This window comes from Eulemur rufifrons, chromosome 17 (genome assembly GCF_041146395.1).
Source record: "Eulemur rufifrons isolate Redbay chromosome 17, OSU_ERuf_1, whole genome shotgun sequence".
Taxonomy (NCBI): domain Eukaryota; kingdom Metazoa; phylum Chordata; class Mammalia; order Primates; family Lemuridae; genus Eulemur; species Eulemur rufifrons.
Window position 1 is genome coordinate 27,381,859 of NC_090999.1, and position 57,185 is coordinate 27,439,043.

The 57,185-nt window shown below is 37.9% G+C and overlaps 1 protein-coding gene across 1 annotated transcript; it reads left to right on the forward strand.

Annotated features, from left to right (window-relative positions):
* Nucleotides 1-33,161: 33,161 nt before the first annotated feature.
* On the forward strand, nucleotides 33,162-46,516 carry PTGER4 (prostaglandin E receptor 4). Its single transcript, XM_069492418.1, has 3 exons — nucleotides 33,162-33,718; nucleotides 34,168-35,083; nucleotides 44,580-46,516. The coding sequence occupies exons 2-3, from the start codon at nucleotides 34,211-34,213 to the stop codon at nucleotides 45,177-45,179; spliced, it is 1,473 nt and encodes a 490-aa protein (XP_069348519.1). The 5' UTR covers nucleotides 33,162-33,718; nucleotides 34,168-34,210; the 3' UTR covers nucleotides 45,180-46,516.
* The last annotated feature ends 10,669 nt before the right edge of the window (nucleotides 46,517-57,185 follow it).

A 57,185-nucleotide genomic window follows, 5' to 3' on the forward strand; every position in this document is an offset into this window, starting at 1 on the left:
CCAAAACAAACTGTCTGCCCCATTGTGTCCCACAAAACCTCTGCTCACTCCCATTTCTGTAACGGTGTGGCTTGACTCGCTCAGAAGTGTGTGCATGTTGGAAAAAAGCCTAGACTGGGAGATGGAAGTCTGGATTTTATTCCTTTCTTGCTAATGAACTGGCTGAACTTTGTATGTCACTTAGCCTCCCTGAGCCTCAGTTTCCTCATTTACAACATGAGAGGGTTAGCTTGATACTGTCTGATTATAGACTTCTTGGAGTATTCTCTATGGCTACATTACTAACCAAAATAGTCTTTTAATTACATAGCAGTTATCATCATTTAATGTAACATTTATTTTATTTATCTACTCTTTCTTACCTCCCTCTATTAGAATACAATCTGTGTGGGAAAAGATTTCTTCCCATTTCATTCACTGCTGTATTCTCAGAATTTTAAAAAATTCATTGCCTCATAGTCACTAAATTAATATTTTTTGGCCACCCATGGTAGCTCACACCTATAATCAAACACTTTGAGAGGCCAAGGTGGGAGGATCACTTGAGTCAAGGAGTTCAAGATCAGCCTGGGTAACATAGTGAGATCCTGTCTCTACAAAACAAACAAACAAACAAACAAACAAACAATTAGCCAGGGGTGGTGGCATGTACCTGTAGTCCCAGCTACTCAGGAGGCTGAGGCAGGAGGGTCACTTGAGCCCAGGAGTTTGAAGCTGCAGTGAGCTATGATCATGCTGCTGTATTCCAGCCTAGGCAACAGAGCAAGACCCTGATTCAAAAATAAATAAATATTTGTTGAAGTAATTAGTGCATTAAAGAATCATACATAACATTCTTTCTTAACGATGCTCTGCCGGTCAAAATTTTTGCCATTAAACTCTGCTATTTCAAACCCACATCTCTCCCTTCCATGCATTTCTAACACAATTACAGTTAGCACCATACAGTTTGGCATTTAAGAATTCTCTGAATATTTTAGATATATCAGCACTAACCTCCTTTGTTAAGAGTATTCATTGCTTAGGACCAAGGGATATGTCTTACCTCTAGCCTGTCACATATTTGCTAAGTATTTGATCAATTAAAGTTACGGAAAATTTCAGCCATGTGTTAGGCAACTAACTCAGGTTCAGTCATCTGCATGTCATACCCGCTAATCTCTGTGTCTGTTCTCTGGTCAGGGCTTATGGGGGCGATGAATAGGTCTCTGCAAGCAGCATAGGAGAAGAGCAGTCAACAATTCTTTGCCAGTCACTGTGAATGAAAGCATATAATAGTATCCGTGTGTAATACAGAGACTGTCATCGGACTGAGGGAGTTTTTTGGAGAGACACAGAATAAAAATAACTGGAAGGATCTTTTAAATAGGAGAAAAAGGAAGTGAAGGACTTGACTTAGAGATAAAAAAGCATCTTAGACATTGAGTCTTTTCTTACCCTGTGTTTATAGGAGGAAATTACTGATTAGAGAAGTGAAATAACTTGCCTAAATGCACACAGATTATTAGTGAAAGTACAATGAAATACTGCTCATCAAACTCTGGTCTGGTAAATTGAATTTTCTCATTAAAATTTTACAAGAAACCCATTTGATTTTTAGCCCAGATCAAAAAGCTTTCTAAAATATATCAGCAAGATATATAATATATTGAGACATTTTACTTCTAAGTCTAGCCTAGTTAAAGTAATTCAATCTGTCTTTGATATTTAAGGACATATTACTGAGCATCAGTTAAAACCATAGCATATATATTTTTCAATTTCAAAGTATTATAGGGGCACAAATATTTTTGGTTACATGGATCATTTTTATAATGCTCGAGTCATGGCTACAAATGTGCCCATCACCCAGATAGTGTTCATTGTACCTGTTAAGTAGGCTTTCACCCATCCCCTCCCCCTGCCGCTTGATTTCCGTTAAGTCTTACTTCTCTCTATGCACATGTGTGCCTATCGGTTAGTTCCAATTTAATAGCAAGTATATGTAGTATTTGGTTTTCCGTTCTTTAGATACTTCACTTACAATAATGGTCTCCAGTTCCATCCAAATTGTTGCAAAAGGCATTACGTCATCCTTCTTCGTGGCTGAGTGGTATTCCATGGTGTACATATACCACATTTTGTTATAACCGTAGCATATTAAAGATGTGAAAATTATGGGAACTAGAATGGAATTAGGTAGGCCCTGACAATGAATTTGGGGCTATTTCATTTTTATAATGTATTTCTTGGAATTTGCTTCTTTCTCCTAAAAGTCAAATGTTTTAAAAGAAATTAAATTACAAATCCAAATTAGCTGATTTCCAGTTCTCATTTTATAATCACAGAATAGGATTTTTTAAAATATCTGAATTAACTATATCATTGCATGTCAGGCACAGTGGCTCACGCCTATAAGCCTAGCGCTCTGGGAGGCCAAGGTGGGAGGATCGCTGGAGCTCAGGAGTTCGAGACCAGCCTGAGCCTGTCTCTACTAAAAATAGAAAAAAATTAGCCGGGTGTCATGGCGTGCCTGTAGTCCCAGCTACTCAGGAGGCTGAGGCAAGAGGATGGCTTGAGCCCAGGAGTTTGAGGTTGCAATGAGCTACAGTGACGCCACTTGAATTCTACCCAGGGTGGCAGAGTAAGACTCTGTCTCAAATATATATATATCATTGCAGAAACTCTGATTTTGCTTTGATGAAAAGGTATTAGTGAGTTACTCAAATATATCTTTATTGACTGTGCTTCCATTTCCGTTGCAGAGTTATAGAATATTGGATTTGAAAGAGAACTTAAAAGAACTCCTTACCCTATCCCTTTACTTACCAGTGAGAGAACTGAAGTCCAAAAAAATTACATGGTAAGCCTGAAGCCGCGCAGCTAGTTAATGTTAGGACCTCTAATAAAATCCCTATAGTTCACTTCAGAACTATGACCAAAGGTACCCTAGTTGCCAGAGGGGGCCACCTCCCCCAGGATACAGTTGCTGTCAATCAAGACCCACGTGCACAGCTTCCTTGTGATTCCATGCACCTGTTTGTAAGAATGTACTCTTTTTTTTCCCATGTAAAAATATTTTAATGACATATTCTTATTATTTAAGAAGAAAAGTCAAAGAATCAGAAAAGTACAAAGAAGAAACTAAACATCCGTTGAAGTCACATCATAGTTAAGGATTTGAACATTTGAACATCCTTCCAAATTGCTCGCTCTCAATTTCCCCTTCACTTTTTTTCTCATGATCTGCACACACACACACACACACACACACACACCCCTTAGAAATTACACCCTTCTATGGAACTATTGGCATCATGTGCCTATATATCTTTATTGCCAAGTGTCCTCCACTGGCCACGTCAGAGACTCCAGGGTCCACCTCACACGTACTGGGAAATGCTATCCCACTATCCTGCTGCCACCACTGCTAAGGAGCATTGTGAACTGGATCCCAGCTCTATGGGATATACCCTCCTCGATATCTCATGTCAGCATATCACAAACCAGGCTGTGCCTTTTCACAAGACTTTTCTATAAAGCTACAGTAATAGAAAAAAAATAGTAAAAACAAAATAGTTTGATAGCAGTGCCCAAATAAATACCCATCTTTAGGGTCCTTTAGGAGGTGGGTTCTCAGCTTTGCTCCCAGCCAGCAACCACAGGGCAGCTCATCTCTTGCTACTAGAAGCTCATGTGGCTTCTTCATGTATCACCCTGATCCTAGGTTCCAGAAAGACTAAGGTTCCCTACCCCACTATAATGGCCACCTGACCAGTCCTCATATCATATGTCAAATTAATGTCTTTGCAGGATGATCAAGAGGGTGAATGACATGCTTTCTAAGTGCAAACACGTATTCAATACAAAGATATGGTCCAATCTTATGACCTCAACATAGGTAATATGATATCTATTAATGGAAAATGTTATTAGATATGGAGCATGAGAGTATGAGTGCACATACTGATTGGCCCTGGAGCCCACTAGAATCCTAAGTAACCCATCCCAAACTTGTTTGAAAGCAGCTTCTAGGCATCAGTGCCAACCAGAGCACTGTGCTCGTAACTTGCTTTATTTGGTGTACCTTTTCCTTTTTGCCCTGTACCTCACCTTTTATTTATTTATTTTTATTTCAGCATATTATGGGGGTACAAAAGTTTAGCTGATGTATATTGCCCTTGCCCCTTCCCCCGAATCAGAGCTTCAAGTATGTCCAACCCCTAGACGGTGCACATTGCACTCATTATACGTATGTACACACCCATCCCCTCCCCCCAACATCTGCCCGACACCCGATTAATGTTATTCCTAAATGTGCTCTTAGGTGATGATCAGTGAAACCAGTTTGATGGTGAGTATATGTGGTGCTTATTTTTCCATTCTTGGGATACTTCACTTAGTAGAATGGGTTCCAGCTCTATCCAGGAAAGTACAAGAGGTGCTATATCACCATTGTTTCTCATAGCTGAGTAGTACTCCATGGTATACATATACCACATTTTATTAATCCACTCATGTATTGATGGGCACTTGGGTTGTTTCCACATCTTTGCAATTGTGAATTGTGCTGCTATAAACATTCAAGTGCAGATGTCTTTTTTATAGAATGTCTTTTGTTCTTTTGGGTAGATGCCCAATAATGGGATTGCTGTATCAAATGGTAAATCTGCTTGTATCTGTTTAAGGTATCTCCATATTGCTTTCCACAAAGGTTGTACTAGTTTGCAGTCCCACCAGCAGTATATGGGTGTTCCTGTCTCTCCACATGTCTCTCCAAGGAATGTGCTCTTAATTGCTGAAGTTGCCCTGGTGACTCTAGAAAGGCTGCCTACTGAGTCCAAGTTCAATCCTTTCTGTTAAGAAACTCACAGACTTGAGGCCACACCTGGGGAATTCTCAGAAAAGTTCATTCTGTACTAATTGAATGTCTGAAGTGATTCATTTCTAGAGAACTACAATCATTCCTGTTTCACTTTAAACAGCTTATTTGTTGAGCATTCATCACACAAAGCACTCACCGTAAAAGATCGAAGGGAACACTGGGTGGGTTCTGAAGGATGCCGTCATCACTCAGCTGCTAAATGCAAATTTGGCTTAAAGAGCATAAGCCTTAATTTCCCTGGTTAAAACTTATTTTGCTTTTGGAATTCCATTTAACAATGAAATAGTTTTGTTTTGCTTGTTTATTTACTTAAGTAACAGCACAAGTGCAGAAGCTGGGTTGGGGATGGGAGAGTGTCAACGCCTAATTCAGCAAACCCATAAAGGATATCGCAAAAAGAAAACACAGCATTTATGATGTGCCAGGCACTCTTCTAAAAGCTTTAACTGAGTAACTCACTTAATCTTGAGAAAACCCCTAAAAGGTAGGTATTAATATAATTCCATTTTATAAACAAGGAACCGAGGCACAAGACACATTAGGTAACTTGCCTAAAGTCATTGTAGCTAATAAGTGATAAGGCTGAGAATATGAACCCAGGAGATCATGTTTTTACCACTATGCTATAACTAACGCAAGTAATTTGAGAAAAGAAATTAAAACAACCTTGTAGCCTCCATTTTCTAAATGTTTCAGGTTAAAGTACTTTAAGGTCTGAGAAAATTATTTGTACAACTGACCCAATAGCTAAAGATTCAGCTACACAATCATCTGACGATTTTTATAATTCAGTTCACAGCTTCACAGTTTTACAAAATAGAGGCAAATATATGAGAAAATTTCTACACTATTTAACCTTGATAAAATAATTCACTAGCTACCTACTATGAGCCAGACTCTGGAACGATACCATGAGTTAGATATAGCCCTTCTCAAGATGCTCCATTTTGTTGGTAGAGACAAGATTTGGACACAGGAAAAAATAGTAGCAACATGTAAAATGTAGCAAACCATAAAAATGCATGGTTTGTGTCAAATTGGAAGGCTTACAGTACAGATAAAAAATAAAATTCTTCTAGAAATAATTTGAACATTCAGCATGCCAAATACTAAAAAATATAACAATCTCTTAGAATAACTAAAAGTTAGAAAATTGTGAAGATTTTTATATTTTCTGTTATAGTTGTGACAAAATTACTTTCCAAATCTTGATATAATCAAACATTTTACCAGATATCTCCTCTGATTAAACACTTTAATTATGCTTTTAAAAAGATTGTTAATTGGATAGCAGATGAATGTTTCCTTTGTTACTGAATAACAACTTCTATTAAAGTTTAGTTTAATATTTATGCTCATTTTCCATGTTAATTTTTTCTAAAAAATTATAATGAAGTAGCGTAAGTCTCCTTGGCTATAATTGTAGAAAGATTTCAAAACAAACCACATACAAACATCAGAAATGCAAGCATTCTTATGTTAATATCTATAACCATAAATGTATAATTTTTAAATTATTCTCATGCATTAAATATGTAGCATAAATCTGCTTACCTCTCAAGTTGATCTTCCATTTTGATTTTCTTTATTCTGTATAATGTATTAGTAATTATCTGTTTTTCATAAATAAACTATCATCAGTTATTTTTAGTCTAAATGTTTATCGTCATTTCCATTCCCAATTCATTCTCACTGAAATCTCTAAGAATAATACAAAGCTCTCTGTAAGAATTTACCCATTGTTACGGACTGATTTGTGTCCACCTACCCTCAAATTCATCTTTCACAACCCTAACCTCAGAGTGTGTCTGCATTTAGAGAGAAAGAGATAAAGGTATTAAGTTAACGCGTAGGCACTACGCTGTTGACTAACCCAATCTGACTGGTATCCTGATGAGATAAAGAAATTTGGATGCACAGAGGAAAGACTGTGAGGACACAGCAAGAAGGCGGCAAGCCAAGGAGAAAGGCATCAGGAGAAACCAACCCTGCTCGCACCTTGACCTTGGATTTCCAGCCTCTAGAACTATGAGAAAATAAATTTTGGTTGTTTAAGACACCCACTCTGTGGTATTTTATTATGGCAGCCCAAGTACAGTTGACTCTTGAACAACATGGGTTTGAACTGTGTGGGTCCACTTATATGGAGATTTTTTTTCAATAAATATGTTGGAAAATATTTTGAAGATTTTAACAATTTGAAAAAACAGGCAAGCTACATAGCTTAAAAATATTTTTAAAAATTAAGAAAAAGGTATGTCATAAATGCATAAAATATATGTAGATACTAGTCTATTTTATCATTTACTACTGTAAAATATATACAAATCTATTATTAAAAAGTTAAAATTTATCAAAACTTACACATACATACACAGACAGTACATAGCACCATTTGCAGTCAAGAGAAATGTAAACAAACATAAAAATGCAGTATTAAATCATAACTGCATAAAATTAACTGTCACACCTATTGTATTACTGTAATAATTTCATGCCACCTCCTGTTGCTGTTGCAGTAAGCTCAAATGTTGCTGATATCCACTTAAAATGCTGTGATGCTAATCATCTCCACCTGAGTAGTTCATCCCTCCAGTAAATTGCATATTGCTGTGAAGAGTGATCTCTTGCAGATCTCATGTATTTTTTTAGTGCAATATTGCAAACCTTGAATAACATCATGGGAGCCATATGAAGTGCCACTAGTGATGCTGAAAATGCTCCCATGAAGCAAAGTCATGATGTTACAAGAACAAGTTGAACCGCTTGATATGTATCGTATATTGAGATCTGCAGCTGTGGTTGCCCACCATTTAACGGAAGATGTAAACTTACAGTATCGATAGATATAGTGCAGTACTGTAAATGTATGTCTCTTCCTTAATAACATTTTCTTTTCTTCAACTTACTTTATTGTAAGAATATAGTGTATAATACACATAACCTACAAAATATGTGTTCATTGATTGCATTATCGGTAAGCCTCCTAGTCAACAGTAGGCTATCAGTAGTTAAGTTTTGGGGGAGTCATTATATTCAGATTTTTGACTGTGCAGACTTGGCACCCCTAAACCCCACATTGCTCAAGGGTCAACCATAGACTAATATACTCATGGAGAGATTTCCTTTCCTCTTTTACAAAGCCAAGTCCTTAGAGGCACAGCTTCAAGAATTCAATGGCTTATCTATGTTATCTCATTGTCTGACTTCTCCGTGTCATATTTCTTCTCTTCTCTACTCAAACATGCCAAATTCAGAAATACAAGCTATAGCTCTAGCAAGAAAATGACTTCTAAAACAGAGAAATGCTGACCTTTTTTATTTTTAGTGAGGATACTATCTCAGGATTAGATCTTTCCAAAATTAAAAACATCCAAAAACCACTACCTTTGTCTTGATCATTTTTATTACAAATGTAGTTTACACTAATTATGTTTTTAAATCAAACAATACAGGTATATACAAAGTTAAAAATGAAAGATACATCTACTCACAGACCACTCACCAAATCCTCCCCAAGAAATATTCACTGTTGACTATTTGGTGTGTAAAACCTCTGTTTTAAATAGAGGAATCTTGGGGGGAGAAGGAAACAGGGAGTTATTACTAAAAAGATGCAAATTTTCAACTATGCAAGATGAATAAATCCTACAGATCTATTGTACAACATAATGCCCATAGTTATCAATACTATATTGTAGGGAGCCCAAGATGGGCAGATCATTTGAGCTCAGGAGTTCAAGACCAGCCTGAGTAAGAGCGAGACCCTATCTCTACTAAAAAAATAGAAAGAAATTAGCTGGACAACTAAAAATATATATAGAAAAAATTAGCTGGGCATGGTGGTGCATGCCTATAGTCCCAACTACTCAGGAGGCTGAGGCAGTAGGATTGCTTGAGCCCAGGAGTTTGAGGTTTCTGTGAGCTTGGCTAATGCCATGGCACTCTAGCCTGGGCAACAGAGTGAGACTCTGTCTCAAAAAGTAAAAATAAAAAAAATAATAGTATATTGTATACTTTAAAAATTTGGTAAGGGAGTAGATTTTATATTAAGTGTTCATATCACAAATAATAATAATGATAATAAATAAAGAAGTTGAGAGGAAACTTTTGCAGATGATGGATATATTTATGGCATAGATTGTGGTGGTAGTTGCACGGTGTATACTTATCTCCAAATCCACCAAGTTTCATACCTTAAATATGTACAGCTTTTTGTATGTCAATCCTATCCCAATAAAATAGTTTTAAAAATAAATAAAGGTATCTCTTGTAAAACACATTTGCAATACTCTAGAGGCTACCTCTTTACTTCATGAACACTGCTCCAGTAAATGTCTCACACCTGGGAAAAAAGATGCCTCCTTCACTTCTGGAGCTGGACACCCAGTCATGGCTTCGTAACCTTGGTATCTGCCAGCCAAAGCAGAATTTCAGCCTTTGCAGATAGTCTTTCATAAAGTCCTAATAAAAGAAGCCCAGAATTGCTTAAACAGATGAGTAACTGTTCAGATTTATTTGTTCATGACGCAGTATGCAACCCTTGTAGTTGAAAATTAAATGATAATATACTTCCCTTTCTGCTCCACAAAGCAATAGCTGTTTCCCCAGTGGATAATCAGAGGCCAAAGGGTGGTAATTTATTACAAAAGAGAAATGGGAGTATTGCCAAGAGTAACAAAGGAGCAGTAATATCCCCAGTCCTGCTACATGGCACTGGTTTAATTAAGGTAAGGCTAATAAACTTTACCTTGACTCCCAACAGCGCAGGTCAAGTTTAGTCTTCGTTAAGCCAAGGTGGCCAACCAGATCACAGAAAATAGGTAGGAAGTAATAGATACCATGTTAATCACCTTTTTTATGGCCAAGAGTTATATTCCTAGGAATCAAAAGACTACTGTGCTATAATCTATTTGGTTTCTTTAAGGATCTGTGATATTTTATACAGTCAAGCTAATTGATAATTGATAGGCTGTACTAACAGGAACTAAAAGAAATCAAGACAGGCCTCAGGAAAAAGAAGCAAAAAGCATTAAAGAAATTAAGTTCTGTCTCTTTCTAAAAAGAAATAATAATTTATGGGTTATAATTTCATGACAATGGCAGGTGCCTGTGTGTGCACGTAAGTGTGTGTGGGGGGGGGGTGGAGAGAGAGAGAGAGAGAAATCTCTGTTCTCATTCTCATAATTATGTGATATCTGAGCCTATTTAATGACTTGCTGGAAATGGTACTGAATTAAAGGTATTTTATGTCAGTCCTCCACCATTTGAACAGGAAGTCCTCCAGCCTCCCTCTGGATATCTCTTCGGGGAGAAAAAGCTCACAGAAGAAATTTCTATTTGAACAGCTCTATTAGAAACTTCTTTCTTCTAAATTGAGCTGAATTCATTTCACCTACAATTTCACTTATGCATACAGTGTTTGGTCTGCACCCTTGCCCTAACAGAGCTAATCTGCCCATTCACAAGACAGCTTCGGAATGTTTGTGAAAGACTTTCACATTATCACTGAGACTTCTCTTTACTATATACTGAAAGAGACTTCCCCCTAAAAACAAACCAGATCACATCACTCATTATCTGAAACCTCTGTTGATTTCTCTTTGCCTATAAGATAACGTCTAAATTCCTTTGGATGGCATGTGTATGCCATGGCTCAAATACAAGAGAAGTATATTTCACACTTATGTTAAATCCACATTGGGTGGGCCTCATCAACAGGCTCCTATCAATCACCTGTGTTCCAATAGGTGACTCAGGAACCCAGGCTCTATCCATCATGTGGCTTTGCCATCTTCAACAATTGGTTTCTAAAGTTGCCGTACATATTTACGGTGAGATGGAGATTAGTATACAGGAAATTTTTATGGGCCAGATCTAGAATGGTGTAGATCACATCCATGCACGTTGCAATTGTGAGAACTCAATCACATGGCCTCACTAACTGCAAGGGAGGCTGGGAAATGTGTACGCTGAAGAAGAAGAGGAAACAGCTTGATAAGCAGCTAACCACTTTCTAGTGAGGCCTTAACATGTCTTTTCTGCTTTGGATTTCATCACTTTCCCTTAAGCAACTATATTCAAGTACAACCCAACTTCCTATTATTCCAAAGCATATCAGATCTTCACTTTGCCTTGAGCATACTGTTTGCTACATGTAAGGTCCCTGCTTTTTTTGTGAAATACTATTCATCCTTCAAGTCCCAGTTCTAATATCACTCCCACTCTTTCCCACCTCTCATTTACCTGACTACTGGTGTTATTTTCTGCCATTGTTGTGTTCCCACAAAACTTCACACATTTATGCCTTTTGAATTTTATATATCTATATGATATACATAAAACCTCATTGTATTATGCTCTTTTGTTTACATTAGCTTCTCATTATTTTTAAAACAAATTTTTTTATCTCCATAGGCCTTTAATATCTCCTACCTGAATTATTGCAAAGCCTGCATACTGATCATTCTTTTCTGACCATCTTGGCATCCTCCACATAGATTAACTTATTCAAAATGTAAATCTTGCTGTGGTACGCACCTCCCACTATAGAGCTTCTAACATGCGTGGTTTAGGGCAGCTAATCTCAAAACTCAGGGACCTGTGAGTTCCTCCTCCGGAGAGTTTAAGTAAGTCTAGAGTAGGGTCCATGAAACTGCGGTTTTAACAAGTCTCCAAACGGTTTGCATGTACAAGGTGGGTAGACCACATTTTGAGAAATGCTAAGTTACAGGATAAAATCCAAACATCTTGGTATGCCATCAGTTCTGTCAATACCAGACTATTGTGTTATTCTGTATATATGCTACAGTTTAAGCCTGTTTTATTCTGTATGTGCTCTTCTCTGTATCCAGATTGTTCTTCTCTGCATAGTCGACCTGATAGATTTCTATTCATTCTCGAAAATGCTGCTTAGGCATTATCTATCTTGGAAAATTCCCAGTCCTTCCTTGCCCATAACAAAATTAATCACTTCCTCCACATTATTTCTGTTTCTTGTGAATACTTATATTTTTACCTATATCACATTGGCAGAGACACCACCAGCTTGAACTGGAAGAGAGAGTACAAAATGAAGAGAGGCCTTTAGACTCTAAAACTTCTATAAGCAGAAAGTAAACTGTGACAAACTACCCAGCTTCAAACGGATGTCACCTGTCATGAAAAAGCAGGAACGGCTCAGAGGCTGAAAACAAGAGCAGAGGGTGGATCCATGAGCCATGAAGAGTTATTCCTAGGCGCTGATTCCTAATAAAGAACTGCCAATCTGTGCCCAGTTTGATTTCAGAATTGCTATGAACCAATGAGTCCTCTGTATTTTCCATTTTCCCCCTTTCTAAATAGGATTGTCTATTGTGGTTATGCTAGGCCCATCCCACCATTATAGGCTGCCTTTGAGGGGAGTAGCTAGCTTCTCTCTTCACTTCCTAGGTCTTCAGATTCAGAGGAATGGTGCTGGGAAGATACTTAAGGCACTACACCCAAACAGCCTCATCCACACTTGGACTTGATTTCAAAGCTAACATCCTGGATTTTGAGCTGATAATGTAAATGGATGACAGTGTGTGAGGTAGTGGGAAAAGTTCAGTATATTTTTCATGTGGAGGCAATATATATGATTTGTGGCCAGAGGAAGAATTATGGTGATTTTTTTCTACAGGCTTTTATCATAATTTTTACTCTATATCTTCCCCAAGATTAGAGCTTGTTACCCCAGTTTTCAATCCAAATGTACAAAATTGTGAATGTGCATAAATGCATTTTTCTGGAGAATAGTCCAAGACCAAGAATCACTGACTAAACCAAACTTACCTACTTCTACCATTTCAGCTGCCATCTATATGAAGATGGTTCCTACACCTACGTCCGGTCAACCTATGTAGCCCACCTTACCTCCTTAACCTGCCTATGATTTCTTCAAACCCTCTTCCATCTCTTCTCAGTAGCTGACTCACTGATCTAATTCCAATCTTGCCCTTCCTTATTCCATTTAGTACAACTCAAACCCCCTAAATCCCAAATAATTTATCTAGCCAAAAGTCTTCAGAGTCTGCTTATAAACTCAAAAGAAATCCAACCTCCTTATCCTAACACAGAAACTCCTCACCACCTGGCCAGGCCGACCTTTCCCTCTCTCACTATTTATTCCCCAGGTCCCCCAATGTCAGGGCCACACAGAACCACAATTTGCAACACTGTGATTTTCAAATATGTCCACAAGTTCTTTGATACTCCTCCTTTCAAAAGAGGGAGCCAATTTCCTCTCCCTTTAAGTGCAATGTGTACTTAGTGACTTGCTTTTAACAAATAAAATGTAGTTAAAGTGACAAAATGTGATATTTGAAGTTAGTACACTAACATTGGTATTGTGGCCTCCTCCTTAGTGTCTCTCTTCTTTGGTCATGTGCTTTGGGGGATGCCAGCTGCCATGACGTGAGAACACTCAAGCAGCCCTATGGAGGGGCCATGTGGCATGGAACTGAGGATTCAAATAGGCTTGTGAGTGAGCCCTCTTGGAAATAGATCTTCCAGCCCCACTCAAGCCCTCAGATTATGACAGCTCTGGCTGACATCTTGACTGCAACCTAGTAAGAGACCCAGAATCAGAACCACCCGGATAAGCCACTTCGAATTCTTGGCTTGCTGAAACTACAAGATAAAAACTGTTGTTTTAAGCAAATGTTTTAAGTAGATGTCTAAGTTTTGTACAGTTAAGTTGTTACACAGCAAAAGATAACAATTATATATAATACGCTTGGTAATTACAAATCTTTAGTTTTATTCAGTCAGTACCAGGTGCTATGCTAGGCACTAGGGATCAAGTGATAAACCACAAAGCCATAATCTCTTCTCTCAGGTAGACTAGTGGGAAAGGCAGATATTAAACCAATAAGCACATGAACCCATATTTACAGGTTGAGATAAGTGCTGAGAGAAAAGCATTTGCCATGGGAAGAAAAACAGAAGAGACATAATTTAGATTTGGAGGATCTTTCTAAGGATGTCACATTTAAGCATGGATCTAAAAGAGAGACAGAATTTAGCCAGTGAAAATTATAGGAAGAGACTTTCAGGAAGAAGGAACAGCCTGCACAAAGTCTGTGAGTTAGGGAAGAGCTTGAACAGGCCACCAAACAAAAGGGGAGAATGGTGGGTGGGGAGGCAATGCTATTAATACTTGAATGTAATGAACAGGAGGGGGATAGGATAGAGTCAAGGTTGGAAAGAGAGGCCAGAAGCAGGTCATGCGGGAACTTGTGGGCCCTGATGAAGATTTTCTAGCTGAGGGAAGCCTCTGAAGATTTTAAGCAGAAGAATAATGAGAATCAATTTATTTTTTTAAAAAGATACTCTGAAAGTCACCTGGAGAACTGATTAGAGGATAGCAAGAGTAGCAAAGGGAAACCAGTTACGAGCTTCTGGCTGTAGACAAGGAGCTAAAATAAAGCAAAATGACTGCAGGTGATGGCAGAGATGGAGAGAAGTGGATGGATTCAAGAAATATTGGGGGGACATAGTCAACCACATTTCAATCTGTCAAGCCTAGCAGAATAAACAAAACCTCTAATTAAGATCACTCAAAGCAAAAGCCATGCCCCATAAGAATTTTTCTGTGGGTTATTACCTAATATTTGACTGTTTAATAATCCTTCTACTATTTCTAAAATAACTCTGCAAAAACATATGAACTATAGTGTTACTCAATGTATAGAGAAAGGAAACAGAGAACCATTCTTCTGACAAAAATTTGAATTACAATCCTTGCATAAAGCGATCCAGTTCCATAGCTGTAGCACCAAATTGGTGAACTTAGGTTAAAGAGAATGCTATTTTGGAGGGAGTCAGTTGTTTGTTCGTTGCCATTTTATTGCTACTTGTACAGCCAGGTAAACTCTTAAATTATACGTTTTACCTAGCTACCGCAATAATACAGGTGACAGATCTGTAAGATTGCTTAGATAAATAAGGTAAGGGTGATTCTTTGAAAAGCTAGACTCATTATACCAGGTCAGTTTCAAAGATGTCGAAATCAAGGGGTGTGTTTTGAGCTAGACATTTCCTGTTCTGGTTACACAAACTATACCACGTGTCTAGGTTTACAGTAGGAAAGCCTAGAAAGGAATAAAGGACCAAACATATACTTCTTTGATTACATTATATTTAAAATTGAAGTCAGGCAATGTAGAAGGATTATCTTAGATAACTGTTTCAATTACCAACATTCATATTTTTAGTATACATATACATATATACACATATTTTTACATTTTTTCCAAGAAAAAACATTTATCCTCTAGAGCAACATTCCTCAAAGTGTATGCATCACTTGAGATGCTTATGAAAATGCAAATATTGATTTAGTGCGTCTTAGCTAGGACCCTTGGATCTGTGTTTTAAATAAGCATTGAGGCAATCCCATTTATATTCACTAGCGTTTAGGTACCTGCACTAGAGAGATGTACTATTATGACTTGTATAAGAACTCTGAGTATATGCAAAGTTGTCTGGTTTGATAGGACACATGACATCAAACTATTTTAAAAGAAAGGGAGATTTTTGGCCAGAATTATAAATTCACTATTATATTTAGTGAGGAGAGTAATAATCTTAAACATATATAAAACTCTCCAAATCTTCCAGCCTTCATAATCAGAAAACTTGCTGCTGGCTGTTAAAACTAAATTGATCAAAGCAAATTCAATTTTCTTTCTTCAGAGGTTTTAGCATGAAATAAAAAAAAGATCTTTAAATGGAAAGGGAGCACATGGACAGCTTCTGGGGTACAGATAATGTTTCTTGATCTAGGTGTTAGTTATGAAGCTGAGTTCTATTTATGAAAACTCCTCCAACTAAACAATTGTGATAGGAGAACACTTTCGCATGCAGATTATCCTTCGAAAATATAATTGGTCTTTTAAAAAATCCAACCCATGTAAAAAAAACAAAACAAAACAAAACAAAAATCCAACCTCATTAGCAGTTATGCTAAAATATTTTAACGTGGTATTTCTTGACTTTCAAGTTAACTCTCAGTGTTGAGGACTTCTGAACTGAAATGGGCATTCTCATATGCATTGCTTTTTGCAAATATAAATTGATGTAAGCCTTTTAGAAAGCAATTTGACAATCAAGACTTGTCCAAAGCTCTTAAAACAGTCATACCTACTCACAAAAATTAATTCATGATGGATAACATATTTAAACCTAAGGCATGAAACTATAAGAATTCTAGAAGAAGAGGTTGGAAAAACTCTTCTAGATATTGGCCTAGGCAAAGAATTTATTAAGAAGATTCCCAAGGCAATCACAGCAACAACAAAAATAAATAAACGGGACTTGATTAAATTTAAAAGCTTCTGCACAGCCCAGGAAACAATCAATAGAGCAAACAGACAACCTACAGAATGGGAGAAAATATTTGCATGCTATACATCTGATAAATAACCAGCTAATAACCAGTATCTACAAATAACTCAAGTAAATCAGGAAGAAAACTTCAAACAACCCCATTAAAAAGTGAGCAAAAGACATGAACAGAAGCTTTTCAAAAGAAGATAGACTAATGGCCAACAAACATGAAAAAATGCTTAACGTCTCTAATCACCAGAAAAATGCAAATCAAAACCACAATGAGGTATCACCTAACTCCAATGAGAATAGTTTTTATCAAAAAGTCCCAAAACAACAGATGCTGGTGTGGATGCAGAGAGAAAGGAACATTTATACACTGTTGGTGGGACAGCAAACTAGTTCAACCACTATGGAAAGTAGTATGGAGATACCTCAAAGAGCTAAAAGTAGAACAACCATTTCATCCAGCAATCCCACTACTGGGTATTTACCCAAGGAAAAAAAGACATTTTATTAAAAAGACACTTGTTGTCAATCATTGAAAGGGTGGGGGGAAAAAAAGAATAAAAAGGACACTTGCACTGGAATGTTCATAGCAGCACAATTCATAATCACAAACATGTGGAAACAACCCAAGTGCTCATCAATACATGAGTGGATTAATAAAATGTGGTGTATGTATACCATGGAGTATAACTCAGCCATAAAAAATTAACTAATACCTTTTGTAACAACCTGGATGGAACTGGAGTCCATCCTCCTAAGTGAAGTATTGCAAGAATGGAAAAAAACAAACACCACATGTACTCACTATTAAACTGGAACTAAATGATCAACACTCATGTGTACATATAGTAGTAAAATTCAACGGAAATCAAGCAGGTGGGAGGTGGGAGAGGGGATGAGTAAATTCACACCTAACGGGTACAGTGCACACTATCTGGGTGATGGAAAAACTTATGACTTTGACTCAAACTGTATAAAAGTAATTCATATAACCAACGTGTTTTTATCCCCATAAAATTTTAAAAAATTAAAATTAAAAAAAACAGTCATATCTGTTGACCTAGTAATTCTATTTCTCAGAATCTATCCCAAGGAAACAATCTTCAGTATGAGAAAGCTCTATTACTAATATCAAAAAATATAAACCCATCTAAATAATCACAATAAAGAAATTATCAAGAATAATTTCAGTATATCCATATGGTAATTTGTATACATTGGTGGTAAAACTAAAAACAAAATCAAGGAAATGATTGATACAAAATCTTCAATTTATCTAAGGAAGGGCATGAGGGACTCTTGAGTATCCAGTAATATTCTATTATTATGCTATTAATAGTTATGCTGAATTTTAAAAAATAGGGCACTAAATAGGTTATAAATTATGGCATATAGATCACGTAAAGGAGATTGAAATAGTCAGTACAAAGACACAGACATTCATCTCAACTACTACTTGACATTGTGCTGAGGATCTCAGTCAAAAATTCCTCTAAAAAAACAAAAGAATGAAAGAACACACCTAATTTATATTCTTTTTTATATAACTGTGCACCTAGAACATTCAAGACAATCAACTGACAATGTACTAACACTAAAAAGAGTCTAGTAATCTGGCAAAGAATTGTCCCAGATACCAGGGGAAATAACAGCTAACCATTTTTGAGGGCTATATACCAAGCACTGAATAAGTACTTTTTATGCATTAACTCATTTAATCCTAAAGTACGTTATTATTATTATTATTTTGAGACAAGATCTTGCTCTGCCACCCAGGCTGGATTGCAGCGCCATCATCATACCTCACTGCAACCTCAAGGCTCAAGTGATCCTCCTGCTTCAGACTCCTGAGTAGCTAGTCTTGCTATGTTGCCCAGGCTGTTTCAAACTCCTGGCCTCAAGCAATCCTCCCACTTCAGCCTCCCAAAGTGGCGGGATTACAGGCATGAGCCACCACACCCAGACAGGAAGTTAGTATAATATTATCCTGATTTTTAAAATTTAAAAAATCCTAAGAAACAGAGAGTTTAAATAACTTGTGTAAGGTCACACAGCTAGTAAGTGACAGAGCCTGGCAGAGTTTGTGCACATAATCATCACATTATATTGTCCCAACAATAAGCAGTCAGAAAATCTAATAGGTCACAGGATCCCATTTATAATACCGTGAAATATCATTAAAACAAACAAACAAAAACCAAACCAAAACAAAAAATACTAGGAATAATCTAACAAAAAAGAGTAATAATTTTTAAAAACTTAAAACAAGACCAAATTAGAAGGCTCAAAACTATATTATATGAATGTGAATTCTCAAAAACAAAAACAAAAAAACTTGAGGGTGGGTGGGTGAAAAGTAAGCCTTGCTCTCCAGATAGTCTGGTCTTTTGGCCACTCAGCACTTAGGGAATTCTCTGGAACTGCCCATGGTACTCCAGTTATACAAATGTAGCTCAAATTCAGGAATCTGGTTTAGCTACTTCCAGAAAAGAGCTTAAAGAAGAGAGGGGGTTAACCAGGAACTCCCAACAATGAATGGTACACCAGGGAATGAAGGGTTCTGCATCAGCTGCCACCCAGGAATCAAAGCATCCATGTGACAGCCTGATCACCCTAAGGTGCGGTCAATGCAACCTTTGGCTACTGTTTTCCTGGTAAATACAGAGATGCAGGTCACGGTTCTCCAGCTATGCAGAAATAAAACAGCATTCCCTGAGTCCTAGAGTGCCTGAGGAAGGTAGCCAGGTCAGACCACTGCTGTAACCTTCCATTCACATCAAAGTTGTTAAGCTGAAGTCGACTATAGATACGCTCCAACCCAACTCTCCCTATTTACAGATAAGGAAACTGAGGTCTAGAACAGGCTTCTCCTCCCATCTCACAAAATTACTTTAAGGCAGAACCAGAGAGCTGACTAATCACCCCACCTTCCCCATGTTTCATGACAACCAAATTACCGTACCTATATAAGCACATGGGATTGCATTTCTATCTATAGACTAAACCAGAATTTCTCAACCATCAGACATTCACTTAACACCTTTATGATTTTGTCATATTTATATATTATCTCTACCATTATTCACATTATGTATTTTTTAAATCTACACACTTTTTTATATAAATTAACTTCACTTCATCTTAAGCAACAATGTCCGTAAAATCATGAATGAGATGTGTATTTTTCCTAACAAATTAAGACAAATATGTATCTACTAAAGTTACAATGTTTGCCTCTGAACCACTCTTCAGAAAAATAAACCGTCCTTTGCCATATTTGGAAAGATTCTCTATATGTGTTCCAAGGAATTCTAATCTGTTTCATGTTAGCAGTTGTTATTGATGAGGGAGTGCTTGATTGAATAAAACACTGTTGATTTTTTATAATTATTTCGTTCTTAGATATCAGAAAAGCCAAGGGAAAAAATTTTAAAAATAAAAATTATTATTAAACATCTCAGGACATTTCATAACATTTTGCAATGAGATTTTTCTAACAAGTACAGCACTTGCAAAATTTATTTGACTATGAAATCCTTTTTTTAGGCAATATCAGTATTGATAACATGTTCTAAGCCGTATTAATTTTCAAAAGGTTATACTTTTTCTTCCTGAGCCCATAAATGATAAAAATAGATACTGTGTATAATAACCTACACTACATCCCTACTGGCATATTCAGAATATTGTTGTGGTGGGAAAAAAGGAAGGGGTAGGAAAGCATAATGTTCCCTTTTGTTATTTGCAAAAGGTGAGTCTCTTGGAGAAAGATGATGCACCTTGTTCCAAATGAAATATCAGCAGTAAACTTGGGCATTCTAAAAGAATATTCTAATAAGGTATTTTTTTAACACTAAAAAAAAACTTGACTTCTATTTTTTGAAGCATTTCTGAGGAAAACACAACACTCAGAGGGTATCCCCTACATTATTAAGGCTTTCCATTTGTGTTTGTTTTTGTTGCCTTGGAGACTTCTAAAGTGTAGGTGGAATTTCAAGAGTGGCATGCCCATACCATCACATTTGGTCTGTGGGTGTGACAGTGAGAAAATGTGTCATTGATTTACCACCCATACAGTTTCCTCTTTCTTTCTCTTTTCCTGTCTCTCCTTCCTTTTTTTCTCCCTTCCCTTCCTCCCTCCCTCCTTTTCTCTCACCCTCTCTCTCCTTTTCTGTTTCTTCAAGTGCTTTGGTATAAAAAACTGAGAGGGATATTTATTGCATTTTTATCTTTAAGTATTTGTGTTATCATAGGAAAAACATCCCATAGTTACTAAACTAATGCTTTAAAGCCAAAATACATGAATATTTCTTTCTTCTGCATTTTCAATTAAAATTAAGAACTAAGATTCAAGGCAAAGAGAATGCTGTACTACTCTTCATTCAGTATTCATGTTAATGAAATTAACTACAGTATTATACTAATAAGGAAGGAAGAATGGTGATGTGTTGAGGACAAAGTGTTTCATCATCCGGCCACGCACCAATTCACAGGCCATCTTAGTATGTTACTCCTAAATACTTGTTTTTTTTCCAGCAACCAAAGTTTCAATACATTCTTCCTCCAAGCCTTACAGAGGTTATCAAATTATAGAGTGGATTTTTATTCTAAAGAATGCTTTTTATTCTTTTTTTTTTTTGCATTATACATGTTTTATGCAAGCAACCCATTCTGAACAGTAGAATTAAAGACAGACAAAATGCTTTTACAAGTTTGTGTGCCTAGACAGCAATTACAACCTCCACATACCAGAAAAAAAAAAGAGAGAGAGAGAAAAAGAAAAAGAATGCAGAACACAATATTTATACCAATTATAGTACATTTAACACCTTCAGCCATCCGCTGGGTTCTCTCATGTTATGTTCTGTTTTCTGCTCATTATTTTACTTCCCCCAGTCTCTCTTCTCTCATTTCTACTTTGCCTGGTAGGTGGCTAGGCAAAGGAAGGATTTACTACGGCAAGGATAAAAATTTATTTCATTGGTTTGTGTTGTTGTGGTTTAGGTACTCTGTATCAGTAATAATTTTTATTTACGTAAAAGAATGTTTTAGAAACCCATAGTGGAGTAGAGAATCAGAATTTTAACAAAGGGAGGGAGGAGTCATCAAAAGGTGAAAAATAACCCTGCAATACAGAGTTTTGAGGTTTAGAAAGTGATGGTAACCAGGTGATTCCTTGTGAGGAATTACCCGTGAATTTTGAGGTCTTCCATTGAACTGGATTTTTCCTTTTCTGAACTTCATTTGAGTCATTATTCTCGAATCTCAATAGCACTCTTCTTATGCAAAAGTATTGTGTTAATAATATAGAAGAATGCCTTTTATTCTCCACTTCACAAATATTTATTAATTAGAAAGTTGTGTTTTTCTGAGGTGCCCCACCAATCCTCAGAAGTCAACTAGACATTTGGGGAAATGGTTCAGCTCTTACAAGTGTAGTGAAACAGAGCAGCAGAGTAAGCTTGATTTTCTGAAATAGTCAAGGCAAGTACAAACTGAGACTAAAAATTGAGCTTTCTCTTCTCTCTGGTTCTAGAGTCAATTGTGCACTGCACTGAATTTATAATAAGGAAATAAATAGCATTTTGCCCTTTTAGTATGGAAGGTGAACAAGAGTTCAACTGGTATAAATATAATCTAAAATATGTATTCTACTTTAAAAAAATAAGAATTATTAAAATATGCATGCATCAAAACCAAAAGATAAAGTAAATATCATTAATAAATGTTCAATCTTTCAGGAAAATATGCCTCAAAGGGTTCAATTATGTAGGAAACATCTAAGCCATAGGTTTTAAATGATTCAATTTTCCAAATATTCATTTTTGTGTATGTTTAAATATCATATGTCCTGAATAAAGTAAAATTAGGTTTTAATTATTGAAATTCACCTTTTTTTCCAATCATTTACTTCCTACCCAGCTCCCTAAATTCTATTTTAGGTATTAGATGGTTTAGCTAGTTCATAACAGCTGAAAACCTTCAGTCTTAAATGTCACAGTTTGACCCAAATATGATTGGTTCCTGGCCTCTTCGGTTTGTGTTCTGCTGCTTCCCAAATGGCAAACGTGGGCACTTTGCATAAAAAGCATTGATTAGGATACATTCTGGACACTCATAAAAAAGTATCATTTTTATAGATGAATATGCTTTGCAGGACCCTCTACGATAGGTGAGATTATTTTTATAGTTACATATTTAATGATCACAATCACTCTCCTCTGTGCCCCTTTCATATTCTCTTGGCACAAGGTTTGCCTTCCAAAGCAAAAAAATTCTGATTAAAGATCTTCATAGCCCTTCCATAATCACACAGACAAAGAGAACCTCATACATTCACAGGTTTGCAAAACCACAGTCTATTAGGGTCTCTTAGAATCTATTCTATACACATCTATATGAGTTAAATATGGCAAATAAGTTTCATTTTCTGTGCCTTCATTAGTAGGTCAATGGTGGGCCCTTGAAGAAAGTAGTGAGGTTGTTGATTAGCAATGTCTGTAATGTGTATAGGAAGCAGAAGAGGGATAGATGATGTATCTCTCCCGCCCTCCATTTTTCATCCGAGTTAGTGCTAATCCTTCTCTCCTGTACCTATTCCCACAAATCTCCCAGAAAAGAGATACACCAAACTGAATGCAGATTTTCTTCCTGATGTTACATCCTTATAGACCTAAAGGTTAATAAAGCCTATATTCCTATAGAGCCTAAAGAAGACTCATGATGTCAGTACTATTACCTGTCCATTTGAAGCCATGAATAAGCATGTGCGAGTTGTTTAGTGACGAAAGAGAGCAGAGATTTGCACTATTAGGGATGATCCTGGTAGTGACATCTGTTGACAGAGCTGGGAAACCAGATAGTCCCAGTAAGTTGTAACAGTACAAGCAAAGGAGACTTTCGGGAAGTTAATTTACCCAAAATCACACAGCTAAAGATGGCTAAAGCCTGATCTCCTACTCATCATGCTAGACCATCCCCCAGTAACCTAGTAATTAGGCAATCACTCTCTTGCCCTTCTCCTTCCACTGACATACTGAAGGGCTCAGTTCACTCCTCTGTAAAATGGGGCAATAATGCTACTCCTGTCCCCATAGGTTTACCATAGGCTTAACTAAGCAAATATTAAAGATTATTACACTCCCTGGCACGTAGCTTGCACTTGTTCTGTGTTTTTTCATGTTATTGACACAAGTCTCCACTTAATCACTATGCACAGACTCAACCTAAGCAGGAAAGTTCATTTCTGCAATGTTTGTGAACAGAATACTTCACAAGGAAATATTCAATCATTTAAACATCATAGAAATCATCATCAATTTCCTTGGCAGTTGTAGAAGTGATAAATTAGCCCCACATAAAACAAAAGATTAAAATAAGTGGCTATAACATCAAATCAGAAACATTGTGAAGAATTTTCTGCTTCTGGAAACTGCTTCCTGGGGGCACAAAGATGGGCACTCAGTGGCTAGACTGAATATACCATTATCATTCAGAGGAGTTTGACTTTTATTACTTTGTTGAAATATGGCTGTTTTTGCCCCTTGGTTTTTTAAGGATGGGGTGAGGTGTTTGGGAGTGACACAGTCTAATTCAGTAGTCAGTGACACACTCTCTGCCATTACTTAACTTTTCTCTGTCTCAGTATCCTCATTCGTAAACAGGGAAAATAATTCACTAAAAGCACTTTGCACATTGCCTAGAACATAACAAGTGCTTAATAAATGTTAGTTATTGAGGTTGTTGATAAAGAGTGAGAAATGAAGGAAACAATGGAAAGAGACAGGGAGAGAGAAGTATAAGAAGAAAAGGAGTGAAGTTCTGCTTGGCATAGTGCTGCAAATCATTTTGGACAGGTGTCTAGAATGTTGGTTGTCTAGATTTCTAGATTTGCTGATTCAGGGCTCAATACCTGACTGCTGTTCCAAGGAAGAGTGGTGGGATCACCATGGTTGCAGAGCAGTTTTTAAGGAAGAGGTTGCATAACAGGGGAACTCCCAATATTGACCCTTAATATGAATTCTAGGAAATCTTTTATCATTATTATGGACGGAAGGGAAAATGAGATGCCAGTATCTGCCTCAAGCTTAAAATGTCACTACAGTTAACACAGTAGCTCAAGTATAAAAGAGTTGATACAAGAGGGACATGCTTGTAGCCTTGGCTTAGGCGGGGCAAACGCATTGCATGCGACCAAAATGTTTGAACCCCCAGAATATCCTAAATTAAAAAAAAGCCACACAGTCAAATGAAAAAAAAAAAAAAGGGTTGATACTAGCTCTGTAAAGGAAATGATTCCCCCAATCCTCTAAAAACAAAGAACAACCATCAACCCCCAACCTTCACACAGCAATGTAGGGGTTATCTGGATAGAACTGAATGCTTTGTGATAAATATAGCTTTCATGCAGCTACAGAAATCTCAGATGTCCTTCCCTAAAAGTGAATATATTTGTGCAAATCTGTAAACAGCAGACCTGATCCTCTAACCCTCTTGTACAAATCTCATCTCAGAAAAACAGGAAAGAAGTCAAATGCAAAAACACATTTTGCCCAATTCCTAAGAGAGTAACCTAACCCTTATAAAATGTCAAGGGAAAATCTTTAAAATATAGAAATTACTAAATTTTTAAAAGATGGATTGTTAAATCTTTCCTCCCTTAGGACCTAGCCTTTGGCAAGGATGAAAAGATTTGTTTGGAATTAAAAGCTGAATGGTCTGTCACCCTTGGACATACTTTGACAATCCAGGGCACTTCATGAAATGGGCGTTTCTAGGGCCACACCTTGAAGTTCAAGCGACTATGCAGCAGGTTAGAACCTAAAGGAGTCTATAAAACAGGATCTCTAAAATTATGTGAGCCTAGGTAAAACCTCACCTAGCATACAGCCTCCTCAAGAGGAAAATATATTTTATTTCAATTCTCTTGGAAGTATTTTTTTAAATATTCAGTTTGGGAAACAATTAAAAATGACATACAAGCCAGGAAAAGAAAAATAAAACTAAATAATATTTTTTCTTTATATAGTTTGTTTGGTTATTGTAAAAAGTTCTTTGATCCATAGGTAAAATACTTACGTAAGAACTGACTGCTATCAAAGTTTAAGTTGAACAGAGTTCAATTAGTTTCAGAGTGAATCACATTTTAGACAATGTATTACCAGCACGTCTTTCCAAATCTCTGCAGCAGTGGTGAGATAGATCAGAAATGAAGACATCATTAAGACAGCATTATAACACTGAGTGCATGCTGTTCTTTTTGCTACTAAAATTTCACAAATTTTTTGGTTCTTACCAATTGACACTTTTACACTAATTCAGGACTAAGAGAAAAAAATTCATCTTTGATTTCTCAGCCCTCAAACTAGATATCTTCAAAAGGCCCTTGCTTTTCTTCTGTTAAACAAAAGAATCTTTCTGCAGACCTGCTTTATGACTCTTTTAATACATAATCAATAATTTTATAGGACAACATATGTTCAAAATAGTTTGGCATAAGAAAGTATAAAATTAACAAAATTGCTGTTTATGTGAAGAATCAAATCTCATTTCTTGTTATTAATAGATCAAGCACTATAGCTATTTCTTTTTAAAAAAAAAGAGTAAGTTTTCCTATAAAACAAACAGCACATCTAATTCATTTATTTTAAAGGGGCTGACCTTCCTTAGATTTTCATACCTTCAAATCTTCTTAAACTACAGCAGAGTTTTAACTCATACCTTACATTTCCTTTGTGATCTATATCCATTAACCAGAAAGGCAAGGAGTAGACCAGGCCTAAAACTAATTCTTGGCTTGAATTTCAACAGACGTTGAAGTTGGTATTATTATCAGAAAACAATTCTACTTCATCCTCCCCACAATTAAACTTCTGTTGCAGGGGTTTGCTAAGCATCATAGTTAAATGACAGATTCTCTCAAGTCATGGGTTCCTTTTTTCAAACTTTGATGTTTTTCCATATTTCAATACTCCTCAGATTTATTCAGTTACTAGTTTCCTCAAGATCCATTTTCTAAATTTCCAGAAAACTTCTGTGCCCTAGTTCTTGGCCTGTAGGATCTCAGCCTGTCTTCTTTGAAGCATTGGACAGATTAAATATGAAGCTCTGAGCCAGAATGTGCTTAAGGCTTCCTGTACTTCGGGTAGAAGATAACCTGTTCTTATTAACTAGAGAGGAATTTTGAAGAGGAACAAACAATAGCCTCATTAGAATGTACCACTTCTTCAGAGTGGCCATGTCTGATCTCAAATCTGAAGGAAGTTTGTCATGTTTTTTTCTTTCATAGCATTGATCACAGTGTGTAAATGTATATTTGTGTGTGCTTGTCTATACATTTAATGTGTGTTTCCCTTTCTGGACAGTTAACTTTCCCCTGTTACACAGTAAGCAGCGTGAGGTCAGGAACTGTTTATTTTGTTCAAAGAGTGGACTCAGAGGCTAGCACAGAGTTGGACATAGTCGATTCTCCATAAGCACCTGTTGAATGGATGAATGAACAGAGGATGAAAAAAGTCATGTCTGTGGTGAGCCAGTTAAAGCACAATGAGTACATCAGGCAAATGCCCCCCGCTCGCTGGAGAATGAACACATCATGTCCCTGTGTTCCGGGTCAGCTGGAGAGAGCTATGTCTGAGAATGCACGAGGGAAGTGTTTATTGGTGGGATGGGAGCGGTGACTTTGTGTCCATGCCTGTTTAGGTTGAATGTGTATCTACATGTATGCAGGTATTGGAAGCAGAGATTTCTGTGAGACCAGATGCAAAATGGAACATATATGGATCACGAAGATCAAGGAGTTAATACCTTGAACACTCGTGCTACCCTGGCTGTGACAAGCATTGTGCTAGAGCACTAGATGTTTTTGCAGGACAAGGTCCCAGCTGTGCCCAGAATGAAGTGATGCCAGGACAATAACCTTCCTAGCTATAGCATCTGTTAGGACAAGCTGAGTCCTTGTGGCTGTCAGAGAACAGCTTCTTTCCTTGACACATCTTTGCTACAAAGACACTTGTTCTTTTCCTTTCCACTTTTGACTGGAAAAGTCTTCCTTTCAATTTCTACTCCCAACACACCCCAGCGTCATCACATTCACTCCTTGCTTCCAGGCAGATTTGTGTTCATCTCTCTCAAATAAATTTTCCTCAGTTTTTCTTAGAGATATCTCAAAATCAAAAACTTATTCTGGAAGAAAACCAGGTGAATTCTATGTCTGGGGCAAAATTCACTAATTTTCCTCTGTAATAGCTATACTTTAATTACATATTCAATGCTAAATGTACCCCTGAGCAATTGCCTTAGTGAATTTAAGCAGTAATAAGTAGGCAATAGAAATCATCTCATTGAAAGTAATTCTTCCCTCTGATTAAAAGGAAAGGAAGGGATTGTCTAAATTATCTGAATAATTACCTTAATTCTTTGTGATTATGTATACAACCAGTTTTTTTTATTATTATTTCAGCTTATTACGTGGGTACAAAAGTTTAGGTTATGTATATTGCCCATGTCCCCCCACCCCCTCATCCCCCCCGCCCCCCGAGTCAGAGCTTCAAGCGTGTCCATTCCCCAGACACTGTGCATCGCACTCATTATGTAGGTATACACCCATCCCCTCCCCCCGCCCCCACATCTGCCCGACACCCAACTGGTGTTATTCTCAAATGTGCACTTAGGTGATGATCAGGGAAACCAATTTGCTGGTGAGTACATGTGGTGCTTATTTTTCCATTCTTGGGATACTTCACTTAGTAGAATGGCACAACCAGTTTTTGGATATTTGGGCTTAGGCCCAGACAAAAATAAGTTCTATCAAAGTCAACTTATTACAACATTCCTCTAAACCCAACAGCTAATCATATAATCATTAGAAGTGAGTTTTAGGAACATAACTGTATGTAATCATAACTATAATAATAATAGGCTAATATTTATTACATTTTTAATATATACCAGACATCTTATTTGTATTATTATATTATTTATCCTTTAAAAGAATCTACTTAGTTAAAACTTCTTTTTACCAGGCCTTAGGCAACTTACCGACTATCGCCTTGAATCCAAATTGTCTTTATCCCAAAGTCAATAATGTTGAGGAGAAAAAAAAAAGAGGACTAAGAGTTATGTGGTTGAAGGTCCAGTTGAAGCTAAGAAATATAGAGGTTACGGGTACAGGTTTGGGGGTCAGAGAGACCTAGATTAAAATCCTTGCTCTGCCATTTATCAGCACTGTCATCTTAGATAATTTACTCGACCTCTATACTAGGTAGGGTTATTAGTTGAAAGCAACCGAAACTGAGTATGGTCACTTCAAGTAGGAAAGAAATTTATTGGAAAGACAGCCAGTCAAGCAAAGAGAACACAGGAAAGCTGACAGCAGGATATTCAACCAAGGTCACACCATCCTAACTGAGTAGTTGGGAGGCCTCGACCAATAGCCGTGCCACTGCGGAACCCTCGGCACAACCAGCCCCAGACTCAGTGCCATCGTGAACGACTCCTGAAATTGTTCTTGTGTCTTTGTGCCATTCCCTCAAAATGAGATTTCTGGAGGATGGTATCTGTTTGGCCAAACAAAGGTTACATGCTCAAACTCTGGCAGGGGATGGAAAAAGAGAGAATCCAACCCATTTAGCTTCTGTCGTGGCAGGCTGGGTCTTGCCTCCAAACAATATTACACAGTGGAGAATTCCCACAAATAGGAAACGGGTTCAGATGCTGGGCAGCCTTTTAAAAATGACAATGTGCCCCACATTTCTTAATCAAACTTTGGTTTGCTCATCTGTAAAATGGGCATCTGACTGCCTAGTACCTTCCTTATAAGTTTGTTTTGAAAATTAGACAGTTGATGCATTATAGCATTTAGCTCAATGCCTCACACAGACTAAACAATGGATATATTTAAGCTATTCTTACTAATTCTTGTCACTCTAAGCATGTCACATAGTGTCTCTGTGCTCACATTCTCAATCACTGAAGAGAGATGATGCCAACCATACTATATCAGCCAGCAGATACTAACTGCTGAAACAAGAAGCCCCTCACATCTCAGTGGGTTATTTCTCGTTCACTTCATTGTCCAACAAGGCATGTTGAGATTGCAATGAGGTCCCCATTCCATGCAGGTATTCAGGGACTCAGTCACCTTCTATGTACTGACTCTGCTATACACCAGGGCAGAACAGGAAAGATAGAGAACACTGAGGATCAGGGTCTTATTGGGACCAGGCCTGTAAGTGGCATATATCTATTCCATCTCTACTCCAGTGGCCACAAGTCACTCACATGGGCTGCACCTAACCACAGAAGTCAGTCTGGGAAATACCATCCAGCTGTGCATCCCAAAGCAAATAGAAACAGGATTTAGTGGAACACGGCAGTGTCTTTAACACCCACCTGATTTCCTCAGGGGGCTGCTAATAAGATCACATGTGAAAGTGCTAGAGAAAGTGATAAACTAAAGAAAGCTACACATGATGCTGGTGTTGATGATTAAACCAGGTAGTGTTTCAGCACTCCTCTGGAGTGCTAAAACATACAGCAATTCTAGCATGAGAAGAAACTGAAATATAATCAGAAGATCCTCTGTCCTGTAGAATAGACTCCTAAACTAGTAAGGCTTTATCTCTCCACTTGTTTCTTCAAAAATGGGCCACGTCGGTAAATAATTTCCTCTTTTCACCCATTGGTCCAATTCACAATGTCAGGGGGAGGCGGTATGGCAGAACTATTTGGGGTAAAAAGAGGGGAAAAGTAAAAGAGCAGAAAGCCATTGCTTTCAGGAGTGTAATTGTTGGAGCAGGAGGCAGTCTGAAGTCATCACTTGGCGGTGACCAGCATTCACAGAAGTAATCTGTCACCACATGAAGATGTTAGGGAGTTAATCACAGCACTGACATGTGTAACAACTCCAGGCACTAGACTCAGCAAGAAATTCATGCTTAGAAAATGAAAATAATTAGGAGACCACACATTTGAAATGTACCACTAAAAAGGGAAGCTGTCATTGGGCCACAACCACAATCGTGGGCCTCTTTGCATGCTCAGGGCCGAGTTAATGCCATGTTTGTAATCCACTGAACCAACTGGACAGAGTGTGTAGAAGGCAAATGTGTCCAAGGGCACTGTGTTATTTGTACCAGATAGATGCCTTTTACACTGTTTTGAGTCTCTGCATGGCCTGCCATGAAAGACAAAAGCAAACACAATTTGCACAGGCTTTGTTACATGAATGTTAGTGCTTCAGGAATGCTCTAAGATCCTGCCAGCTGTAGCACAGCAAGGGGTAGGCCAGATCTGATTCACTCTGCTGCCCTCCTCCCAGGAATCATCCCCTTTATTCCTCCCCATTCCTGATAGTTGATCCCAGGTTCTATCTGTCCCATATTTCCTTTGATCCAAGGAAAATTCAACCTAGTCAAAGTGAATGTGGTTAGTAGCCCTCAAGCAGCTTTTGCTTTTAAATGGGTTCCCATCTTAAAGTGTTTACTCAAAAGAGTAGTCAAATAATTAGCTAGAACAGAAAAATCAAATTGATCAGTCAGGCAGTTCTTAGACTAGTTCAAACCTTCAGAAATGATTTATGACAGTTTTAAAGAACTAAACCCAGGTCCTCCAGTGCAGAGAAGTAGGGATTGTGGCAGAAACTGCAAAGGAGAATAGAAAACAATGTTTAGAATAAAAATCTCTTCATTGAAACATATAAATAATGGCAAGAATTGCCCATATAATTATGGCAATTCTTCCTTTGCTTTTGCAATGCAGATTCCTGGCAGATTGTGAGGGAAATTAAACTCCACTGTCCCAGTTTTTCAAACTAAGGAAATAAAATAATTATGTTTCTTAAACTTTCAACTTCTACTTCTGAAGGCTAAATTTAGGTTTTAACAATCATGCAACAAAAGAGTACAGATAAACCTCATTATATTTTTTTAGTCTTGAATATTGGATTCTTATTTTCCATCTTCCTAAAGCTACTGTGGAAGAAAATTTAAAGAACTAGTAAGAAAAACAGCTCAATTGACACCCATGTTTCAATGACATGTTAACACCTGTAATAGCTACTAATTACGTTAGCAGTGTGCCTCAGTTTTCATATTTAACATACTCTTCATTGTGTTAAATTAACAAGTACCAATATAATTGTTTTCCATTCTGTAGCTTCAAAAACAAAGAAAAGGGAAAAAATATTTTTGTTAGCAGAAAGTGAGTATGAGGAACTTCCCACTTCCCCTTCATGTATTTACTGACCAACTGACAAGAGTGATAGTAAATCAATGTGTTTAGTGAGGAGTGGGGCAAAGCGTGTAGTGTTGATTTGTTTTCTATGCTGACATAATCCTGGAAGTTACTGCTCAAAGGAAGCAGAGACAACAGAAGTGGTTAGAGTGGTGACTAAGAAAAGACTGTGAGAAAAAGACCAATCACCATCAATTCTTTTTATACTGGCTAACAAGTATGTTTTTTTTTCCCTTTGATATTTATGAGTAAACAGTATAGATAACAGAATGATGCTATATTAATATATCCATATGGTGCCTTATGCAAGTAAATGTGATTCTAGATATTTTATGACCTGTAATTAGTTGAAATCTGCAATGCCCTCTTTTGTTTCTCTTATTACTCCTTTGTTACTGAGACTAACTAAAGAACCAGTTAGGAGGTTTGTTCATTCACGAAATAACATTTAAAAAATGAGTACTTCATTGTCATATAAATGAATCGAGTCATTTACTTACTGTGAGGAGAAGTAATATGTTAAAATGAATGTGTACTGCAGATGTAGTTTGTCCAGGAATTTACATTGGGCAAAGGCCCACACAATTACTTTTAAAAAAAAAAAAAAATGAAGCGATTTTAATGACACCATAAAGTCTTACAACTTTTTTTTTTTTTTTTTTTTTTTTTAGTTTTTAGTTCCGATTTTAGGAAATGGAGTAGAAAGAAGTGAATAATGAATACACAGAAAAACTGTTACCCACCAGACAAGAAGCCAAACAAACGGTTAAGTCAAAGCAAAGGGAAGAGCAAACAGGCTTTCCCAAGAATTAACTGTGAGGTGCTGCCTAGGGAATCCCTTTACTCTCTTCTCACCCTCCATTAACCTTTCAGAGGATTCGTGGTGAAGGTGTCTAACACGAATAAAACAGGGCCCAAGGCACGAAGTCCAGTCTGCCCTTTCTTTCCCCGCGGAGAAGTTCCCGGGAGGGACAGCAAGGTCTCAGCATTTAGACGGAGAGACCTCCCATCCTCACCAACTCTCCCTTGTACAGACGGGCGAGCTCTCTCCAAAGCCGCAAGGCTCTGCCACCTGCGCGGAGAGAGGCTGCAGTCTCCTCTCTCTCTCTCTCTCTCTGTCTCTCTCTCTCGCCTGTCTGGAGTGCCCCACCAAGCACAGCTCGCAGCCCCGGCACTGCCAACCAACTCCTTTTATGGTGAGAGGATGGATTCTTCGTTGCTTCCCCGCCCACGCCTGGTACCCACCCACCATGTCCGCTGCGCGCCTGCAGGTCTGCCCCAGGGGCAAACGCGCTCGCGCACAGGCCCACCCTCCCGCACGGAGGGAGAGTCTAAAGCAGTTGCCCTCCTTCCCCGGGACCCTGATACTGAGGCCCGCGGGCAGGAGGTGCGGGAAACAGCTCACGCAGGTTGGCAGGCAGTGAGGGAAAAAAGTCGCTCGTTTCAGTGTTGGCCCCACTGGAGCGGCTAACATGGTGCCCAGGAAAGCACCCAGGGTCTCCGCTAGCGGCTCTTCCCCCGCACCTCGGAGGGCGGGAAAGCCAGGGGAGCCGCCCCCCGCAGCGCGAGTCCCACCCCCACGGCGGTTCTTGGGCGCGGAGGGAGGACACGCTCCGCCCCCCCCCAGCCCGGCCAATGGGCGTCCGGGCCGCGAGCTGACGACTCCGCCTCCTCCAGGGAAACTTGACGGAGGAGAAAAGTTTGTACAGAGGGTGGAAGGGCGGGAGGGAAGCTCGAAACCCGGCAGCCGGAGAAGAAGATGAACAACCTCAAGTCAAAACCCCAGGCCGAGTGGACCCCGAATCGCCCCCAGGGCGCCAGGAGCGGCCTCCGCGGCAGCCACCAACTCCGATAGCCGCCTGCGCTGCCCGCGGCTGGGGAGCAGGGCGGCGCGAGTCGGGGACCCAGGATTCGTACCACCTGCGCGCGCGGCCGCACACCTGGACGCTGTCCTCCCGCGGACGAGACTTGCGGGCTCGTTAAAGCTGGGACTCGCCTTTGAAGGAAGGAAAGAAAATCAAACAAGGAAATCTAAGACCGGTCTTCACGGACCGATCCCGCAGCCTCTCTTTTCCAAGATTTTGAAAGCTGGCCACTCGGACCTCAGCTCTGAAAGATTGGCATTCTCTGAGACCTGACTCGGAGAAGCCGCAAGTTTCAGACTGAGCGGAACAAGGGCGAAGGCAAGTTAGTGGCGGGTCCAGGACATCTGGGGCCTGACCCTGGGGGCTCACGGAGCTGCCACCGCTGTGGCCGCTACAGGTAAGATGGGGTTGGGGTCATCCCGTGGAGAGCGCGGAGGTCGGGCGCTCCTCTAGAGGAGCCAAGGAAGGGAGAGTGCACTTTCCAAATTGTCTTCCATAACTTGTTTTCAGTGAGAATTTTATTGACTCAGAATCTGTCGGGAATAACACTTTTGAGCTACTTCTCCCTTGAGATGGGTCTTGTTCATCTTGGCAGTGGAGTGAGTTGAGTGGGGCGGGGTAGGGAACGGCAGTATCAGCTTTTAAATATTAATGTCCGCAGAGTGGTGCTGCTGGCAAGACGTGTCAGGAACCTAGAAATTGCAGTAGCTGGGGCTACGGTCCAGAAAGTAGAGTCAAGTTGCTCCCCTTGTCTCATCAGCATATCGTTTCTTGGGTGTGGGACTAACACCTCTCAAGTGGTAATTTCCGCTCACGGCGCCTTTTTCTCTCTTCTGCCACCCCCAGACCCAGCCTCCGACACCAAGGCTGCGCACCGCCTGCCACTATCATGTCCACTCCCGAGGTCAATGCGTCCGCCTCCTTAATCCCCAACCGGCTGAACAGCCCAGTGACCATCCCGGCAGTGATGTTCATCTTCGGGGTGGTGGGCAACCTGGTGGCCATCGTGGTACTGTGCAAGTCGCGCAAGGAGCAGAAGGAGACAACCTTCTACACACTGGTATGCGGGCTGGCTGTCACCGACCTGTTGGGCACGTTGCTGGTGAGCCCGGTGACCATCGCTACGTACATGAAGGGCCAGTGGCCCGGGGGCCAGGCGCTGTGCGAGTACAGCACCTTCATCCTGCTCTTCTTCGGCCTGTCCGGCCTCAGCATCATCTGTGCGATGAGTATCGAGCGCTACCTGGCCATCAACCACGCCTACTTCTACAGCCACTACGTGGACAAGCGGTTGGCCGGCCTCACGCTCTTTGCGGTCTATGCGTCCAATGTGCTCTTCTGTGCGCTGCCTAACATGGGCCTCGGTAGCTCCCGGCTGCAGTACCCGGACACCTGGTGCTTCATCGACTGGACCACCAACGTGACGGCGCATGCCGCCTTCTCCTACATGTATGCAGGCTTCAGCTCCTTCCTCATTCTCGCCACCGTGCTCTGCAACGTGCTCGTGTGCGGCGCGCTGCTCCGCATGCACCGACAGTTCATGCGCCGCACCTCGCTGGGCACCGAGCAGCACCACTCGGCCGCCGCCGCGGTGGCCTCGGTCGCCTGCCGGGGCAACCCCGCCGCCTCCCCTGTCCTGCCGCGCCTCAGCGACTTTCGCCGCCGCAGGAGCTTCCGCCGCATAGCGGGCGCCGAGATCCAGATGGTCATCTTACTCATCGCCACTTCCCTGGTGGTGCTCATCTGCTCCATCCCGCTCGTGGTGAGTGACCCGGGCTGGGGCCCCAGTCGGCGCTTCTCCCGCATCCACCTTTCCCCCTCGACCTCCCGCTTCCCGCTTTCCCTCTGATTCTTTGGCAGTGAATGTGTGTTCTCCAGGTCGGGGCTGGGATTCCCACACGTGGCTTCTCAGAGCAGACCCGACCCTAACGAGATTTAGCAGGTGCTTTCCCCCGTTTCCCCAAGTTTCTTTCCCCGAAAGCCTGGCTTCCTTTCTCTCGCGGGACAGCCCTTACCTCTTGCTGCCTGACACTGGCCTTGAGCCTTCCAGGAACACCCCGCCCCTCTCTCTGTTAGATGTGGAGGGAACCCGCAGTAGGGTGACTTAGCCCCGTCCTCCATACTGTGAACTGTGAACTGCAGAGCCTGAAACGTCGGGGATGGTGATCTTTGTGTTGTAAACCATTCTTTAGGGGAGTGGGAGTTTTGGTGTTTTGATTTATGCAGGGTTTTGCCCCCCCCCTCCCCCGCATAGATTACGTAGAATTTTAGAACTAGAAGAAATATCAGGTGCTTTTTAATCTAGTCTAACTCCTTCACTACACGGAGGGAGTGAATGGCTTGCTTAAAATAATCCAGCAGAAACGACTCTGTCAGGCTAGGTTTCCTGCTCTTTACCACTGCGTGCCCTGGGAGAACGTCTTAATGCACGCGACTTACAATTCCTGCACAGGGCATGGGCCAGACTCAGGTTCCTTCATTCTGTCTAGAGGCCAGAAAAGCAAGATTTTTGGGGTGTGGTGGGGGGGGGGGGTGGCTAATTATGGACTGATGTACATGGGATATTGAATTTGAATTCTCAGCAACCATAAGAGGTACAGTGCCATGATAGAGAAACCGAAGTTTAGAGATAGTTGTCTGGTTAATGTCCGGCCAAAACCCTACAGCTTGTGATGGACCTTTGGCCATCTGACACCAAACCTTACTCATAAAACATTACATCATGTCTTCCTCCTAGAACGCTTTTATTCTGGCCTTTGTACAATGTGGGTTTGAGTTTTGGTACACTTCATTTTAAAGATAGCATCTTTAAAATTGCCTTTGGATTAACTTTTAAAATACTATTAACAGAAGGGCTCAAACTACCTAGTTCTCTATTTTGCCTGTGGTTAACATGGAATGTACCAGAAACAGATAGGCAAAAGAACATATACTTTATCTAGAGTTTCTCTTGAAAGCAACTAGTTCTGAAGTCTTTCATCTCTCAAAACACTGCTTTCCTGTAAATTCCAAACTACCAACTAGAAAAGAGATGACTCCTTTTTTGTATGCTTATTGGGAGCAAGAGAAAATAATATAATGGGCTACTATTCCTTCCTTTCCCTTATTAATACTGTCCAGGGATAGCTGATGCAAAAATATTATATCTCTGATAAAAGTGACTGTAAATGGAAGGAACTCGGTAGTGGCTGAGAGCCATCATACAGTAGCTTCTTGCCAATCTTTATAAACATAAGTAAATATAATTGGCTAGAACAACCTTTAAGCCATTCAGGACCCAATATAATTTACAGGGTTAAGTCACACTTGAGCCACATAAATATATTTTACTGTCTGTAATGGCAACTCGGAATAAAGTGAGATTTTGGAAGAAACAACGCTGCTTCTGCTGGGGCCCTAGTTCCCTGGTCTCTGCCTTATGTTCTACAGAACAGTAAATGACAAAGTGAATGGCTATTATTTACAGAACATCCACTTTAAGGAACAGAGGAATTAGAGCTAGAAGGCTAGCAACATGCATATTCTTTATAAACATGTTTTGGTTGGAGGTGAGATGTGAAGCTATGGATTCCTGCACTGCCGCAGATGAAGTGTTTTCCTCCAGCATCTAGACAGGGATACAAGGCTTAATTCATCTTGTGAGCTAAAGGGGTAGACCTGGCCCTAGGGTGCAGGGCCATTTATCACAAAGCCTTTGAAATTATTCAAGGACCCAGAGGCAAGGAATTATAGGAACAATATTTATGGTTTGCAAATTAACCACATTTTAACTAACAAGATATACTTTCCACTCTGTATAAAGTCAGTAATGTGTAGTAGATATTAAGTAATCTCAGCCTGAAAATTGGAAATAGCTCAGTTAAGCAGTAATCACATTAATCAAACACTTACATACCTTTGTGAGAAATAAGGAATCATACAGGTAGCAGTGGCTTCAGTTTTTAACCTTTAGTTCTGGCTATTGAAGTCTAATTTCAGAATCAGTTTAATTGTAAATTAGTGATAAGTAACTGGGTCATGATATTACCCACCGTCCCACAATTCAGCAATTACTGAAAGAATCAAAAGGGAAACTTACTCACAGTGTAGTCTTTCTTGGCTTACTTTTACCACTTTCTTTATTCATGTTTCTCATATTGATATTGTAATTTAAGATTAAAGCTTCTGAGCTCTCTGACATTTAAAGCAGTTGGGCCTATCTTCAGATCCAAAGAAACTAATGAAGCATCTAATTTTAACTTTATCAAATCAAGTTGGTTCGTAATCCCATTTGAGGAAAATCAAACCCTTGGAATCATTTAAAATGCTTTGGAAAGGCTCATAGAGCCAATATAGTTTGCTTGGAATTTCTGAAAGCTCGACACAATATATAAGGAAAACAAGCGGCCAGTGAAAAGCAGCCAAGTTTTTGTCTTTTGGACACCAGGGAAGAAAAAGCTATAGTGGCTCTTAGAGAGTGGTTGATACTGAGTTTGGTATAAAAGGTAAATTTTAACTTGTTATCCAAAATGTATATGTCTCAGAAATATACTAAGCTTGGAATAGAGATTGGACAAAGCTTGGGAAATTAGTTGTGTATAGGAGGAACTGTGCTTAACTTGCAAAATTTTTTGAAGTTGATCATAGTCAATGAACAGAGAAGGTTTGAGTACAATCTACAAGGAACATCACATGGCAAGATTTAGTGGGTAGGTGATTGTTTTCGTTTTGTCCATTCTTCTATTTATAACGAGTCTCAGATTTTTTTTAAACATAGGAGAAGCTGAAGAAATGAAAGAGTCTATATTTAAGATAAATAAAAGGCATTGCATTCTTTAGAAATATTCAAGCAAGACAGCCTCCTAAGGTCCTGGTGTTAAATGCTGCAGCTAGATCAATTTCTGGTGCCTAATTTTGCTGTTACTAATAGATGTTAAGATAATGATTACAAACAAATATTTTGTCTCAGGCCTAAATAATTACACTATAGGATTTAGAAAGGCATTTTCCCCCATGCATAGGCAAGCCGAGGCTGTATTTATGCTTGGTTTTTTTTTTTAATTTTCTTTCTTTCTTCTTACTCTGAAGTAAGTATTCATCTTTGTTAGGGGTAGAATGGCCAATTTGATTACTATTCTGCCTTGGTTGGGTAAAACTTAGGTCCTTAGGAAAATAGCTTCCTGTGAGTGTTTATTTGGTTGCTTACTATAAACTAGTTGTCTCTCTAAATCCTTCACCAGCATTTGATGAGCAGAAGTTTATAAGGACAGATGAAAACTGTATAAATGGATGTACTTTTGTTGATTGTGGGCAAACTGGAAGTGGAGTCATAAAACAACTGATGGGTTGTCGGATGAGTAAAAATCACATCTATAGGTACAAGAGTAATGCCATAAATTTGGGTATGATTACAGCACAATTTAAAGGATTTGACTATTTTTTTCAAATAAATTTGGCTAAGTTAGAAAAAGTGGCAATTCCTAGAAACAATTTTTTAGTCATAACATGAAATTGTAGACCCAGTAATAGTACCTTGAAGACTGTTGAGTAACACATAAAAGTAAGGTATTTCCACATCCGGCATCTTAATTGAATCTTGAAAAAACTCTAGGAAGACAGTAGGGCAGACCATTATTTTTGCCGTGTCTACATCTCGGTTTCTCCAGCTGCAGATAAAGAATAGAGATCATTCTGCAACTTCTTGGGCAGCTATAGGTGAGTCCTAGCCTAATGCTCCTTTCTCCATGCTTTGTTGACCTGTCAAGCTTTGATTTTATTGAATATCTATGAACAAGATTTTTTTCCTCAGAGCTAAAGTGATTCTTTAGTCTCCTATTAGAATATTCAAAATGAGGGTTTAAAAAAAAAAAAAACCCAAAACTTCAGAAATAAATTTTCACTGTAGAGATTGGCCTATAGAGATTAAGTAACTTGCCTACAGTAAACAGTTAGTGACCCAGAAGGAATGAGAAGCAAACTCTCTTACACCACCACACAATCAAGAACTCTTTCCACTTTCCTTTACTTAAAAAAACAACAACAAAAAAAAAACAGTGTTAAGAACTTCTAGTAACAGCTGTGTCAATTTTGGACTCTTCACAAGGCAATGAGATAACCAAGCACACACAGATAATTCCTTTTATGTGCTTGGAACAGAACAAGTAGCACGCACACACTAATCCAATTACAGATTGTGGCATTTATTGGAAAGCATCACTATTTTTACAGTCGTGGCTAAACTTATCTAATCAACATTTCAACATTCTTTCTTCAATTCAACATTCCCTGCAAACAGGTTATTCTTAAGTGAGAAGTACATGTTTTTGATACCATATCATTAACCATATCCCAAAGCTACCTTTAAGCTAAAGTTTTCAAATTATTGATATATTCTACAGTGGCCAAGTTTCCACATATGGGTTACAAAAAGTAATGAGAACCAACATTTATATGTTATATACTAGACACTGTACTAAGCACTTTAATAATTTGTACATAAATTATAAGGAGCAGAGCAGGAATTTGAACAGAGGTTTGTTTGATTCCCAAGCTTGGGTATTTACCTCTACAACATATAGCCTCCTTATAGTTTTCTTGTCACCATACCTTTTTTTGAAGTTATTACATTCTCTCCAAGTTATGTTCCAGTGTTCCTGAACCCTAATCTCTAATCATCCTCAAAAAGTTTAGAATACTGTAACATATGCCAATATTAACAATAAGCCACTTGCACAAATCAGCAGCTACTAAGAGAAAGACTAACTTTTAAAATTGGAAGAAAGAAGATATATTGTTTATATTCAGTGACGTTCTGAAGATTTTTTTTCCTCCTGACTCAGAGGTTCTGTTTTTATCAGCAGTACACTCTTCCGACACTGAAAACTGCCTGAACTTGTTCATTTGTGTAACATATAGGGCCTGTTAGACAAGAATTCCAGAAAAGTGCTTTCACCTCCCAACAGGACTTTGAAGTACTGCTCTGGATATTCCACCTTAATTTGGGTTTTCCCCCTTTGGAGAGAGCAAATCAAGCAGCCTTTAAAGTGAAACAGACATTGCTATATGTCTTCAAACGTTACAAAATGAGAGTCTGGGCGTGGTGGCTCATGTCTATAATCCTACCACTTGGGGAGAATCGCTTGAGTCCCGGAGTTTGAGACCAGGCTGAGCAACATAGTAAGACCCCCATCTCTACAGAAAGTGGGAAAAAATTAGCTGGGCGTGGTGTTGCACACCTGTAGTCCCAGCTACCCAGGAGGCTGAGGCAGGAGGATCACTTGAGCCCAGGAGTTTGAGGTTGAAGTAAGCTATGACAATGCCACTGCACTCTAGCCTGGGTGACAGAGTGAGGCCTTTCTCAAAAACAACAACAAGAACAAAAGTTATGAAGTGAATGTAGTTTTTGTTTTTTTGTTTTTCTTTCTCTACTTGAAGTAAATCTCCATTGGGAATATGATGCAAAGTAAAACTAGTACTGATTCTTTTCAAATAATTTGGCCAACTTTTAAGAATGTATTAGAATTTGGAATCTTGCTTTTTATAATTTTGCTAACCTGTGAACTCCCTTTTATTGAAAAGACATTGAATGACCAGGTTCAGTAGCTTATAGTAATTGTAAGCTTTTCCTAGGTGGGATTCTAAAATAGAGCGTACTTGTAATACAGCTTCCTTTCATTCCTTTCTGTAGTAGTCAAAATTAATTGCTGCTGTGGATGAAGTGAGGTACAGAGACGATTCTTTCCCTGCTTCTCATCACCTTTGGTTATGAAACCCCATTATTATTTTTTTTACAACACTCTGACTTTTCAAAAAGGCTACAGAAATTTCAAAATAAAATGCTAACCCCCAATATGTTCCTTTAAATAGCTACAAATTTTATTCCATTTTAACTGTTCAAAAATTTTCTTCCTTTCAATAGTAACCATGTTTCTTTTGAGGTAGTGGTGTGAGAAGCAACCAGTAACAAAATATTTCCATGTTAAAAATCTCAGAAATCCAAAGTTAAGACTTAACCAAGATTCTGTTCTGAGAATCTTGGAAGATGGCTGTTCAAAATGCTTCTTAAGTCCCACATGTGAGTGAGAACCTGCGAGATTTGTGGGAGCCAAATATTAAAAACAATTGAAACAATTGATCTCACAGAGACAGAGAGTAGAATGATGGTTACCAGAGTCTGGGTAGGGCCGCAGGGAGGGGGGCAATAAAGTGGAGATGGTTAATGGATGCAAAACTATAGATAGTTAGAGAGAATGAATGATATTTGATAGCACATCAAAGTGACTATAATCAACAATAAATTAGGGTATACTTTAAAATAACTGAAAGAGTGGAATTGGAATATTCTTAACACAAATGTTAAATGCCTGAGGTGATGGATAGATGCCCCAATCACCCTGATTTGATTAATTTACATTGCATGCCTATATCAAAATATCACATGTAACCTCTAAAGATATACAACTCTTATGTACACATAAAAATTTTTAAAATAAAAAAAATAAAAAAATAGGTTAGGCCAAAAAAAAATGCTGCTTAGGGAGATAATTTAGTATGAAAACTCCCAAGTGGAGCAACACTGCCACCTAGAGGCTTGAAGTCTCAAGTTCACACTGCCATAGGTCATTTCCACAGAGGACACATAGGACTTGATACTAACAGATTTAAATCCATCCTTTCTTCTACCCTTAGAAACGTAGTTTGTGATGTGAGTAAAATATAGGCCTCATGATTTTTACCAATAATTCACTTGTCAGGAAATAATTCTTAAACATAAATCCAGCCTAGTAAAACAGAAAAAGCAACGTGGAGGTAACTTGGAACCTGGGCCCAGATCAGACTTGGCCACCAACAGAGACCTTGATAAGTTCCACAAAACGTTTGGGTTTCAGTAACAAACACTTCATCTGAGAAAAGGACCACAGATTCGAAGGAATTGCCCAGTTCCAGGCATAGCTGAGGACAATAAAGCTGATGAAAGAAGAAACTATTTAATAAGATGCTTTGTTTTACTAGTTTTTGTAAAGATTTTTTTTAAATCATGCTTTGTCTTGAAGTTATCATTTATCCCAGCATAGTTCTAAAAGTATTTTAAGACATCATATGTTGCTGTTCATTCTAGTTCATTATTTAGCTTTCTCCCAGAGATCAAGATATTCATTTCATCTGAATTAGAGCCATTTGCCCATTTTATCCTATGAGATTTACAGGTCCATTATCCCTATTCAAAACATTTAGGAGCAGATGTGTTTCAGAATTCAGCATGTCTTGGCTGTTAGAAAAATAATCATTAATACACTGTAAAATATGTAATATCCCCATCAGAACTGGGACAGTACTCCTGGAGCAAAACACAGGATTATTCACTCTAAGTGGAATAAACAAAACTATAAATAGCATCATAGTAGTTCAGGTTTAGCTGCCTAAAATAAGTTTAGTTCAGGCTTAGCAACCAAATAAGTTCCAAAATTATTGAATAACAACAAAACAATAACAAATGAAAACAATGAAACTCTTTTGATAGAGGATCATGAACCTACAGCTAATTGGGATCTAAATTAAAGAAGAAACAGAAAAACAGTTATATATCTCATTGATCCAGCATCATCTGGGAATAAGTTTCATATAAGTTGAATTTTGCAGATTAATGAAACTTAATTCTTTAAACATTTTAAACTTTCTTCTTTTATCCCAATTATTGTAAATCTTTCTAAAATATCCCTTCCTAAATATGGCCACATCTGATGAGTGCCAAAAGAATGCATATAATTGGTCAACAAATCACCCTTTCCATTGTGAATTGCCACTTACCATCCTCAACTATCCCTACCCTTTCTTAGTGATTCATACACCACAAATCATTCATTGTTAACTGCCTGGTAACACTGTATGGTAATGATGTCCTCAAATCTTTTTAGAGATGTTTGCCCCCAGTTAAATGGCTCCAGCTATGCTTTTCTGAGTTCTTGCTTGCTCCTTTTTGTGGTTTTTGTGCATTGTCCTTGCCTGTGAGACTCAACCTCTTACTTCTCCCTAACCTAAAATAATTACTAAATAATTGCTAAAGAAAGATGGAAATTATCTTAAAACCTCTATTTCTATATGAATTACAGATGAGTATGCATTTAACAAGCGTATTTTCCTTTACCATATAAAATAATAGTCTTCCTTTAGTTTATACAAATTCATGCTGTCATTGCTGAATCATTTGAAGTTCCTGGATATTGACATATCATTCCATTCTTCCATGACTTTGCACATGGAGCTACCTCTGTTTGAAATGTTATGCCCTTCCTTCTAAATTTAGCAAACTCTCACTCATCCATCAAACTCCCACTCATCTACTATGATTATTACAACTGGGGAACAGAGTCATAGAGAAAATAAAAACTATTCTCTGGGTATGCTGTATGATAGGAAATCCTGATATTGGTTTTAAAGTTTCTAGCATTATTTTTTCTAGACTCTAAAATAAAGGAATCTTGGCTTTTCTGTGATTATTTGATGGTTAGTTGACTTAGAAAGTGAGTTTCATTTAAATTATATAAAATGGTGGCTTGAATAAAAGTAATCAGTGGCTTTACAAAAAGAAAGATAGGTCATTCAAATTGCAAAAACTGCTGGGCATGGTGGCTCACGCCTGTAATCCTAGCACTCTGGGAGGCCGAGGCAGGAGGATTGCTTGAGCTCAGGAGTTTGAGACCAGCCTGAGCAAGAGCGAGACCCTGTCTCTACTAAAAATAGAAAAATTAGCCGGAGTGGTGATGTGCATCTGTAGTCCCAGCTACTCGGGAGGCTGAGGCAGGAGGATCGCTTGAGCCCAGGAGTTTGAGGTTGCAGTTAGCTATGATGAGGCCACTGCACTTTACCCAGATAGAAAACGAGATTCTGTCTCAAAGAAAAGAAAACAAAGACAGAAAAAAAAGAAAAATAATTGTAAAAACTTCAAAGCACTTGCAGAAATGAAGTTAATAAACTGCTTCTCAAGGAGACCTTATGCACGTCACCTCTACTCACATTGCATTTTTGTACACCATCTTTGATCTAGGGAAGATATTCATAAGATAGTTCCAAAAATATTTAAAGTTATACAAACTCAAAACATGTAATTATATTTTTGCAATTCTCATTTTTCTGAGGCTTACTATGTAGGCTGCTCTTTTCTTGAAACTTATTTACCAAAAGAGAGGGCAGCTACCTAATGGTGCTAAGGTAGACATAGCATTTATGTTTTCCCAGTCAATTAGTGATAAAATCTAAATTTGGGGATCTCATTTATACAGGTGCGAGTGTTCATCAACCAGTTATATCAGCCAAGTTTGGAGCGCGAAATCAGTAAAAATCCAGATTTGCAGGCCATCCGAATTGCTTCTGTGAACCCCATCCTGGACCCCTGGATATACATCCTCCTGCGGAAGACAGTGCTCAGTAAAGCAATAGAGAAGATCAAATGCCTCTTCTGCCGCATTGGCGGGTCCCGCAGAGACCGTTCAGGACAACCCTGCTCAGACAGTCGAAGGACATCTTCTGCCATGTCTGGCCACTCTCGCTCCTTCCTCTCCCGGGAGCTGAGGGAGATCAGCAGCACATCTCAGACCCTCCTGCCAGACCTGTCACTGCCAGACCTCAGTGAAAGTGGCCTTGGAGGCAGGAATTTGCTTCCAGGTGTGCCTGGCACGGGCCTGGCCGAAACAGACACCACCTCACTGAGGACTTTGCGAATATCAGAGACCTCAGACTCCTCACAGGGTCGGGACTCGGAGAGTGTCTTACTAGTGGATGAAGTTAATGGGAGTAGCCAGGCTGGGCCTGCCCCGAAAGGGAGCTCCCTGCAAGTCACATTTCCCAGTGAAACACTGAACTTATCAGAAAAATGTATATAGTAGCTAAGGAAAGAAATACAGCACTGTTTCTGGAACCTTATAAAATCCTGTGCAATAGACACATAAGTGATGCATGTAGCTGTGCTCAGAAGGGCTATCTCCATTCCACAACTCACATTAGAAAACATCCTGGCTTTTGAGCACTTTTCAAACAATCAAGTTGATTCACATGGGTCCTGAGGATTGAAGCACATTGGTTGCTACCCTGCTATGACACAGGATTGTGGTCACAGCTTGATGGCTGGGAAGGTCTACTCTCAGTTTTGCTACTGGATGGGAGGATGGCAGAAGTTTGGCTGTTGTCATAACATCAAGAGGTTTATATCTGGCACACAGCAAAGGCCCAGATACTGGAAGGGCTCTAATTCCAATAAACTATGAGGACTACCTTATGGGTGATTTAAGTGTCTCACTAAAGCATGAAATGTGAATTTTTATTGTTGTAAATATGATTTAAGGTATTTAAAGTATTTTCTTCTCTATGAGAAGGTTTATTGTTAATACAAGGTATAATAAAATTATGGTAATCCCTCTCCTCCCAGTATAACCAGCTGAAGTTGCAGATGTTAGATATTTTTCATAAACAAGTTCAGGCCAAGGTGTTGAAAATTCACAATAAGATTAGTATCTATAAAATAGATATAAATTTTTTAAAGAGTTTAGTATTATCAAAGGAATAAAGAAAAAACTATTTAAGATGTGAAAATTATAGTCCAAAATATTAAAGTTCTTTCCAAGCTATGTATAAAATACATAGTGAAAATTTTTTAGTGATCGTACATTTATTTATCCAGAAAACTGTGATTTCAGGAGAACTTAGCATGCTGGTAAATATTTTCAACTTTTTTCCCCACTAATTGGTACTTTTTAAAACATAAAATTTTAAAAAGTCTTTCATAAACAACCCTTAATTGGAGTGTATAGTATAAAAAGTCTAAGCAGCTTGTTTTCCCTCCAAAAGTGTTCAATGTTTTACTTAATGAATGACCTAGAATATCCTTTAAAATTTAACAGTAAGGCAAGTTGCACAATAGAGACCTTTATTTTGAAATGTGGAAGGATCTCAAATGGTGGTTAAATTAGCCTTTCATGTATGTCAAGGGTACAGAATTTGGGCACTTAAGGGTCACCTCCTAACAGTTTTGTGTAACACCCAGTGATACTGTACACATATTTGAAGGAACTTTCTCAAAGAAATATTAAGCATGTTTTGTTGCTCAAAGTGTTTGTGTGAATTGCTTGGTTGTAATTAAATTCTGAGCCTGATATTGATATGGTTTTAAGCAGTTGTACCAACTGAAATTATTTTGGAGATTATAATAAATAAATACATTGAATCTGAGTTCCATATCCTCAGTTTAAGAAAACTTGTGTGGTTATTGTTTGTTTCAAGTAATCATCTCTGTCCTTTTAAATTGAGATTTTTAAAAATTTATTTTGAAATAATTTTAAATTTAAAGAAAAGTTGCAAAAATATCACAAAGTCTTGGATCCACTTAGTGGGGAATGGTATTTACTCAAAGTATCCAGTTTGTATGAGTGGTGCAAGACGCTATTATGCTTAGCTTGCTACATATAAAGGACCCAAATAATTATCAAAAATTAACATAAATGCTAATGTATTTATGCTAATTTTAAAATTTGCTATTTTTAAATCCTATTTTTTGTTCATATTTAATTGGGTTATATGCTTGCATTAGTTGGCTAAGGCTGCTATAACAAAATACCACAGCAGCTGGGTGGCTTAAACAACAGAAATTTATTTTCTCATAGTTGTGGAGGCTGGAGGCCCAAGACCAAGGTAACATCAGGGTTGGTTTCTTTTGAGACATTTCTCCTTGCCTTGCAGGTGGTGTCCTGACATGGTCTTTTCTCTAGATGTGCACATCCCTGGTATTTCTCTCTCCTTATTAGGACACCAGTCATATTGGAGGTTGGGGCTTCGACAAATGAGTTTGGGGGGCACATGTCTGATTGTTGAGTCTGGCTTATCTTAAAATAGCAGCCAAGGAAAAAAGAATCTCAGCATAGTTCCAGTCATCTATTCCATATTTATTTGTAAGACTTAATAGCTACACAATGCAAAGATTTTTTGTTTCTTCTTGTGAGACACTTGTTCCAGACCACTTAGAGAGTTCCAAATTTTCTACACAGGAAAGTTTTGATTGTCTACTTGGCCAGTATTAAACTCTACCTGTTTTAACACCATCTTATAATCATTGAGACAATCTAATCAACTAGGCCAAGTGTGTTAGAAAAGATAGTGAGATCAGCAGTGTTATTAAAATGGTACCTTGACCAGGAGACCATGGAATGCAAGAGTACTTTCCCAAATCACAGCCAGCCCTCTCTACAAGCTTTCTAGGGCCACAAATACAAAGGGCCAAGGAAAAATTCCAGCACAGTAATAATTACTGTTAGCTATACCTTCTGGCCTCAAATGTTAATGCAGAAAAATATACATTGTATAAAACATTCATTTTTCCTAAACTACTTGTACTAGTCTCAGAACAAAGCCATGCTGTTTGCTTTCTTTCACCACTCCCCACACCTCATGTCCTCCTCCCATCACATCCAAGCTGAGTTTAACATGATTGTCCTCCAGAGAAATAGAACCAGAGAAAAAACGGACTTAGAACAAAAGAGAACATTTGACCCTATTGCTTCACGTGGAGCTTCCCTGGGCCACAGCTGGTTCCTTAGCCCCAGACTGGAAGCACCTTGGGAGAAAGAAAGAGAGAAAGATAGCTGGGCCTCTGGTCCTTAGTATTAACATCTCTACTGTTCATGCATTCATTACCATCCCAGGCCATCCACTCCATTTCCCACCATAGAAGGAGAGAGAAAACACCAAACATACCTATATCCTAAGAACGTTTAACTACAGCAGCTCCACACACTAAAACCTGAACACCTAGGTATTTCTCCTTCTTGAGAAAAGGTGAAACAGGATTCAATACAAAGAAGAAGCAAAGAGAATTCCAAGACCAACTAGGAAAGAGAGCTCAAGACAACAGCTCTGCAGAAAATTTCACAAGAAGGCAGGAGAGGAGGCTCTAGAATGTCTCTGAGACGAAAGAAAGAAAGAAGAGAAGAGAAAGAGAGAGGAGAGGGAGAGGGAGAGGGAGAGGGAGAAGGAGAGGGAAAGGAAGGAATAGGATATATACACCATCAATAAGAATAAGAGCAGGGATTAAAACAAATATGCCTCAGTGCATGACTTTATTATAAAGACACAACAAAACACCTCATTGGTCATGTTTGGAGGACACTAGGGAAAATAACACATTGTTTTGAAAAGTGATAAACAAAGAGAAAGAACCAAGCCTTTACCATGTAAACTGCCTTTAGTATATAAATTGTTTTTCAGCATAAGAAAATATTAATAGTTGATGAGAGAAAGTTTCTCTTTAAAGTTTTCTTGTACCACAAGGCTAACAGAATGACCACCATTTTGCAGCCTCTAATGAAATACTGGATCTAGGCAATGGTAGTCAATAGCTGCTAACATTACAAAGAGATAGCCAGAAATATTTAACTCATAGTGGAAATACCCAAGGCCACCCATGCTGTATTCTTGTCAAAAAAAATGAATGAATTGATCAAGCCTCTAGATCTAAGTACCAATTTATAGAAAACATGGTACAGAGAAAAATTAATTACATCAGAGGTGATGCAATAAGCAAGATGTAAAATGTGAAAAATTCTAAAGGACAAATGATCTGGTTCCTTTAAAAATAAATTGACCAAAAAAAGAGGAAAGGGAACCCACAGATTATAAAGGATGAAGAAACATATCAACAGATGTAGTGAATGCAATTTTTTTGATCCTGATTTAATTAAACCACACTGTCATTCAGTGTGACATAATTGATAATATCTACACTATAGCTATTTTTAAAACTGAATTTGTAATTAAAAACCTTACCCAAAAGAAAACCCTGGGCCTAAATGATTTCATTTGTGAGTTCTATTAAACATTATAGAAAAAAAATACCAAATTTATAGAAACTCTTTGAAAAGAGTAGGTGGAAATACTTCTCAACTTTTTTTTGAGGTTAGCTCCATTATCATGATTTGAGAACTAGACAAAGATACCACAAGAAAAGAAAAATATAGACCAATATCCTTCATTAACACAAACACAAAAATCCTTCATATTACCAAATAGAATCAAGAAATATCTAAAAAGGATAATACATCATGACTTAGTAGGGTTTATTCCCGAAGTGCTGTTGATTTAACTTTTAAAAAAATAAATGTAGGCCAGGCATGGTGGCTCATGCCTGTAATCCTAGCACTCTGGGAGGCCGAGGTGGGAGGATCGTTTGAGTGCAGTTCGAGACCAGCCTGAGCAAGAGCAAGACCCCGTCTCTACTAAAAATAGAAAGAAATTAGCTAGACAACTAAAAATATGTAGAAAAAAAATTAGCCCGGCATGGTGGCGCATGCCTGTAGTCCCAGCTACTCGGGAGGCTGAGGCAGGAAGATTGCTTGAGCCCAGGAGTTTGAGGTTGCTGTGAGCTAGGTTGATGCCACAGCACTCTAGCCTGGGCAACAGACTGAGACTGTGTCTCAAAAAAAAATAAATAAATAAAATAAATTAAAAAAAAATAAAAAATAAATGTAATTCAACATATTAAGAGAATAAAAGAGAAAAGTCATGTAATCATCTGATGGATGCAGAAATACAATTAACAAAATTCGACACCCACACACAATAAAGTGTTCAACAGACTAGGAAGGGAACTTCGTCAATTTAATAAAGAACGTGTATTAAAAATCTGCAGCAACCATCATTCTTAATGGTGAAAGACTAAAAGATTACAAACAAGGCAAAATGTTCATTCTCAAAACTTCTATTTAACATTGTACTGGGGGTTCTAGCAATTGCAAACAGGCAAAAGAAGGATATAAAATGAATACTGTCTGTTAAAAAAGCAGGGAAGTAGTCTTTGTCCACAAAGACATGATAATTTTGTAGAACATCCTAAGGAATCTACAGAAATGCTAATGCAACAATTAAGGTCATTAAATATGAAATGTCCGATTTCACATTAAAAGTTTATTTTCTCTGAAACAAGAAGCAGCACAATTAATCAAAGTATGTGCCTAAATTGTCGACATAGTTTTACCATCTTAACATTAGCTCATTTATGCCAGCAGCGAAGAAGCCTGGAGAGCAAGTGGTGATGAAATCACGAAAGGCGTTTTCCACAGCTTGTTGAGAATTGAATATTTTTCCTTGTAAGAAGTGGTCCAAAGCCTGGAAGAAGTGGTAGTCAGTTGGTGCAAGGTCTGGTGAATACTGTGAATGACAGAGAGTTTCCAAGTCCAGCCTCTGAAGTTTGAGCAGCATTGTTTGTGCAATATGTGGTCAAGTATTGTCTTGCAAGAGGATTGGCCTGTCTCTATTGACCAATCTCTGCTGCTTAATCACAAGCATCCTCATCATTTCATCCAACTGGTTGCAGTAGACATCCACTGTAATCAACTGACCAGGTTTCATAAAGCTGTAATGGATAATACCAGTGCTGGACCACCAAACAGACATCATTAGCTTTTTTTGATGAATATTCTGTTTTGGACTGTGTTTCGGCACTTCATATTTATCCAATCATTGTGTCAAATGGTTGCGATTGTCAAAAAAAATCCATTTTTCATCACAAATAACAATATGGTATAGAAATGATTCACCTTTATGTCGTGACAGCAAAGATAGGGAAGCTCTGAGATGATTTCTCTTCTGACGCTCGTTTAATTCATGTGGTACCCATCTATCCACCTTCTTTACCTTGCCCATTTGTCTCAAATGATCCAATATTGTTGGAATAGTAACATCAAACCTTGCTGCTAATTCACCCATAGATTGAGGTGGATTTGCTTCCACTACAGCTTTCATCTCATCATTATTCACCTTGGTCTCAGGTTGCCCACATGGCTCATTTTCAAGGTTAAAACCGTGAGAACAGAACTTCTCAAACCATCAATGTACTGTGCATTCACTAGCCACATCCTTCCCAAACACTTTGTTCATATTTCAAGCTGTCTGTGCAGCATTGGTTCCATAACAAAACCCATTAAAAAATAACACAAATTTTTGACTTATCCGTGGATTCACAAAAATTGCTCTAAAAAAAACTTTGAAAGATAATTACAAGCCAAACCATGCATTTGAAAGAATGAGGATGTACCTTCACAATAAAAATAAAACAAGAAGTGTAAAAGTGAAATGTCAGAGATATCAATTGTCAAACTTAGTACTTAAAGGAATCGGACATTTCATATTTAACAACCTAATAATATTAAATGAATTTGTCAAGGTTATAGGCTACAAGGTCAATATATAAAAATTAATGGTACTTCTATGTAATCGTTATCAAAATTGAAAAATGAAATTTTAGAAACATTCCTTATAATATCAAAAAAATATGAAATACTTAGGGATGAATTTAAAATATGGGCAAGAGTGATTTACTGAAAACTAAAAAGCATTACTAAAAGAAATTAAAAGAAACCTAAAACAATGAGTGTTATGCCACAGTCATGGATTGAAAGACATGACATTGATCAGATGGCAATACTTTCCAAACTGATCTGTAGATTCAACACAATCCCAATCAAAATCCCAGCAGGCTTTCATGTAGACATAGACAAGTTGATTCTAAAGTGTATATGGAAAGGCCAAGAAACCAGAACAGCTAAACAATTGGGGGCAAAGGAGACAAAATTGAAGGAATCACACTGATTTTTAAAACTTACTATAAAGCTACAGTATCCAAGACAGTGTGGTACTGGTATAAGAACAGACATATAGACAAATCAGTATAACAGAATACAGAGCTCAGACAGGCCCTCTAATACATGATTTTCAACAAGGATGACAAAATATTTCAACAGGAAAGGACAGTTTTTTTAACAAATAGCATTTGAAGAACTAGAAATGAACTTCAACACTTACCTTATACCATACATAAAAATTAATTTGAAATAGATCACAGACCTAATCACAACAGCTAAAATTATAAAACTTCTAGCAGAAAACAGAAAATCTTTTGATTTGGGAGTAAGCACAGATTTCTTAGCATACAAAAAGCACAACCATAAAAGAAAAAAAAAAAAACCTTATAAATTAGACATCATGAAAACTAAAAACTTCTATTTAAAAATTATCATTAAGAAAACAAAGAAGCGAGCCACAAATGGGGAGAAAAAAAATTCACAACACACATATCTCACAAAGGCCTTTAATCCAGTATAAAGGAAAAATTCTTACAACTCAATGAGATAACCCAAATAAAAAATGGGCAAAATATTTGAACAGGCACTTTCCAAATGAAGATATATACAAATGTCAGATAAGGTTAAGAAAGGATGTTCAACATCATTAGGGAAATGCATATTAAAACCACAATGAAATACTACTATACACCCACTAAAGTGGCTAAAATTAAAGACTGACAATAATACACATTGACAAGAATGTTGAGCAACTGAAACTTCTTCAGTACATTACTGGTAGGATGGCAAAATGGTACAGATACTCGGAAAGCAGTTGAGCAGTTTTCTCTAAAGTTACACATATACTTGTCATAAGACTGAGTAATTTCATCCCTAGGTATTTACTCAAGAAAAATGAAAAGATATGTCCACACACAGAATTGTGATGTATGTACATAGCAGCTTTATTCATAATAGGTCAAAACCTGAAACAACCTAAATGTCTATCAATAGGTTAATAGCTAAACAAATTATGGTATATCCATCTGCTAGACTACTATTCAACAATAAAACATAACATATTACTGATATACACAATAACATGGGTGAATATCAACATGGATGGATTGCAAAGCATCATGCTGAGCAAAAAAATGTCAGACACAAAAAGAGTACATATGGTATAGTCTATTTATTTGAAATTCTGTAAAAGTCACATCTAATTTATAACCACAGAAAGCAGACAGGTAGTTGAATAAGGATGGCTATTGGGGTGTAGGGGAATTGACTGCAAAAGGGCTTTAGAGAACTTTGGGTAATGGACATACATTACATCTTTGTAGTGGTGGTGAAGTGGATGTCCACATTTGTCAAAACTCTACAAACTATAAACTTAAAATACTTGCATTTTATTATATCTAAATTATACTCATTTAAGAAAGTTAATAGAGGTGGGCAGAGGATATCATAATTGGTCTCATATTCTTCCCTTCCAATTAAATCTAGAGTCAACAACGTGGTCTATCACAATTCCAAGTCAGTAGACCTTTTAATATCCTGAACAAATTTTTACATGTTGCCTTATAATTAATAATATTCATTTTCAATAGAAATTCCATGATAAAAATTCTAAAATCGGAAAAAAATTCCCACATTAAAAATATATCTCATGCTTACTTTGAAATATAATCTGCACTAATTTTTGTTGGGGTTTGAGGGAGTCATAAAATAATACCTGTTATCCCTTCCTGACCTCTGAACCACTTGAGAGACAGACAGCTTCAATGTATCAGATGAATTACTGAAAAAGTCTACATTAGAGGATGTAAATTAGGTTTGTGCCAACAATGGCCACCTAATATCAAACCCAGAATTCAAAAGACTTGCTCACCAAGGCATGGGCAGTTTTGCACAAGCACAGGTCTCCCCTCACAGAGGCAGAGAACCTTCACTACAAGGCACACAATGTGGCTGGCAAGAGGCCATAACACAGGGCTCTCTGCAGGCATGACAAATCCAAAGAAAGAGGAGAAAGGGCATGGCATGCCCAGTTCTGTGTCGTAAGCTCCCGTCTTAACTGAGCATGTGGGAGGGAGATATCGGGATTCCTTGGTTAATGGATGTCCTAAAAAGCTCTATGAAAGGAAGCCATCTCCATCCGCTGCTTTCCCACCAAAGTATAGATCAGCATTTCTCAACCTTTCTTCCACCTTGACAGATACAACAGGTGAAGTTGACATATATCACACATTAAGGCACAATTCATGGTACACTAGCTATAGGGCCACCCTTTCTCTTCCAAAGTGGCCATATTTAATTGCAAGTGACTAAGGTACATGACATTAGGGATAACCTCCTTTATTTCATTTTAATTTACTTTGGTAAGGAGGTAATTTACAAATTTCCATGTTTTATTATTGGTTTAAAAATCTTATTTTCTCAGTCTCAAAATTATAAAATATACCATCAGTTTAAATAATAACCTCTCAGGAACAAAAGAACATATTTAAGATACTCATTGAAGATAATTGTCATGAAACAATGGTTCTTGTGTCAACTCACAACTCATTTAGATACATATGTCATGAAATCACAGCTCAGAATAGCTGATTCAGAGTCAGTTTAGAAGGGCATCTGACTCAAGGAAATGAAAAGAAATCATTAATAATTTTCTTACTGCTGGAAAAGGCAGTGAAACAAGCTTTTAAATCATTTTGTAAAGCATAATTTTCAAACTGAAGAGGCTACTGTTCAGTCATAATCATGGAAACTCTAGCTTTCTGAGACAAAGATTTTTTAAGTCTCCATTATAGTTTTACCATATGGCACCAATCTAAAATGTTTTCATACTTCAACCACTTCCATTAAATTTTGCATGTAGGTCCCAGTCGCAGTAGATCTGGGTTCTCTGACCTATAACCTGCATGACTGTTCTTCAATGTTTTAGTTAGCATTTGTTAACATATTTAAGATAAATACTCTATAATCAAAGAGCTCGTTTCCTAGAGAATAATATGATTCTCAGGTTATCAGGCATGGTCTGAATGTGTAGTGTTCTAACGAGTGTCTATGCCACATAATTTTCAAACAAGAATAATATAAATTATATTCAATATAACTCAAACACTAAGCAGTGCTATTTCAAGAAATATATTAAACATTTATAATAATAACCATATCACTATCATGAACATCAATTATTTTTCTTCAGATTCACAAAGATTTATTATAATTAAGCATAGTAAACATTTGTATATTGGTATTCACATCCTTGTAAAATAAAAATGCATTTTTCTCTTCATGCATAGGAAAGTGTTAGCTAAAATAAGCATCTTTTGGTGCCTGAAGAAATGAGCTGCCTTCCTTCACATAACTCTCTATTCCTTTTTCTCCTCAACCTTATGTCTATTTATGACTTACATCTGGGTAAGGAAGAGACTCACCTGGCCCACCAATGCCAATACAGAGGAAACACTAGGTTCTTTAACAGGGTTTAGTGGCTACATGTACTACATCCTGGGTCTTGCCTTTTTGGGGGTTGAGGCACAGACCTTCCCCTAAGAATAATCCCCAACTGATAACCATCTGTCCTATAATATCAGAAGTCGTGACCTCTCACTTTCAAATAAGGAAAGGATTACAAAAAAGTTCTCCTTTCTTAAAGTCAGAAGAAATTGAGGTTAAGTATCTCCAGATTAATTCAAGTTCTTCATAGAAATAGCTAGCATTTACTGAGCACTTCCTGTGCAAGGCACCATGCAAGGAACTTTACATATATTATGTTCACATAAGAAATTAAAGAGATCAATCTAATTTTTCAAAAGCTAACAAGACAAAATAAGAAAGTCTCCACAATGCATAAAAAACTATTTATTCACAAATTACACAAAAAACAACCATCCATTACTCAAAACAACATATCAAATGTTGAGTATTCACTTCTCTAGATAACTATCTACCTTTTGAGAATTTTCCTTATTACACAAAATAAAATAATTAATATTTGTTTTTTTGGATCACTCTGAAACTGACCTCTTTAACCAGAGCTAACTTTCTGATGATATAATTTAGGGTAAAAATATACTTTTCAAGGCAAGTGTGGATTTCTCCAACTCTGAAAAGAAAGAGATACGCATTGCAATAAAACACAATTTTGAAAACTCATCCTCACAAAAATGTAGACCATTACTTACATGCTCCAACCGTGTTAGATAAGATCCTTAACATAAAGTAGCCTACTTTCATCCCTAACAAAGATAAAATTAATTTTCCACCAATAATATCCTCCTGAGTGTCAGAAATTACAGTATCCACAGTTCTTTATAACTACATTACAATATATAGTTATAAAAATAAATTAGCCACAACAGTATTGATTTGTGAATGTGATTGTGGCTTTTCAACAAAATATTTAACATTGCCTTCTCATAAACGCAGGATTGTACTATAAATCACATTCCAGTTTCTATGTATTTTGTGTTTCAGTTACTCATTGACACTTCTAATAACATCCTTACTTTTTTATTTTTAGAAAGATATCATTTAGCTATTTAAAATTGTAATTATTTTTCGTTTCATTATTTCCAAAAAAGTTATCTAGAAAAGTAATTCCAAATCATCACCTGGAAAGTTACAAGCAAGAAACAAGTTGTCTTCAGGTTTTTTTAAGCTTTTAAAATTAAAGGAAGGAAAATACTGCTTTTGACTGGGATGATACAGCAGTACAATTTATCACGACCTATCTGTAAAAGCCATTCATTTTAAAAATGCACATCTTGGGGGCGGGGGGCAAGGACAATATACATACACTAAACTTTTGTACCCCCATAATATGCTGAAATAAAAAAAAATAAAAATAAAAATGCACATTTTAAAAATGACTCACTTGTGGTAAGAACTACTCTACCTACTATAACAATTAAAAAAAATCATTCTGCATACTTCACATATCTAACAAATACTGAAGGAGAAAACTATTATTGTTATAACTTTAAAGTCAAAATAGAAACACAAATCAGAATTAAGAGAAACTTCAGAAAATGTTCAGAATGTACACATTTGCATGCACTTTTCAGCCAGACTTTCAAGGATTTCACATAAAATCAAATGACAACTTTGAATCAAAATGAAATGCCAAAAATATTCAAGCTTTGCGACAGACTTACTCTAATGAAGCAAGAAAAATGAAAGAATCAATAGTAACAACAGTATATTTCTAGGAAGGAAAGAAATCACACACTTCCTTTACCATAAAATAAAAGTTGAGCCAACATTTTAATAACATTA

What these genes read in the sequence shown, in the direction of transcription:
- PTGER4 (XM_069492418.1), top strand. Translation starts at nt 34,211, where the DNA reads ATGTCCACTCCCGAGGTCAATGCGTCCGCCTCCTTAATCCCCAACCGG. An exon ending in TCTGCTCCATCCCGCTCGTG is followed by an intron (nt 35,084 to 44,579) that starts GTGAGTGACCCG and finishes TCATTTATACAG; the next exon opens with GTGCGAGTGTTCATCAACCA.